This window comes from Ixodes scapularis, unplaced genomic scaffold (genome assembly GCF_016920785.2).
Source record: "Ixodes scapularis isolate PalLabHiFi unplaced genomic scaffold, ASM1692078v2 PGA_scaffold6__148_contigs__length_123643588, whole genome shotgun sequence".
NCBI lineage: Eukaryota > Metazoa > Arthropoda > Arachnida > Ixodida > Ixodidae > Ixodes > Ixodes scapularis.
In genome coordinates this window covers 101,549,709-101,621,797 of record NW_024609881.1, presented here as the reverse complement: position 1 = coordinate 101,621,797, position 72,089 = coordinate 101,549,709, and the positions used below count along the sequence as shown (strand labels likewise).

The 72,089-nt window shown below is 47.1% G+C and overlaps 1 protein-coding gene across 1 annotated transcript; it reads right to left on the bottom strand.

The window, feature by feature from the left end:
• Positions 1 to 33,787: 33,787 nt before the first annotated feature.
• LOC115317823 lies at positions 33,788 to 65,187 on the bottom strand. The gene is made up of 5 exons (XM_029977480.3): positions 65,071 to 65,187; positions 48,814 to 48,989; positions 35,581 to 35,672; positions 35,425 to 35,499; positions 33,788 to 33,932 (listed from the first exon to the last, which is right to left on the bottom strand). The coding sequence occupies exons 1-5, from the start codon at positions 65,185 to 65,187 to the stop codon at positions 33,799 to 33,801; spliced, it is 594 nt and encodes a 197-aa protein (XP_029833340.3). The 3' UTR covers positions 33,788 to 33,798.
• Positions 65,188 to 72,089: the final 6,902 nt, after the last annotated feature.

Sequence of the window (72,089 nt, the reverse complement as noted above, 5' to 3'; positions counted from 1 at the left end):
CACACAGCAATACTGGCAGCAAGTTGAGACGCACTTCTGTTGTAAACTCAGCATTCCGCTTACGAATGGGATGCGCAATTTCCCTAGAGTGTTTCATTCCACGTGAGTGGCATCGGAATTGCAAGAGGCCAGTCCATAAACACAGTCTGCGTTAAAAACAATCCTATCAGCAATAAGTTGCTATTATATTGCTCAATATATAGAGCACCTTACCATGAACAGCCTTGGCAGTCTTCCATCAAGCCTGGCCTTCAGCAGAGGAAGCTGTCATTCTGTGTCGCCTCAGGACACTCACATCAGGATGGTGAAAGTGAATGCCAACTTCTACTTGGTAAGGACTGCAGCAAGTATAAAGATGAAAACACAGATTAGAATATACGATAAAAAATATCATGGACCAACTTGAAAAAAGTGCACAAAAAGACAAGGACAAAAGGACAGGAACACAGAGGACGCAGACTGGTGCACACTCACAACTTGATCTATTGAGCATAAAAGAAAAAAGAAAAAGAATCAGAGAAATCAGAAAGGCTGTGTTCGGAGAACGTGAGCTTCAGAAACCGGGGCGTGAGCAAAAGATGTCAGGTAGATTGTTTTACAGACACTTTGGAATTAACAACAGCCTTTCCATGTAATAAGGTGGTGAGTTCATTCTGATTGAACATCCTGAAAAATAACAGACAAAAAACAAGGAATAAAGGAGAGCAATACATACACTACATACGAGTGTAGACTCCCAACTCACAAATTGGAGAAGAAAAATAATAAAGAATGCGGAAGGAGCTTTAGCAAAAGTTCGAACAGGTCCAAGTGGAACGTGCTGACTCCCACCCATATGCATAAGACTGTAAACACGATTTTCTTGGCAGCTCAGGTAACAGACGGATGTGCGAACACATTGGTGGCCCATACTATGAATAATAAAGGCCTAAAATAATTCCCTTGTATGTTTTTCACAGTATCTGCTAATTATTCACGTTTTCTCTAAAAGCCTCGTCCCACTAGAGTGACAAACACCGATTTTTGTCCGACGACACCACAAAGTTCCGTGTCGCCGATGCTGTCCCACTGCAACGGCCAACACCCGCGACAATCGCCGACAAACCATCGACGAAGGACGAGTTCTTGTCTGTTGTTGGACTTGAAGCGCAGCAAGCAGTCCCACCGAGGAACATCTGTCGGATACAAACTTATCCTCCTCGCCCGCTTGTGCCCTCTGTTGCCTCTCTTTCCACCCTTCCACCCTTCCTCCCGTGGCTTGCTCCACCGCTCGACCTTCAGAGAAGCCCTTGGCGGCCTCTCCCCGTTCCTGCAGTTCCAGTCCCTCGATTGCTCATAGTGGTCGCGGGCGCGGCTTGCTTGCTGGCGCTGGGCAGTCATGTTGCGAAAGGCTTGTCTGTGGCTGGTTTTGCTCGCAAAAACTTGGTGCGCGATTTGGTGCTTCAAGACGCCGAGGTCTACGCCCCTAAATCAGGATGGATACACCCATGTTCGAGGACTGACCAAAGACCGCTCACCACGAAGTAGGACACGACGTTCCGCGGCAAGCCATTCCGGCAGACGAGACTTGTCATCACGTTCTGTGATGATCGGGATGCCGTATTGTCCCCCATAAAACGCCTGCCCTCGATCATTCGGATATGAAGTTTTAAACATCCTCAAAATCAGGGTGAAATTCCTTGGTGCTAACTTAGAATTCCTCGAACGACCCCCCCCAAAAGAAGGAATGATTCGGGTATTCTAGTTCAGAAAAAGTTTGGTGTCAATTGTCACGACTGTTTGTGGAAAGTCGCCAACGGCAAATGAAGAGAAGCGGAAGCTTTAATCAAGAAACAAAGTAATTGTCTCCACTTTCACCGTGTTTGTCGGCGCATTTAATGCCCAAAGAGCAAAATATGAAAACCGCATCGCCAGACTGTTTATCTGTGTATTTTGAAGTGTTTTGTTGACAACTCCAATCCCACTAGGAAAGAAGTTTCCTTGTCCCCGTGTCCTGCGTCGTGTCCGCCAGGTGGGACAGCGGGCGTCGTGTGTCGCTCGTCGTGTGTCGCTGTCGTTTGTTGCTGTCTGTCGCTCTAGTGGGACGAGGCTATAAGGATGACACACGAGCAGAGTAAATAGTGCATAAGTAGGTGACGATTCATCGTAGACTTTAGAGAGAGATTAAGCTGTCTTTATGTATTGGCCATCAATCTGTTGCCTTAACAGACAAGGAAATTATGGTTTTAAAATCTGCTCTTGCTAATGGGTGAATCGGCGCATTCCACTTGGGCCTGTGCTTGAGCTCCTTCCGCATTCTTTATTTTTCCTTCTCTGTTCATGCATGTCGAGAGTCTGCGCTTGCGTATGGTTTACACGTAACTCTGCTTGTCTCCTTGCCTTTTGTGGTGAACTGTTTTTCAAGCTGTTCAATTAGTAAAGCTCACCACCTTACTACAATCATGCAACAACTAAAAACAATTACAACCTACACCATTCGCTCAAGGCAGTACCAAACGAAAAAAATACAGGGATTGGGTGAGGCATGTCTAACACTATATACTTACACTGAACTAAATATACCTCTCATAAACTGGCGAGACACTACCTTAATCCAGGACATGCTTGTAAATTTCCCCAGAAGCGGCATCAAAAAATTATTTCGTGGGCACAAAGTTTTGCGATCAGGCGCGGTATGCTATGCAAATCACCATGGGATGAATTCATCGCGGCACCAATTTTTGACAATTCTTTTCTGATAACGAGTCACGAAAATAAAGCCGTTTGCAGACGACTGCGCGGCGGAAGCTACGGACTTGCTCGATCCTCCTCTGCCTCTTGCCTGGCTCAGCTCTCCGGACGCAAATACGCACACGGAATCCACCCGTAGTGTCTAATGAGCTTAAACGATGGAGGGGCACCGCGCTGAGTTGAGTGCTTTATTTTTTTTTATTTTTTTTTTTTTTGGGGGGGGGGGGGGGGCATTGCGCTCTTCCAGACATCCTAGTTTACCAGTGAACAATACGGTGGAGGGAGGCAATCAAACTTCCCCCCCTCCCCCTCCCCTTTCCGCCTCCACCCGCCGGCTGGCCGGCCGGCCGCCCGCACGCCCGCCGCCGCCGCCGCCGGCGCCGCCGTCCCCCCCCCCATCTCCCAAAAAGTTCCGCCGCTATTTATGGACCTGGACCGAGTACACAGCCTATTTGTGAACGAAGCAAAACAGCCTCGCATAGCACCATTCGCGCACAATTAGTAATACTGGTAAAAGCAAGCGATCTAGACAATAACAAGCATTTTGAACGGAAAAAAAGAATAATCTAGCCCTAACGGGCAAAGAAAGGAACTTACTTTGAAACGACCGTGCCATGATCTTGGCTGTTGAGCAGATTCGACGTAGTTCCACGGCTCACAGTCGCTTCCTTCTTTTTCGGACACATTTGAAACTAAGTTAAACTCCACGCATCACGACTAATCGGTAAATTGACCTCAAGACAGAAACGTGAAACACACGGCCAACAACTCCGGCAACACAAGGCTGCGGATTGGATTGGATCGCGTTCGTTGGCTATTATGGATGTCTAACGACTTTACGGAATCTATGTGCGCGTATCTTCAACACGCTTGCAATAAAACGATCAGCAAAGCGCATTAAAAAACTATTAAAAGACACAGTAATAATAAATCATTGAGTATGCAAAAATTGCCACAATATTAGAAATACGTCCTGAACACGTAACAAAAAAGTACATACGAAACTAACCGTGCAATGTATTCAAACGAACTCAGCAGACATATAAACTACTAAAAACAACGCCTTTTCGATTTGGCGATTTGGTCTTGGTAGTTAACGCGCGATGCGGGTGATCGTGTGGTCGGTGGTTCGAATCCCGGAAGCGCGAAGTTTTTTATTGTTTTTATTACTACGTTTTTTATTTCTTTTTAATATTTTTTTTATGTTTTTTACAGTTGCCGGCTCCTTACTTTAGGGTAAAAATCACGCAAAATGTGGAAATAAGAAGTGCGAGCCCAAATTTAAATTGATGCAATGCACAAGCCGTGGCCCTCTTGTTTTGCCGGGATAATTCGCTCCCTCCGTGCTAATTTCTGGGTCAGTGTAGTAGGCAAACAGCACAAGTCCTTTCAACGAAGTAAAGAAGGTAATAATAATGGGAATATTGAGAGCAAAATGAGAAAATGAGTAAGTGCTCAAACTGCCACAGTGATGCAGCCGAAGTTTGTCTGAAGGTGGTCAACTTTACCCACTGTTAAAACAGAAATACCGCTATTTTAAGACAGTTATTTAGCTGAGCTCACAGCGCGGTACGTATTAAGCACATCTCTTATTTTTCTGACTTACGGAAAGTAGTACTTAATTTTCTTCTGGTACATCAGTGATATTTCCCTCGCCTGCCGCCTGATTGTACTTATCGAGGTTGCGCTCCGCAGTTTTACTTTTTTATTAGGCCTAGACATGTTTTTATTCCTGAGATCCAAGAACAGTGCGGATAATTAAACTAGCTTTCAGAGACGGCATCGTTCGGTATTAGAACATTTATGTTTCGCAGCGTCAAGGGGTCACATTCACGACCCGGCAGTGTAAACATCCACAACGCCTTTATCGTGTTAAAAAAAAAATATATATATTTTTTTTTTTTTTTTATTTTTGTTTTTCTGTTTTTGGTGCGGTATGTCGTATATAACATAAACTACCGGGGGACAGATCGTCTGGCTATGTCAAAATTTGAAATATTTCTGTTAGATGATCGTAACTGCAGAAAACAGCCGATTCTTGACTGAAATAGCATATTTTAACACTCAATTAAAATCACCAATAACACGATCTCAGGAGAGTTCTGTACCTCTCGTAGCGTCATAAGCAATACACACATCTCTTTCTTGTCCAGATTCTGCAATGCAATGCAAATTATAGTTTTTGTAACTCAAAGCGCGTGCTCAATCATGCCACGTGTTTGTTAATTGTGGTTGTTGCTCTTCATTCGGATTCTCCGCTATACCGTTTTTATTTTAATTTTCTTATCAGAGCCAAATACGTGCGTATACCACCGACCTTAAGTATAGTGCATCAAATTAAACTAGCTTCCTGAAAAGGTATCGTTCGGCGTTGTGTAATTTATTCTTCATGGCGTTGGTGGTCAGATTCTCGAATCCTGAACTGCAAATGTTCCTCGCCGCATTGTTTTTTTCTCGCGTTTTCGCAATAAAACACGTCAGCCTTGCCATGCTGGGATCAAATACACCAGCGTCGGCAGTTATTTGCGAAGGATTGATCTATGCGAATATTTCCACTCGCTATTCATGAATTGCCACAGTTCGTCAGAATCTGAATGACTTGACTGCATAGTAAAAACGGCAAAAAAAAAAAAAAAAAAGATAAAACGATGTCGGTTAGTAAACGGAACTTCCATGGCGGGGCTCGCCAGCCTAAACAGCAAAGCGCCGATGCCGGCCAGTCACTGAACTTCCGTGTAAATACTGGCCATCAGAGAGAGCAAAGTGCCGATGCCGGCCAGTTACTGAACTTCCATGTAAATACTGGCCATCAAAGACAGCAAAATACCAATGCCGGCCAGTTACTGGAACCTCCATGGAAAGACTGGCCAGCAAAGACAGCAAAAACCCGATGCCGGCCAGTCACTGTAACTTCTTCGGCTGAACTGGCCAGTGAGCAAGACGAAACCCCGACGCCGGCCGGGGCCGGTAGCTCACCGGCGCCAATGGCCGGGCGCCGCCATCCTGTTACCGGGACCGGCCGGCGTAGTCCCGATACCGGCCGACGCGGTGTGCTACCTGGGTACCGGGCTCATCATGAAGTTTAGACGTCCCAGTCACTTGTACACATCGGGACAATGTTAGCGCGAACACGACATCGGCGTTTTTTGGCATTTTACTTCTAAATAGTATGAGTGAGCACGAAATTTTATCACTTACATTATATAACTAATTAAGCTCTTTCCGCAGCAATAATAACTTGGATGACATCCCTTGGTTTCAAAAAGAAAAACTGGAAAAACCGGGGGTCGCTTATTCGCGCTAACAGTGTCGCGCTCTGTATGTAAGCTTTCTTAACAAATGGTAATGTAGCGAAAGAAAATAGGGCTGTGTAAACTAGTCTTAAAGCGGCACTGCAACGTTCGATCACGCACCAACCTCGGCCGTTTACAAGCGTGCGTCTGCATCTGTTAACGCGCGTAGGAGGGCCTCTGAAAGAACCCCAAAAAATGTTTAAATAAACAAGAGGAAAATGCAGTTCTCTGTTCAACAAGACGATCAGAGTAGTTTTGTCTTAGCCTTTTTGCTCATTTTGTCTTTGTTTCTAAAAAGATTATATATACAAATGATATTCTACCAGCTTTAGCGTCCACGACCAACGCAATAAAGCGTAATGACCCGCAACCAAAAAACGCGCGAGAGACATTCGACTTTGCTGGGCAGAGGCGCTGCCCAAACGTGATAGCTCCCAGGTAGCACACCATGTCGGCCGATACTGGGATTACGTCGGCCAGTACCGGGAGCTGTACGGCGGATCCCGGCCAGGGACGCCGGTAAGAAACCGATCCCGGCCGATATCGGGGACTCGTTGTCTAAACTGGCCAGCGCCAGCCGGAAAGTTCCCGATACCGGCCGACATCGTTTTCTTGCTGTAGTCACCGGCCAGTCTAGCCGTGGAGTTTCCGGTGACTGGCCGATATCGTTTTCTTGCTGTAGTCGCTGGCCAGTCTAGCCATGGAGTTTCCGGTGACTGGCCGACATCGTTTTCATGCTGTAGTCACCGGCCAGTCTAACCATGGAGTTTCCGGCGACTGGCCGATATCGTTTTCTTGCTGCAGTCACTGGCCAGCCTAGCCATGGAGTTTCCGGTGACTGGCCGACATCGTTTTCTTGCTGTAGTCAGCGGCCAGTCTAGCCATGGAGTTTCCGGCGACTGGCCGATATCGTTTTCTTTCTGTAATCACCGGCCAGTTCAGCCACGGAGTTTTCGGTGACTGACCGACAACATTTTCTCCCTGCTTTCACATGCCATTTGAGCCATGCAAGTTTTGATATGTAACCGACATGGCTTTTTCGCTGATATAGAAACTATATGATGGTTACAAATAACCATTATGTTGGACATATGTCTTCAATATGCTAAAAGATGACACCTAATATTATCCTTGGCCTAGTATGAACGCCGCGTCATCCTTAAACCAGTTAACAAAGGCTTATTTCAGTTTTGTTAAAAAAGACGGTATCAAACATGGCTGTGGAATGAAAATTCAATTTGGTTTACATCTATTAATTTTTTAGAGAGCAGCTCTTAGACGCCCGTTTCCGGCTTGAGCGGCATCGCCGTCGCTGTCGCCGTCGGCGTAACCGCGCGTTGCATTATGGGAAACGTCCCATAATGCAACGCGCGGGTCTCACTCGTGACCCGCGCATTGCATTATGGGGCCTTTCCCATAATGACGGCGTGTGCGCGTTGCATTATGGGAAGCGTCCCATGATGCAACGCGCGGTCGGCGACGGCGACGCCAACATCGCCGTCGGCGTAACCGCGCGTTGCGTTATGGGAAACGTCCCATAATGCAACGCGCCGTCTCATTTGTGACCCGCGCATTGCATTATGGGAAGCGTCTCATGATGCAACGCGCGGGTCGGCGACGCCAACGTCGCCGTCGGCGTAACCACGCGTTGAGTTATGAGAAACGTCGTATAATGCAATGTGCAGTCTCATTCGTGACCCGCGCATTGCATTATGGGACGTTTCCTATAATGACATCACAATTGACGTCACATGTGACGTCACAAGGGTCCCGCACGTTGCATTATGGAAAAAGTCCAATGATGCAACGCGCGGGTCACTCGTGACCTGCGCGTTGCATCGTGGCGGCGAAACTTGCTTTCGATTAGTTGGGCATTTTTACTGCGGCACTGCGCTTCCGTAAAAATTTCCACATGTTCTCAACGGCAAGTCTTAGGGCTTACACAGGGTTTTAAAGAGCTTCTTCGACGATTGACTACGAACGAGTAGAAAACGTGTCTTCAGCATGTTGCCGCCAGCCTCCGAAACGCTCCAAAAACGCGATTTTTCAACATGCAAAATCGCCGATCGGTGGCTTCACTTTCGTGCTGCAGCTGCAGCGACCAAGCGGGGATGCGCGATCCAGCCCTTTGCCCAGGCAGATGCCGAGCGCTCCGCGCAAGCGGTCGTTCAGCGGTCGGCCTCAGTAAGCGATTTACCCAGTTGCACGCGCTGCCACCGCTTTCATAGCGTCTGCCCTCGCTTTTTAACAGTTTCGGTTCCCATTGCTATTTTGCTGAAAGCATGAAGTTCTGATCGGAACTTCATGCTTTGATAAAATGTCCTGCCGTCGTGGCGCTGTACGGTTTGCAAAGGGGCTGTTAAGCAATACCAAACACGCATGCCGTAAAGCGACCGTCATCTCCGCAGGCGAGTTCCATCTGAGGGGAATTTGTCGTATTGTCTTCTAGCAAACGACATACCTAGCTCTTCATCCGAATAGGTGTGCACAACGTCTTCGACGTAACGCCATATCTTGGGCCTCTTCGCTGGCAAGGCGAATGAGTCGGCAAAGACTTCGCCGAGAACGGCTGCCTCGTCGTCACTCGAGCTGGAGCTAAGCTGGTATCTTCGTCGCTGTCGCTGATTTCGCTGCTACTGCGTTTTATTAGACGATGTCAGCGCCGCAGTATGCTCGGGCCAGTCGGTCATGACAAGAGGAGCGAAAGCAAGCACAGCAAGAGAGCCCACCCAGCAATCGAAACAAAAAAAACAGCGAAACTCCTTCATTTTCCCGCGGCAACGTTGATAACGAAACTGAAATGTTGCGAGTGACTATAGATCGTACTCCCCCGAAAAAGGCTGCGCGGAGAACTATACTCCGGGTCCGAGCGGTCTGTCCGAGGAAGACACAGTTTGGGCGGCACATTCGTTTTTTACATCATTCTGCATGATCGTAATCGAAACATCACGTGCACCCTATATTCAACCAGAAAGGGTCACTACTTCCATAAACCCCTGCGTGCAACACGGCGCGCGTTGCTCTTTGGGAACTAGTTGGCCAGGGAGGAGAGTGGCATGGTTTCGGTTTCGATCGGCAGCGTGGACTATTAACGGCCGTGATCTCACGTTTTTTGGTCTCGAGAGCATCATTTTTGGTCTCTAAACTAACCTAAATGGCCAGACCTCGAATCTATAGCACAAGCCCGAGACGTATAGCTTGCCTTCACACATGCTTGTTGTATTTTTATACTCTATCGAGCCTTTCTGTTTGCGTTTCGAGATATATGTGAACGAGCCAGTGCTGGGAATCTCGACGCTGCGTAGCTCGGGTATCTTGCTTGTGTACGAGTCAACAAGCTGTAACGACCAATAAGTTTGCATACATCGAGCTCGCACCTTTACAGCTGGTCAGGAAGTTTGTTTGTTTTATGCGTCCATAGACGAAATAATATTTTTTGCAACTACTGTTTTTCTTAATACGCCTGAGTACGTGAGGTAAAACTTGGAGGCGCCATTGAAAAGCTCAATTTGAACACACATCTTATCTCTTATCTGTACTGACCCGCAGCACTGCACGAAGCTAAGTCCCCACCCGCTTGCATTCCGCTAATATTCAACATCGCGTATGCACATAAATTTCTTCTGCAATCTTATAGGCACATTCCCCCACACAAACCGTTTTAAGAAAGCAAAAGTCGAGCAATTGTGTGAAGAATGTCGCACCATTCGCCGGAAGTGCGTCGGACGGGCGTGAACCTCTATGCGGTGTGCCAAAGGAACGAAATTATTCAAAGCGCATTTGACGGTTGGTAATGGCCGTAATATTTATGTGTTTGCTTTCTTCCTGACTGAGTATGCCGAGATAATTTCGGACACACCGTTCAGACACAAATCTTGGGCGTCAGTAAAAGCTCGTCCAAAAAGGCTTAGCGAAGAGTAGGAGACGCTTGTTAGACCCTCCGTCGTAGCTAGCCGACCTCAGCGTTTGCGAAAACCTAATCTCCTATCAGCGTAAAATTTGAGTGGGCGATATATGATGACACGAGGAAGACACCATAGTAATTAGTGTGCAGTAATTTGTGTGCAAGGAAATTGCCCCAGTTTTCGTTTTGTCAACCATTTCGTCGTTTACCCTGAGACTGGTTTTTTTTTTTGAAGAGCAGAAGTAACAGAAAAAACAGACAGGTCTCAGGGTAAACGACGAAATGGTTGACAAAACGAAAACTTCCACCAGCTAGCCTGTACTTTGACTCTTTTCTCGTTTCGTTTTGTATCGTTCGAGAATGAATGTATTGTACGTTCGTGAAAAGTCAGATCATCGAAAACTTAAGCGGCGCATTCGGTCACGGCGTGATAGCATGAAAGGAAGCTGCTCAATCGAAACCGAAACTGAGTGGCCAACTAGTTCCCAGAGGGCATTTCGTCGAAGCGTCGTGTACTTCTTTGTGCCCCCGTTTTTTTTGTTTTTTTTTGTTTTGTTTATAGAGTAACACAGTAGCACAATTATATATTTCCGACTTCGTGTTTAGACTAGAACAGAGCTCATCCAGCATCGAGCCAGCTGTTGATAGACTTTGCTAGAAAGCCGATCCAGCATCCAATCCAAAGCCGGACAAGGTGAGCAAACACAAATGGCGAGCGGGACGTTGGCGTGGTTCGCGGCATGGTTCAGGTACGGTGGCTCCAGGGTTGAAAAATTGTATGTGACCGTGGTGGCGAGTGAAAGCGCTGCATGTAAATCTATGCGGGGCAGAAGTCGCTCGAAGTTACCGCCTGTGCTTTGATTTTGATGTTCGTGTTCTGTCGGTTTCGTCGTATGTAGGCCTAGTGAACCAACTTCCGCTCAACAACGCTTGCTGGTGGTTGACTCGACGGTGTTGACGGCCTTTCGCCGTATCCCGACGTCGTGATGTCCCGCAAGACGGAGTAGCCGTCAAGTAAGAGAAAGTACGAGCAGCAGGAAAGGGATGCGACCGCGTATTATTTCGTAGTGGCGAGCGGCGGCACTTTTCTGTTTACGTTCGCGCACGTTTTTGCATCGGCTTCTGCCCGTTCGTAGTGTAGATGCCCCGCTGTTTCCACGCTTCGAGCGCACCTTCAAGACTCCCGGCCGAGTATGGACGAATGTCGCGCCGCTAGCCCGGCGAGACCGCGATCGTTCGGCGGCGGCCTCCGTTTGTTGTAAGCGTTGAAGTGAAATTAAGGGGGGGGGGGGGGGGGGGAAATAGAGTCAATCGTGTACGCGCGCTAGGCGCATTTGTCACTGACTTGGGGTAGGGTGAGGGGAGAAAAGTGGGGGAGAAGATAGAAGTAGGAGTCGGGCGTCAGGAGCGTCGTCTCACTGTCCCGCTCGCTCGTCATCCCATCGTCGCGCTTAATCCGTGAGTGAGTGTGTGTGTTGGGGGGGGGGGGGGGGGGGGATTTAGCACTGGTGGCTGGCACCGCGCGGTGTCCGGTGATCAAGGCGGTCTCCGGGGGCGACCGCGCCGTGTTGGTGGAGGCATGCTAGCTCGCCGAGACGCTGCTTTCGGGGCATCGGGTTGTGCCGTCCGCGAGACGCTTGTCCGTTATTTTATTTATCCTTGCATCAGGTTTTAGATTATGACGGTAAATTTGCATTGTTTGCCATACTTCGCAAAGTCGTAACAATTTTTCTACAGGCGACTCCTAGAGCCGCTCGTCAAATTTTGCGGCACGCAATACAATTTTTTTTTTTTTTTCGACACAACATTTTTTTTTTTATTATAACTTAGCGGTATATCGAAACTTTCTGCTCGTAGCGCAATCGCACCAATGCTGAAAAATTCCGCACGTACTGGCTAAAAGTCATCATCGTAAGCTCGACTCGTTTTTTCGAGTTCACATCAAACAAAACTAGGTTCCTTCTATGAAAATACGGTGTACCGTTAAATACCGGGCAAGCGCGCACTCAAACTTTGGAAATAATCGCAAAAAAATGGGGGATAGGTGCTTGTCCGGTCGTCAATTTTACATATAAATGTACTGTGCGTATTTTCTCAGATCTCACAAATTTGGTAATGGGCGCTTAATGTGGCATGGGCGGATGCACGGTATTCTACGGTATGTCCAGGCAGTTAGCGGCATCCTACGCCTTGGTAAGCACAACCGCGCGTTGTGAAGTCCACCACCGGCGTGGCACAGGGCCCCGTCCTTACCTAGCATGTCGTCATATGCAAGGAATGTATACTCCGTTCGCCCCTAAGCTGAGACTAGAATCTCCGCCTTCAGTGCGAGCTCGCTGGCTTCTGCAGTGCTTTGGTTGCGCGTGCCTGCGTGATCGCACTTGTGTTAGCAAGGGCAGAAAGCTTGCGTTGAAGGCGGAGCTTCTAGTCTCAGCTTAAAAATGAATGGAGTATAGTCAAAACGCCATTGCCATTGCTTGAAAAACTGGATGTAAATAAGCTAATTGCACGAAACCGCGGCATCACGAAACCTTTGCAAGTAAAAAGCTACAAAGCATGGTGTAAACAGATCTTTACGCGAAATGAGCACCGTTTTTCTCTTTTACTGCTACTTTTATTACTTGGCGTATACCGGAATGCGACGCCGTCGTGTTTCAATGTGGCCGTGCATGGGGATATAGCCATGGAGTTATTATAATATATGCTAAAGGTTGCGAAGACCTGACAGTGTGAAGTTACTTGAATGAACATCATGTCTGACCACGCCTTTTATTCTAGTGAGGAGGAGTACAGTTCATCGAAGAGAATGACGAAATAACGGTGGCGTCCGTCCCCTGTTGTGGTTCGACTTGAGTATGAAACAACGGCGGGTGGCCAAGCAGAATGCCTGGGGCGGACATCTTGTCTCGTGTGCGACCGGGCCAAGCACCAGACTCTGACTGGCCTTCGTTCAGAGCATCAAGTTTGCAGAAATACAGTAAGTATTATTTTGTACTGTTCCTTTTCATCTAAAGTCCTGATAATGTGCTAGCACACGTTTTTGATCTGCCCTCTGTTAGCATGCTTGACCAGATTAGCTTGCGGCAGTTGCTCAATTTAGTTAGCTCCATAATCTTCGTAGTGACACATGCACAATTACAGTAGTGACCGAGTTTTTCAATACGCTACTGGTCACAAAACTTTCTCGTAATGCTGTGGGAAAGCATTGCATGCTGCCAAGAACGGCCGTGGTGCTGTCCTACTCTGGAGAGGTTCGACGGACAGCTTAGAGTGTGAGACGTGTCTTCGACTATTCATTTTTCTTCTACTTCGAAACTTTTCCTCTTTTCCTGCCTCAGTCTTGGGCTAAGAACAAAATGGAAAAAAAGCTTAGAGTGTTGTTTTTAGGTGCAGCAAGTTCGCTTCGGCGCTGTGCTGTGCAGCTTCTGTTTGTACCTTGAAATGTTGTACCAATGGCCCGATTTTGGTGTTTTGTGAGATTGAGATCTCGGCAGGCTTGTACTGAGGGAGCTGACCTTTCTTTAACAGACACGTCGCCTGCTAACGTGAGTAAAGAGGGAGGGTTTGTCTGCCCTAGAGTGTCAGTTGCTGCGGGAAACAAGACGCCGCTGCGTCGTCTGCTACCAGAACCGAAGAAAGGTGGATCATCTGTTACACACTGTATGCTGCAAGTGAAACGATAGAAAACAAAGTTGCTTTGGGAACTTCTGCTATTTAACAAGGGGTGCAATTGATGACCTGTGCTTTTTTTGGAAGTGCCAATTCATTCTAAAGCGTCATATGCCTAGGCGCGAGGTATCATGTGACCACAGAGCAGCCGCTTGCAGCCAATTTCGTTTTCTATACCAGGGCAAGTGTTCTTAACGGGATTCTCTCCCATTCTTAGACGGTTGATAGTTAAAAAAAAAAAGGCCGTCCTGAAAGCCCAGAAAATGGCAGTTCCAACAAGGGTACAGGCACCAAGCTAGGCCTAATAGGCATGGACCTATATATGAGATTTTTAAACTGGTGCTTATCGCAGCCAAGCGCAGCGCGTCTTGCGTGCGTCGCCGACGAATCAGTATTTTTATTTCCTTTGATTGTCAAAAAACATCATAAAACTTTGTGGGAGCATTCATTTTGACCATACAAGCCAAAACTGTGACGTTCTGAAAATTGGGGCCGTGTCTCCTTTTCAGAAAGTTTATTTGATTAACACATTTTTTTTATTACATTTATGAATATTGCATACAAATTATAATGTCTCTTAAATTTTTACAAAAATTTGAAACACTCACTGTGTCTGGCAACCGTTCCAAAGCTACCCAAACCATCCGAAACACCTGAAGGTTCAAGCGTTCTTCTGAAACTTCCCGAAACCCAAGTTTCTGAAAAAGTTTCTTCGCATCATCAGTGTATAATGTTGATCAGCAAAATGGATAATGCTTTCTTATGCCTTGGTTATCTTGCAGGCTTCGACGCTCAGCTGCTTAGGCCGTGATAGACCTGCACATCCAGAATGGGCACCTACAGCAGCAGAACAGGGAACTGCAAGTCTGTTGGGCAGGTGCTCGGGCACGTGGTGTCTTTCAAGCACCAGGGAGAGCAGGCGAGGCCTGGGGAACAGGTGACGCCCCAGGAACTGGCCAGGCCTGAACCACCCGAGCTGTTCCTGATGCCTCTCCGCAACATGGAACAGCTTAGTGCTGCAGAAGCGCAGCTGAAGAACTTCACCAACAGGACACTGCCGGTATTTATGTGTCCCCTTTTTCACAATATTGACGGGTATAAGGCTGCGATTCTTACTTTGTGGTTTAACTTGGGTTATCTGAAGATTTATGCAAATGGGGTTGGAATGTGGACTGAAGCCTTTTACCGTAATATTTCAAATGGATGCCCACCCAAACTATGTTTTAAACACAGTCAGTGGCAAATTAAAAATGAGTAAGTTGCCGTCCCTTCATTACGGGCCTTCTGTTATTTAAAACGGCAGAGTGCATGCACAGCCAATGCACATCGGAAGGCTATTTATTGTAAGGGGTACCCTTAAACTGAACCCTGCGATAGAATTGTGCCAAGGTGACGCAACGCCAGTTGCACGTTTTGCAAGTCAGCTTTAGTAGCCTGCGTAAAGTTTTTGCAATTGTTAAACTGCGTTTCATAGAGGCTACTGAAGGGAGAAATAATGGACAATGGCCACCAAAAATTAAATATTTGTGCATCTTTACATTTTTGAACAGTTCTTTCCACCCGAAGGTCGTGTAGACAAGAGGCTTCATGTGCATCCTCATTGAACGGCATTTTAAGTCTTTTTCAACTGCCGCTTCTTGAAATATTTTTAAGTAGAACATTTCACAACGGGGGAAGTAAAATCGCCCAACACATTTGCCTTTGGGTGCTTACAATATGTCAGCCTGCAAATAATCATAAATCATGCTGATTTGCTACGACACTTCTGCCCGTTTTATCCTTAGAAGTTAAATTCCGCACCTGCAACAACTCTCGCCGTGAGTATGTGTGTGGAGCACGCGCAAACCTGCCTGCGTGCTTTTTGTGTTTAATGCTTGCTTGACAGAAGGATCGAGATGCTGTAGTATATTATAGGCTTCTTTTGGTTTTGTTCCTGTTCTCACTTGAGGCTATAGTCAAGAGATCTAAATATTTAGGGCGATAAATTCATTTGCGCTTTTGGCATCTGCTACGGAAGTAAAGGTACATGCTTGAAAATAACTTTTAGCCTGGTCTAAAATCGCTTTTGAGCGTGCCCACCATATGCGTATGCCCAAACAAATTTGTAAGGGGTTGCCAGATAAATCTTAATTCCATCTTTACTTTACATTAGTAGTGCATTTCCAAAATGAGATGTTAACCAGTCCTAACCGAAGGTCACCCTATGAGAGGAAATCAAATTTTCCAAGGTGAAAGAGTAACTGTCATTGCATCCGCTACTTTAGTCAGGGGGTGTGAGTGCATGCATAGCTGTGTCTCCAGGCATAGCATACGGTAGTCGCACAAGCGATTATTACACGAGGCGAGCTTGAGCTGAGTAAGTTGGTTCATTGGCCTACAGGGCCACCACTGAGTCAGCACTAAACAAAAATATGGAAAAAGTTGCCATTTTTTGCAACTATGATGACGGTTTTGGTCAATTCCTGCCTTTTTATGCCTTTTTCAATTCCAGTCTTCGTAAAGTCGTAAAATAGGTGATAAATTTGCAGGGTGACTAACCGGCAGCTAGACTAAGCTTTAACAAAGTCAAGATGCGCAGGGTCTTGAATGCACTGTTTTGAGAACCACATACATTATTAAAATTACTGAGTGGATGCTGATGGGCAAAGAGGATCCATCAAAACGTTTGCACAATTTGAACGTTGCAACAAATTTGACTGACTATTGAGATTTAGCAGAGTATGGAGGGAAATATTTTAATCTTTCTGGTTTCGTCTAAGACAAGTAGAGTTGCCATATATTCTAATATTTTTTATTCTCTCTCTAGTAAATATTGTAAAATTTTGATGCATGTATGGTGTGGCTTACTGCATTTACCTGGGCATTCACATTCTCTTACTTGAGACATGTTCATACCATTGTATCTGCATATAAATAACTTTAGTGACATATTGAGAACAGATTTTGTCTTTCTAGGAGGGGCAGCTCGTGTCTCTAGGAGACAGCAAGAACCTGCAGAAGGTGGTGCCAGAGATGGTGGGACGCCTGTTCTCAAAGCAAGTCCAGGAGCAGTTCTCCGGCCCTTCTGGGCTACCAAGGAAAGTCAAGGTTCAAGGACGCCATGATCTGTAAGGTGGTCATCGGTAATGCATATTTTTTACTAGCTATTAAATTGATGGTATCTCTATTGGAGCTCAATAGACAAGCACAATCTTTTAAATATTTTGACAATTAAAGGGAAACTGAAACACTTCTGGACAAAAAAACGAGTTATAGGTGACTTCTGGCGTATTTTTGTCCTGTGAATCTGAATATCGCTTTCGTTTTCCCCGAAGGTGTAACTAGACGCGAGAAAACACGGAAATCCTCAGAGCAGCCGTGACGTCGTACTAGGATCTTTGGGGCGCCAAGCACGTGTCGCTCGTGTGGGCGGCGCGTGCAATTGCAAGCTTGCTAGTTGTATTTTTCCACACTGACGCCAGTTGTGGCGTCTATTTCTGACCTTTTTTCAAATTCAAGAAAAAGGTCAGAAATAAATTTTACAAATTTATTTCTGACCTTTTTACAAATTCAATTTTCCGAAAACTCCCAGCATGACGTCACGCCCCGGGAAGGAGGGGCTTCAGCTGTACTTTAGAAATTAATTTCTGCAGCCTCCATGCACCAGATTGAAAAAATAAACTCGATATTCGTGATCCTGGAGACCATATCAAGACGATTTTGGTGTTCTTCCTCAAATACAGAACAGCTTCAGTTTCCCGTTAAGTCTTGCAATATGCAAAATTTAAGTCGTCAGTTCCTGTCGTTTTTTTTTTTTTTGTTTTGTTTTTTTAATTTGACTTGCATTCTCTATTATGAATATCTCCTGTGTTAGCATTCTCGGAACCTTCATACTGAAAAGCAGCGTTTTGAAGGAACTGTGAAAAAAGGTTTTTGTTGGTCTTGTTTTGTTATCCTGTTAGTTTCCAGGTTGAAAATCTAATGACGACCATTTAGAGGCCTTGGTCTGTAGAGTATCAGTTGGGGAAGTTTTGCTCTTTTTTTAGCCACTCATCTCTGCACCCCACCCCGTCTCGCCCCCCATTTCAGATTAATAGGATGTTGCGTGAAATAGCCATATGCCTCCGTAGAATCTGCACCTTAGCGTGGTAGCCAAACCCACAATCTCCACCTCTGTGGTGCTCTCTTTCTGTCACCTTTGAATTGCAGGCTAGGTGAGGGACCCATATTTACACAAAGGAAACGCTCGCAAACTGCAGTGTTTGAACAGCACCTTGTGTGTAGCTAATATGCAAGATATTGGCTTCCCCTATCCCTCAACTAATCTGTGTGATCTGACAATTCTCTTTACAGGTGCCATACAAAGTCGCACTCGTGCAGCGTGGACGCGGTGCAGAAGTGGCTGACGGCCAGGGAGGCGGGCAAGGGCAATAGAGTTAAAAAGACGGACACTCCACTGGTGGTTCCAACCGCCTTTGACGATGAGGAACACTCTGGCTGAGGAGCTAGCTGCTATGGGTGCACGAGTCACAATAAAGAATGTCACGGTAAAAAACATTTTGTATGTTCCCTTCTTGTACTACCCACAATATGCATCTGGGCGACAGATGAATGGGACATGTCGTCTCAACGAGTATACAGTAATTGCCATGAGTATACTGTATACATGGAGAAAGTCAATTGTTCACACAGAATTGTTTCTTAAAATTGCACGAATACTAAACCGGCTTTTTTCAGTTCAAGTCCGAAAAGCATGTTAAAAACGGTCAGCACCTATAAAAGATATGAAAACCAATAAAATGGTTTGGACTGAGAAATTTAGCATTTCCACATTTAAGTCAATTTGATCTACTGAGAAGTTGGCTGTTCAAAAATGCAGTAGGATGTCATTCCTGGGCTTTAAAGCCTGACACAGCTAGCATTCTGCTGGTTCTATGCTGGGTACACTGAATGACGCATACGCTGGTGCTAATCCGCAATTTCGCAGGCACTGACCCGCAATTACGCTGGCACCGATCTGTTTTTACGCTGGGACTAATCCGCAATTGGACTGGCTCTGACCCGGAATCACGCTGGCACACTGATGGTTTCCTACCGTACCACCGGTTCCATGCCGGGGATCTGTGTCGGGAGCTCGCTGGGAACATCCCGTATTCCCGGCATCCCGGTTTCCCAATAAGGTCCCGGTACCGGCCGGATTCCGGCATTGGGCCCGGCCGATGTCGCCCCTTGGGGCGTTTCCGGTACTGGCCGGTATCGCTATCCCGGCAGGCCAACACCGCCCCATCCCCAACCCGGCGTGTTGTGCTACTTGGGCTAGAGCTCTATTGAGTCCGTCCTTAAAGGGCAACTCCGGCTAAAACTCAATATGAAATAAATTACTGGTATCGCTGTCGTGACAGGAAATACGACCCCAGCCAAAATATTACGTCCGGGCGACACCGCATTCTCAACTAATGCCGATAATAAAAATGTGACCCGCCGCGAGCCGCTGCTCCTTAGCGGGCGGCCAGCTGGTTGCCGATCGCTAAAGCAACATTGGGCCGTGACGTCAGTATCGTTCTCATTTTTTTCTCTGGTCCGGGCGTTGCGCTGAGTGCGCTTCTTTGAGCCGCTACCACCGCTACTTAGACTTGATTGGTGTGTTTAGCCGTTGCTTTTATCTGTAGCCCGTGTAGCTTCGGTATAGCCTTTTGTTTATTTGCTTGTGAGGACTCCAAGACTCGTTTTAGCGAGAAACTCGGTGCGCCCAAGACTGTCCAGCTGTTCCTGGAAAGATGCCGAGTACAACTTGTAGCGCTGTGGGCTGCTCAAACAACCCGCTGCGCAACCAGGAAGTACTTTTTCACAAGTTTCAAACGAACTGGAAATTGGAGAAGGTGTGTGTGAACGCTGTTTAGGGGTGTCGCGAACCGGCCGAGGTTCGAGTTCGACCAGGTTCGACGTTTTCGACCTTTTAGTGGACATTTCGACAAACCTTGTATTAAGGTTCGACTCATGTGCGCATGCGCGACAGGCTGGCCAGTTGGCTTCGGATTGGATGGTGATGGCTAAGGGATGAATCAAGGCCAGCGCATTCGCTATTTCAGTAAATAGAGTACGAAAAATTAAGTTAGTAACTTCTTCAGTGATTAGAACTGGTTTCTTTTAATTTAAACTGTTAGTAAAATAAAATAACCTTCTGCATAAAAAAATTCTCTAAACCTAGACATGCATGTATCAAGTTCTGGCCACACTCTCCACAAAGTCGAACCGGCCGAATCTGGTGAAACGTTCGAAGGTTCGTCGAATCAGTTCGACCCAGTCGAACCCCGACAGTTCGACCTAAAAATCCGGTTCGACAAAAGATCGCGAAACCTCTAACGCTGTTCGAGGAGTGGACTTTGGACTTCGGCTTTTACGCGCCCGAGGAAAAAAGAACGAAAAAACACACGTGTACAGCCAAGCACACGTGTGTTCGGGCGCCACGGCCCACGCCGGAGAGCCTCAAAGCTTCGTGTCTGGGACTGACCCGCAGCGCGAAAGCGAGAGGGCCCCCAGTACTGTACGTCACTGGCAGCGCGGCGTAGAGCAACGCCCCTCCATTCACGGAGCCCCGATGACAATTTAGGCCTAGCGACGAGTACGGAAGGCCGCACGCACGGCTGCAGCCGCCGAGTACGGCACCGAACGAGTTCACTCGTTTTCCAGTCGCTAGCTTTTGGGTCTACAAGCGACGAGTACGGCATAGCGCACGCACAGCGGCGGCCACGGAGTACGGCACCGAACGAGTTTACGGGTTTTCCAGCCGCTAGCTTTTGGGTATACGCACTAACTCTTGCTATGCTGGATAACTACCACGTATACAGATTAAAAAAAAAAAAATTAGCTTACCTCCTATCTCGAGACGGCTAGCGCAACAGAGGTAGGTGCCGCTCGGCCTGCGTACTCGTTGAACGAGAACGATCCTGACTTCATGTTCACATAGCGGCTGATTTCCAGTGTTGCCGGGGCATCAGGCGGCTAGTTTCGGTTTCGTTGGCTGCGCCCCAAACAAAGCTTTGAGGCGTCGATATCTTTAAAACTACGCACAATAACGAGAAAAAAATTACACCGTGCAATTCAGGGACACATAATGGAACAGCGCGAATTATTGCAAGGACAGGAGAAGGAACTGGACAGGACGAGCGCTGACTAACAACTGAAAGGTTTATTCTCAGGAAACCACGAAGAAAAACACATAACACGACTCTCTAATCACGATGGAAGTGCGCATGCGCCTCACAAAATTGGGTGCTATCAGTTACACAATGTTACATGCGTCATCCCCGATCTAAAAATTCGACCTCATTGTCCAGCAAAATTAAGGAAGCCTGACTCACGCAGGCTGACCCCTCCTTCTTTATTCTATGAGCTTCAACAATCTCTCGAGCTTTTTGGTCTCGGTGTTTATACAAAACAACGGCTTTTTCCAGTAACGGGGTGCAGGCGCAGTCCCTGCAGTGTAACGCCAAGTGGGAGCTTGCCGTACCTGTTAAAGAACTACGGTGTTCCCGCAGGCGAATGTTGAGGCACCGCCCCGTTTGTCCGATGTACACCTTCCCGCAGGTGAAGGGTATCTTGTATACTACACCCAAGGTGCATGGCACGAACTCAATGCGGTGTTTTATGCCGCACGGGCTCTCCCCCTGTTTCTCTACCTTGTTAACCCGCTTTTCCACTGCAGAGCAAATACTGCTTAGCTTGTTACGTGCCGAGAACACAACATCTACCCCGAACTTCGAGGCTGCTCTCTTAAAGCCGTGTGACATGTGGTGCACATACGGGATGACTGTGACCTGCTTTTTTACTTTTGTGGCTACTTTTCCCCGCGCCTCACCCTTAATGTTTTTCACTGTTGCTTCCGCCGCCGAGGCGATAACCGATTCCGGGAAACCGGCGTCTTCTAGTCTACCTACCTGGGCGGCAAGGCTTTGTCCCACTCTGTGGTAGCAAGACTTTGTTACTGCGGACAGGATACATGATTTTGCAATGCCTCTTTTGACGAGCTTGGAATGCCCCGATCTAAAATCAAGGAGATTCTTGGTTGTCCTGGGATGATGCCACCAACAAACGTGGCTCTGGCTCACATCTACGCTCAGATCCAAAAACTGGATTGTCTGGTCTTTTGGGGTCTCAAAAGTGAACCTCAGGCCCAAACCCTGCTCCTTGAACGTTTTTAGCGCGAAATCAAGGGTCCGACTAAAGTTACCTTTGTCGACGAAAACTAAATAATCGTCGACATACCTAAAAATCTTTTTAGCGGGGGCCTTCAACAGACCGTCAAGTGCCCTGTCAACCTTTGCAAGGAAGATGTTACTCAGCACGGGTGCTACCCTGGACCCTATGCACACCCCAGACTTTTGCACATACACCTTGTCATGCCACCCGATAAAGGTAGCCCTCAAATAAAATGACAACACTTCTAGAAACCCTTCGACCGAAATCCCGCATTGGGACCTAAACGCAACTTCATCGTTGAGGTCAGTAATGCATTCTTTTACGCAACGCATGAGGTCATCGTGGGGCATAGAGTAATACAGATCTTCAACGTCTATGCTGAACGCTGTACAACCCACAGGGTTACTATCCGAGAGATAGGAAACAACGGCATTTGAGCTAGGTATCACGAAAGGGTCCTCGGCATTTAACGTGTCCAAGTGCTTTTTGAGGTACCCAGACACAACACGCAACCAGGTGCCACGCTCAGACACAATGGTGCGAAACGGAATTTCCGCCTTATGCGTCTTGGCCGCGAAGAAAACTTCCAAAGTGAGGTTCTTTTCCCTTTTTACCCCTGCACACACCTGCTTAAGGCTCAATTTTTCCAAAAGCTCCACGGCTCTTTCCTTAACCTTCGCTGGTCTTTCTAGGACCGCCGTACCTGTTATATATACAGCTGTGTAATAGCAGCTTGTCCTGGATGACAATTTGAAATGCGTGTTTATGTTTTAGAAAGTGAAATTCGCATGGGCATACTTGCAACGTGAAAGCTTACCAAGCCTGTTCTGATCTTTCATCCTTTTGAGATTTCAGTACAGCCGTTTCTGCTGCACACATACTGCCTACTTCGGCCAGGTAGAGACTTGATACATATGAAGGTAAGCAGGCGATTATCAACTGCTCAGTGCTGTCCGTGGTGACGTTCTCTCCTTATCAGATGACTTACCATGCTTGGTTCGCAAGGCATTTTAAAAGGAGAGCAAGTCCGCTGGTGCATGATGCTCCCAGTACTGAGCAGTCGACGATCGCTTGTTCACACTCGTAGAGATCACGACTGTACTTCAAGCTCGGCAAGTGTGACACTTATGTGATTCAGCCTAGCTGTGGTGTGCTGAGCGGTATATGTAGAGCTAGTTTACTTGTGCACACACAGTGGCTGTGCGGTATAAAACGCGCCCAATTGGCAACTTTAATGCAGTCTCGTGTAGTTCCATTGATGTTTTCTTTTGGCGTGCATGATATGTGTTCACACTTTTTTTTTCCTCGCTTACCGACAGTCCTAGCTGTCTGCAGAGAGTAAGTGTGAAACATGCCAACAAGCCTCTAAAGCAGTATGCAGTGCAATTTTGGTCTATTGTGCAAGCGAGGAAGAAGACTGCTCGTTTGGCTGTTGAGGCTGCGACATAGACATTAGACAGTTTTATCTGAGCATTGTTACGATCCGCTCCACTCAAAAGCAAAGCACCTGCATGCTCACAACGCTCAGTCAGCAACGACCAGTCGGAGCGCAGATGTCGATGGAGCAGACAACTCCTGCACCCCGATGACCTCTGCCGACTGAGCGTTACGTGCGTGCCTGGTTACTTTCCTGCTCAGTGGCTGAGCAGAGCGGCCCGTAAAAAGCGCTCAGCTAAAACTTTTTCTGATAGGGGGTGGCTGACACATAGATATTTCAGGCAGAAGGATGGCCGACATTGGCTCACATCAATTCTCAGTATGAGCAGCTCTCATCGCAATACGGAAATTATGATTCAAACTTCCTCTACCCCTTTCTGAAGGTTTTGAAGGTGCTCCTAGCAGTATTGTTGGGCTAGACATAATCATACCCAGATCCACTCCAATAAATTCTAAGAGGATGAAGTCAGTTGCCACATAGCTTGTGCAAAGCTAAATCTGGAACTCACTCCTCCTTCCTGTTTTTCACTGTATTGAGAACCTTGTCTCAGTATGTGATGGGTCTGTGAAGAAAATGGACCAGATAAGCAATATTACTCAGAAAATAGATGTCCCATACATATTAACCTGCACCTACCAGCCACTGTACACCACCTCACAACTGATTTGTTATCTTTCTATTGATTTGCCTGAACTGTTCGCACCTGTAGATATTAATGATGATCACGAGGGAATGTTTCTTGTCATATGATGTCATATGCTTAAAGCAAGTGAGGCTTGCGGGCGTTTTCAAGGGCTATGGGGCATGCCGATGGTAAACACTCAATGTGAGTTTATGGTAGACGCCAATAATATATACTAGTTTCTGGGTAAGTCGCTATTTTTTATTTGGTGAAGTCTGCAGATGAGTTTTAGTCAGGTTGCCCTTATGTGGGAACACAGGGGCCATACTCTGCAATATATTATATGTTTACATGTGTCTACCCAATCTCATTAGTATGTGTACAACAATGAGCTGTATTCGCGACTCCAACGATCTATAGGGGGCGCCACCACCAAACAAACATGGCGGCTGGGAACAGGTCGCGTCGGCTCGGCCGGGCCGCCTGAATGGGTAGCGCATTCAATTTAACAGATTTTCTTTTGTTTAATGCCCTATTTTATAGGTATTTCAACTGCGACGGTTAAGTGTAGCCGGTGCAGATAAACTTGCAGAGCATAGTTTTGTTTTCCCGGTGCTTTTTGTTCTTTTCATGTCAAACTTTTGTTTCGGAGGTTTCGTTCATTACCGAAACTATGGGCTCCGGAGAGATGGTAATAGACTTTAATCAGTTTTGATCAGGTAAGGAAAGCAGCGATGACTACAGAATTGTTCCACCGACAGTAATTTTCAACTAACTCGCATCACTCGACCATACGACTTATCTGTCGGCGAAATCGAGCTTTTGTGCGTATTAAGAAACAGCTCCAGTCGTCTGCTCGATCAGCAACACAGGCTGCAGGAAAATTACGAAAATTAAGCAAGCTCTTCTTGAGCCAAGCTTGAGCTTCTTGAGCCCCACTAAGCAGCTGATACTCGTATTTCAACTCAGTTTTTAGTGACAATCGAAGTCATTTTGACGAATGTGCGGGTTGTGCATTATATTACGTACCATGTCCCACTAAAGGGATATTAGTATATTATTTGGGCTGAAATATGAGCTTACTTGACAAGCTATTAGGTGAACTGCTGAATCAAAGTATATTTGACAGACGGAGAGATACTACCTAAACTCAGCCATATGGTTCTAGCCGGCAGCACGGAGATGATTGCGGACAAATTTGAAGAGAGTCTTCATCGGAGATTCACCCAGAACCCCTCTGCATTAAACTTGACTTCAAATCCTGAATGGAGAAAGAGAGTATCTTTTGTGGCCGGACAACCTGAGCAATGTAGACGAATATTGCTGCTGGCTTCAACGAGGGTATATTATAAATATTGGAGGCGCAATAGATCATAATGTCGTGACAGCTTCTAACTTTGCGAGACGCGTCCCCCATTTTTTGAAAGCAGACAATATCCCTCATTAATCGTATGCAGCGAGGAGGTTTTCAAGAATCAAGTAGATGCGAAATCAGCCCAACTTTTTCGGTGTGGTCCAGAGGCTTTTTCGGTGAAAAGCTGCCAAGATGAATAGCCAATGCACCGACCAGCGTGGGTGGCTCAATCTTGACGCTATTCAAACACAGCCAAATTCAAGAAAAGCAGCTATTGAACCTTCCCATTCACTTGACTGCAGCATTGGGGTTCCCTCCAGTGAAACACCTCGTCTGTTTTACATACCACTTATCAGTTACCGAGTAGTCGTCACTTTGAATGTCATTCGAGACAGAGAAGAAATCAAAACGTTTTTCCTTGATTCTTCCCCATCTAAGAAATTGAAAGCACGTGATTGTGTGTTGTGGAGTAAATAGGCTTTCAAACACGTGATAGAAAAAAACAATTTACTGAGGCTTCATCACACTGATGAACACTCAGGCAAACTTGAGAAATATTCAGACCTTCATCAAATTACATTGTTTGCCACCGCGTCGACAACACGTGTCCGCGAAAGCCGCCGAGACGTGGAGAGGCGCAGAGCGACCTGTTCTGGCTGGTTCCCGGTTTTCCCGCTTGGTGCTGTCCGTTTTGCTAGGGTCGCGAATATGTCAAGGATATGATTTGTCATTGTCTCAGTAAGACTAATGAATCGCTATATTTACCTAAAAATGCTGGATCTCTCGCACCTATCGGGACGAACGGCAATGTTAAACTACATGCCAACTACTCCGGCGAGTTTGCCAGTCTCTCGACATGCCCTTTTGAATTAAAGTGGATGATTTCCACGAGCCTTTCTTTGAAGTGGGCCTTCTTCATGCAAATAGCTAACCTTGATTATGAGATAACTGGGCCATTTTTGCCGCTTGGTTATCCAGTGTGTTGTAACAGGTGTCCCTTAGGGCAATCGAAGTATTTTTGTTTTGATATAGTTTCCAGATTGAAAATGAAATGAAGACAATTAACGCATTGGTTACAAAAAGTTTTTCTTTTACATGGGCTTCTTGTCTCATGCCTATGGTTTTCTGGCCACTTGATTAGCTTGGTTTATCTTTTTAGAGGTGATACTTACTTAGTTTTTGTGCTTTTGTTTTGGGTGTTTTTCAGGCTGATTTTCTTTTTTTTGTTCTCAATAGTGTGTATATATTGCGCCGTTGAGTTCAATGAAAATTTGGTTTCGAGTCAGCGCTCTGTCCGTGTCCTTTACCCTGTCCGTCGTCCTTTGCGCTGTTTTAACCTTTTAAGCGCTTGCCCAGTTTGGAATTTCTGGATTATCATGTGCAGCTGGTATTGATTTACCCTGTCATTTTACTGTGCTGTTGATTCTCTTTGCAGGTGCTCTAATGAAGGACTCCCCTTCCTGGGTGCATGGTCGACTTGCATCACAAGCTGCATGAAAAGTGTGAAGAACATTTCCTAGGCCCGTGACATGCAGCCTCTTTCATCCAGCGCACTCCTCTAGCGACAAGCCCATGATGACCAGCCAAGCTGTAGCTTCACTGGAGCTGGCAATAAACAATTACGGTAACAATTTTGTATGTTTTATTTGCTATCATGTGTATGAGCGACAGATGGCTGTGGCAGCCGCTTTACCAATAAGGTGTATACCTATGCCAGAAATTTACTTTCATGTACAGTGCAACATAATTGTTTACACTCATTTGTTGTTAAAATTATTCTTCTTATGAACTACATCATTTCTATTCAGGTGTCAATTGCACACAAAACCACATGTTAGGCTGTATGACAAGACCGGGAACTGTACGATTTTAGCCCGCTAGCCTGGGGTCTTGCTGGTATCTTGCGGTACTGCTGGTAGTGCACCGGGGATTTGTGCTGGCAGCAGCCCAGGAACTCGCTGGGACAAAACAAGCCCGGGAACTGTATGGCTTGAGGCCGCTAGCCTGGGGTCTTGCTGGTATCTTGCCGCGTTACTGGTACTACGCTGGGGATTTGTGCTGGCAGCATCCCGGGAACTGTATGGCTTGAGGCCGCTAGCCTGGGGTCTTGCTGGTATCTTACCGCGTTACTGGTACTACGCTGGGGATTTGTGCTGGCAGCAGCCCGGGAACTCGCTGGGACAAAACAAGCCCGGGGACTGTATGGCTTGAGGCCGCTAGCCTGGGGTCTTGCTGGTATCTTACCGCGTTACTGGTACTACGCTGGGGATTTGTGCTGGCAGCAGCCCGGGAACTCGCTGGGACGCCCAGTGCCGGGCGTCCCAGTCACTGGCCAGTGACTGGCAATCTCACTGGCCCGTTGTCGCCCCGCGGTGCGTTTCCAGCGTCGCCCCAGTAGGATCTTACCGGCAGACCGGTACCGCCCCAGTCCCAAACCGGCGAGTTGTGCTACTTGGGTACTACCTCAAGGAGTTAACTTCGTACGCGACATTCAAAACAGGAATATTTCGGTGGCTTCTAAGCAAGAAAGCGTAAGTATATGGTGACGTGTGAACCAGTCTTCTTCCTTGATGCAAACATTGCATAGGCGCGCCACCTGGCCGAGAGAAACAGGCCTATCCCCCTCACTGCTGCCATTCTGATAACTCTTGTTTCCCCCGGCGGAAAGAGTCACTCGAGGAGCGGAAAACAGAATTTAGCGGCCATGGCTTGTGGCGTTTGTTAATGTTAGGAAGTTAAAAGAATGTAAAATATAAGATCCTCAATTGGTACCGCCTGTGTATGCGAAACCGTTATTAAAGGGACACTGACCCCCCCCCCCCCCCCCCCCCCAATTTTTTTTTTATTTTTTGCCAGGTGCTTTATTATGGTGTCGGAGGACTACTCAATTAATATTTTGCAACAGAGTAGCGTATTTCTTTAATAAATCCAAAAGACGCATCTGCTCGAAACCGAAACCGAAACCCGACGGAGGTCGGAGAAGTGGAGAGAAGAGGTGCAAAAGGCGGAAGTCACGTGGCTACACCTGACCGTGCGTTTTTTTTTTTTTTTTTGTCCTTTTCGTAGCAGACGACACGACATGCGGCGTGCGATGCGGCGTGCGGGAACTGCTCGCCGTGCGATTTTTTCGCAGTTATGTTTGTTCCGCTCGTTGTTCTGTACTCCAAGATGAGTCGTTTTGTACATTGAGGAGTTGGAGATGAGTAGTCAATGCCCGTGGTGAATTTCCATGATCGGCTCCGAAAAGAATACACCCAAGATGTTGCGTGAAGAGCTGGCTCACATGTCCTGCATCCGAAAAAAAGTGGCATTGTGCGACAGAGTTTCCGAAAGATCAACGAGATCGGGACCGATGGCTGGCTGCAATTCCTGTAGAACATATACGGGCACCTCGGAAAGCGGACGCTACCTGATTTATATGCTCCTTGCATTTTGTGGAAAGTGATTACATTGAGTTCGCAGGTGTCAAAACGGAAATCCCATACCATTTAATTCAGCTAAATATCGTCCACAACATTTGTTTGTTGTTTATTTGTTTTTTTTTTGTTTGTTTGTTTCTTCAGTGATGATTGTAAAAAAAGAAAAAGATATGTAAACATCAAAAAATGTTTGAAAAAAAAAAAAAAAAGTTTCACCGGGGATCGAACCCGGTCCTACCGCGTGTGAACCGGACGTCTTTCCCACTGAGCTACTAGGGTATCCCTTCTCCGGTGGATCTCTTTCCTTAGTAATAATTCAGCGGGTAAACTAGGTTGGAAAGTTTGCTGCCGATTTTTCTCTAGCAAAAGCACTCCTGGGTTGAAGTCAGGAAGCACCACGCCTTGGGGACATTCGCACCTAGTAAAGAAATCGTACGCGTGCATATTCAACTCGGAGTAGACCCGTCGTGCTTGACGTTTGCGCGAGCGATGTCTTCAGCCACGAGAAGGGAGCGACGGCTGGGCGACGTCTTCGTGCAAATCGGCTTGGTGGCCGGGCGTGTCGTACGGGATGAATACCAATTCTTTTGATCAGTCCCAAATTTCTTTTTTAACGGTAGACAGAATTCGCCGGTACCGCGAACGACAGTTCTGAAATAGAGGTCCCACGCCCGTCGTCCGCTACCATCGCCGTCCCCGCGAGTCCCACGATGCGCGAAACGACAAACGCACAGAATGCTTCCGGTTGTCTGTGGAACTTTTTTTTTCAATCAACGTATTTACAGCTTTTTAGAAGCCACAAAAAATGGGTTTCATATTTTTTCTATTTTTAATACTGGGTGTGTGCCTTCAGTGACCAACGACTTTGATTAAATTTGGTGGTCGCATCGATACCTTAGAAAACGGCCCGTGACCGCCAAAAAGAGAGTGAGCGAGACTCGAACCGGCCAGTTCTTGATCGGCGGTTTTCGGGCGGAAAGAAACCGAATTTCGAGCCGCAAATTCTGTTCTGGGTAGTTGAGCTCTCATATGTCACGTACAACTAAAAACCTCGTCGAGCATAAATACCCTGTCAGTGTCCCTTTAAAGCCGATTCAATATACATGAATTGGATCTTTGGATCAAATGGAAATTTCAACAAAAAGCCAATTGGAACTAAATTCAGAAAAAAAACAGGGCCACACCGAGAAACAGCCTAGGAAGGACTGCCAGTATGAAAGGACCCCGCAAAGCCGGACGCGAGCCAAACCCCGCAAAGGGGCACAAATGGCGACACCAGTGGGCCGACGATGGGCGAAGGGCAACAAGTGAGCCAAACCACCACCGCCGTAGTGATATTTTCGTTTCCCCTCCTCCCAAGGAGGAACCCAAATGAAGGGCGCCTGCCCTACAGTAAAGGGGGGGGGGGGGGGGGAGGGGGGGTGAATGGTCGGTGACACTTTGAAAGTCTATTAGATGCTCCGCCTCCAGTGCAAGCTATAACACTTCGTCGCATGAGCTGCCGAAGTCAGGGCAAGGCCTAATGAACACGCTAAAGAAATATATTCTACTGAATTATTTGCCTGTCACCAACTTTCTATAGCAACGCATGCTATATTTTCACGTCGCCCACCGCTGGCAAGCCAGGGTCATACATTAGGCACGAGTAATAAATCTTCGGCTGGAACTCGTCTTCAGTGAGAACACGAGTCCCAATCAAACACAGACGCAGCATTTATTGTCCAGTCTGTCCGCTGCTCTAGTTACGCGGTTTTGTTGACGTGAACTATCCAGCAAAGGGGCCTTGTGATCCAGGCGGTATTAGCTGTTCCAACACAGCATACATGCACAATGCTCAATGTAACAAAATGGACCAGGGGAGCGCGTGACCTCGCGTACCTGCTGCGACATCGGCCAGGAGGAGCCATGCAATCTGGTGTCGCAAGTTTCACATGCGTGAAGCTGAGCCACGCCGTCAGCGGTTGTTCGTGGTCGGGGCGCAACCCCCAATGGGCGACTACTAAGACCATGAATATCAAGCTGAATTGCTTTTTTTGATCATCACGTCCCTATTGGAAAAAAGAAACCAGCACAAGCCGGTCACAGCATCAGAGCATCATGCTGGGTTATTGCTCCAGCATGCGCAGCTTGCCGTTCTGGTCGAGCTGGTTGAATGCTGGGTCGTGCTGTGTGAATGCTGGGCAAATACTGGGTCATGCTGGGTGAACTGCCCATGCTGGTTAGGCTGGTGTACTTCCCCACCATTTTAACCAGTTTAAATGAATACACAAAATAAACAAGCCAAACTTTTCAGAAAAGCCAGAGCGGCATTTATTTTATTATTTTCGTATTCGCGGTCTGCTCACATGAGCTCAGATGCTGCACATCCGCTGCGCTGACACAGTACTAACCGGCGCACAGATAGTGGTTCTCGGTGCAAAACAATCAATGCTATTAAAACTGGATTGCTTATCTCTCAACACGAAAAATGCTAGACACGCCAAAAACAGGCAAGAACAATAAAAAATACTACACGGATGAGAGAAGCGAAGCTGGGTCCCCCCGTAATGGGGACGAAGCGTCATCTTGCGTAGTCGGCAGAGGCGAGGAAATCCGTGTAACTTCGATGGCATTGGTGATACTCCTCGGCACCACCATCATTCACGAGCACACAGATGTTTCGAAGACACGAATCGAAGCATCTGTCGGGGCATTCGACTTCTTCCCGCGCTGAACGGACTGCCGCTCGCTGTCTCCTTAAATCCCGCTTAGCTTGCACCGCCGTTCAAGTAGTCGCCAAACAACGCGCACACAGCCGCCCTTTTTCGAAAATCTGCCGAAGATAGCCAAACGTGTCTCAAGTTCTCCGTTCCTACCACTCACTCTCTCACTTTTCTTGCACACAAAGGAAGCTCGCAGCGTGCCTGAAGCGCCCGGTCGTCGACCAAAAACGACAGGACAAAGAACAGGACGCAGCGTCGTCCCCACCCCAGCCGACCTTGGCGCGCGCGCTCCCGGCAATGCCAGTTCGAAAAGCTCTCGCCGACCTTAGCGTGCGCGCTCCCAGCAAGACCAGCTTGAACCGGCTTGGGCCAGATTCAGAACCAGCTAGAAGCAGCATGAAAAGCTTGAACCACCTCAAGTACAAGCTTCCCCATCTGCAGTGCCAGCTCGAACCAGCTTGAACCAGCTTGAACCAGCTGAAAAACCAGCTAATCCAGCTTGTCCAACTTGATATCCTTGCTGGTTTTTTCAATAGGGTGTGACACGCAATATTTATCTCACCTTTGACATGTGAAGTTATATTTCCCCAAATATATATTTAAAAAAAAAAAAAACTGAAAGGTAACGTTTTATTTACTCAGACTAAACAAAAAAAAAACAAAAAAAAAAGGTGCCATTTGTTAAGTATAAACAGTTATATCACGGCGAGTGCTGGTCATATTTTTTTGGAACTGCAACCTCTGGAAAAAAATAATATTTTTACGCTAATAAAAGAAAAGAAACGTTGCCGTGCTGCAAATTTATGGCCAGTTTTGATCAGCTGCCAGGGGCCGTGCAACGAGCACAGAACGCCGCTGAGTGCTTGGTTCAGTTGTGCGCATGTGCAATTCGCGACACAGATAGACCGTCTCTCCTGGCAGATGGGGAGACAGGTGCGCGAAGCCACGCACTCCGCTGGTCCATTTCGTTTCGTTGAGCACTGCACGCTACCCAACACTTCCGGTTCCGGAGTTCTTTGAAGCTTTTTACCTATGCCTACCAGTAATGTGTACCAAAAGCATTGTGGCTTCTCGGAGCGTGTTGTTGTATACATGAGAGAGTGGTATGCTATATAAAAAGATGGTCAGAATATAACACCTGAGACTGCTGTGGGACAAAAATGAGGAAACTTTGAAGTATAAAAAAGAAAAGGCAACGAAGGAGGACATTTTATTTGTTGTCTTTCCTTCAACTAGAAAGTTCCTGAAGTTTTTTTGTTTTTTTTTCGTACCGTAGTCTGGGGTGATGCATTATAATTAATGAGCACAAACTATCTGTCACATTTGATTTTCAATAAACATATACACGGTATATTATTCTGGTTCAAGAACGGTTTAGTAAGCAGTGCGAATATATACCTTTATTTGCAGTAAATGATATTTCTTGAACTTTAGTCGCGTCATTGCACGGAATACACGCGTTTTCTTATTCACGTCGCTGTAGCGAGCGGGAACCTGCAAGGCACACTCTACAAAAGAGAAAAAAATCCTTGACAGAAGTACTTTTTTTACTGAAACTCCTAAAACAAACTGTTTTGTTTTAAAAACAATACAGTCACACTGACTTTGCCAGGAGAAGATTAGTGAATGTTGGGGTAAAATGAGACGCGGGGCAAAATGCGACAGTTTGTGTTTAGCGTCATCCATCTCCCAGTTCATCAAGTTCATTTTGGTGAACTTTCAAACTTCACCCAGATGTGCCGTGGCCTATTCACTTAGTTTGTGTAAAAATTGAAAGCTGTCACCAAAAAGAGTTACTGGAGAAAATAACGAGGAACGGAGGTAGACTGGTTTACCCTCCGCCAGAAAAGCGCAAAATTCAGCGCGAGGCTTCGTTTCGAGACATGCACCCCAATTTGCACTGACTATTTTGCCAAGATAATCTTCACTTTTATTCTTATTTTTTTATCAGCTCTGTCCAGGCCAAATGTGAGCGATCTGTGGCTGTTTTTTTATAACAAAATAATTGTTTAACTAAAGAAATACGCGGGGGGCAAAAAGTGACACTCTGGCATTCTATGACACCATGTCATAAACCACGAGTCTCCTGAATGCTCCTGAGCCATATTTTTGACTCCTTTCGTCTAGGATAGACCAAACGTATAAAAGCAAAACAACAAGGGTTTCATGGCGCTATGGTAACACGAACAAAGCTATTGGAAGTGTCAAGCATCAGCGTCATTTCCCTCGCACTGTTGACACTCTTTTTGCCTTAATTAAAGTATGCACTTTAAAGGCGTTGGGACCCGTGGGGCAAAACAAGACATTGTGTGACATTTAGATATCAGAGTTTTGTTTAATATTTCGCTTGATACAGCTTATTATATTTAACGAGCATAGAGTCGAGACAGCTGAAAGTATCCCCGCCCTGCGATTTTTATATATTTAAGCAAAAATAAAAAGTGACCACTGAAATGAAAACAAAGTGTAATTTTTCCCCACTTTAACTACTAGGTGTGGCACTCGATATAGTTGAAGTAATAATTGACAGTTTTGGCGTTGCATGCGGTAATATATCTTGAGCAGAAAGAAGACGGCATTCCATCGCGCCCCGGACGCTTCTTTTCCCAAAGCTCGCAGTCATCTGCAAGAGAAAAATTCACGGGCCATTAAAAAACTTAAAAGATCGGAATTACTTCCTAATTAATTGTAATTGTCGAATTTGCTTCATGGTACTACAGACATAATTAAGACACAAAAAAAAAAAGAAGAAAAAAATCACAGCCAAGGCTGCCCACGAATTAAGATGCCTAAGAAATTAATAAGAATGGCGACATTGTTAACTTGTTAGTTCACTTTCGATACCTCGTTTTACCGTAACAGCTCGTTCACAAAGCTTCGTTCGGTTGCAACCGACTACAACTGCACCCACTTGCGTCGAGCTGTTCCAATGGTGACCCTTACGGCGGTCAAGTGGGGAGGCGCTGTGATGCACGGCGCAACGCACCACAACGCGCTCGCCTCAAACACGTGAAGTAGCCATAAATTCGCAAAGAGCGAACGCTACGGGCCCCTCGTGTCAATCAAAGCGAAGGAGATGACGCACAAGCCAGAGGAAAAAAAATCAAATTTACCTAATTAATATAAGATATGGGTGACTGAAATCAAATTAATTTGATTGATAAAAATATTGCCATAAATAGTGATTTGGTATTACTATACCCGTTTTCACTTCAAAAACTATAGTAAAAACAAAAGTCCGGCTCCTGGCGGAGCATCCCTAAATCCCCTCTTCATGCAGATATTTAAGACGTATGTAGGTGCATTTTAGATAATATATATGCTATCTTGTGAATCTTATGTGGCACAGTAACATTCGAATAATTAGAGTAGAAAAGGGCTTTCCTGCGACGAGTACAGAACAAGAAAAATTTCATTTTGTTTGCATCTTTTGATTGATCCGTGGAGTTACTTCTATAGTTCCGCGAATTCGTCCCACTATAGAGCTCTTCTTTTGTAGCAAAAGTGCAGTGTCGGAGCTTCCTAGTTTGATTTTTGAGATTGATCGCGGTACAGCACCGAGAGTACACTAATTAAAAAGAATGTGTGGCTTCATTTTCCTTCACAGCAGGCGGGAACGAATCACGGTAAACAGTAGAAGGATCCCAGTCAATTAAGGAGCACGAAAAAGAATTAGACGAATAACGCCGGATGTTCAGTTCAACCATGAGCATGACGTTTCACTTTCCCATACTCCCTGCGTGCTGGAGATGCTCCGTCCCCAGCACGCACCTGTTGCTCCCCGTCGTTCGTTGGTTGCACGCCCGCGCGAAAGTTTTATCAAAGGCAGAATGCTTTCGCTGGATGCGGAGCTTCTATTGCAGATCTTGTGTGAAAGCGATCGCATGTGAGATTATCTCACTGAAGAATAGTTGATTGATTGTTCCGTTTCTAGAATTCTTTATCCTTGGGAAGAGATCTGATTAGCTCTTGGTTTCACTTTGGCGCGAGCGATTTTTTTGAATGAGCAGAACCTGCTTCATGGGCTTCTTTAGGTGGATTTTTTTATGCCGTATTGAATTCCTGCTTGAACAACCCTTTATTTTAGATAACAAAGTATAAAAAAGAGTTCTCACCTGTAGTTTTATGGTAAAACAGAGCACATGTGTTCCAGTCCGACAACAAGAGATATATTGTTCCTGAATATATCGCTGAAAAAAAAAAAAGCGGAAGTTTGGAAAACAAAAAGTACAAGCAAACAAACTAAAAAGATGACCGCAGAAATAACCTACTTCTGTCTCCTTGGTGTCTGGAGGCATTCATGAAGTTGGGAGACTGATATTCTGGCGATTTTCCTGTTTTCATGTCATAGTAAGTTTTCAACCTGTAACGGTTGTAAAGCAAATGTCATGTTCGAATAAACGTCCTCCACGGAAAACCTTATGACGTCATGATATAATTGCAAAATCATTTTGAGGACTCGGATTCCTGTCGTCAAAGCGGGGCAAAAAAGACGAGGTGTTTGCCGCGGTCTAATCGACACGAAGCTTCTGACAGCGGGTGCTTTCGTGCACACACTCCTCCAAAGCACTTGAAAGGGTTTTTGATATTCATCAACGTTGTCGTCAAGCCACTCCTCGCACGCATTGGATTCCACTTTTTGTGTTGCATTCACCCATTCAAGAAGCATATATTTATTAATTTGTTTAGCAGAAAGCAGTTGGTGTTTTTCTTCATCTAACAGCGCTGCTACCATAATAACGTATCGCCCTTTCATGTACCCTTCAAGTTTTCAACCCTCGTCAGCTCACAGCGAGTCCTGTTGTTGAGAGTATGACGGCTAAATTCGTTTAATAACACGGATATCCCTTTCTACACAAAACTAAAAGCAAGCGACGTTGATCGCTTCCTCCCCCTTCTTTTTGTACGTCTTATCTCTCAGTCTTTAAGTTTTGTGCCCATTTTTTTTTGCGTCGTCAGAAGTTACCGTTTTAAATCTCCTCTGTTCGTGTGAGCACTGGCGTCGAAGGGAGTCCCGCTGGATCTGCCGAGTAGTGACGTCACACACATCCCTCCCCATAAGCTTCCTCCGTGTGAATAGGTGACCTGCGTTTGGCAGCAGTCGCAAAGCGCTCTGGGTAACATTCACATCCGGTTTGTAGCTAGCAGCCGACGCAGCACCATGACGGCTATGGCAGCGTTTGCGGGTGTTAACCCGATAAATTTGAGCCGCCTCCCTCTGCTGCCGGGTTAGTTACGAACTTCGGAGCATCTGAAGTTACTTCTGCGGATATGTGAAGAAGGAATCGGTACCCAGAAGCATCGAGAACGGCCACGAAAGCGCGGAGTGAGGGCGGCCAGCGGCGAGCGGTGCGGGCGGCGCGCCTTCCGGATTTTCGCATGAAAACTCAGGCTAGGTTAGCTATTTTGTTTTCCTTTTGATCCAGCATTTCTCATTGCCTTTTTTTTATTTTTTGATGGTTACGTTATATCATATCACTAATTGAAATAGGTGCATATGTACACCGTGGAACGCGGCTGTAGCTAAAATGTCCGATCGGAGCTTTGGCGTACTTTCCTCGCGCGATCGAAGACACCTCCGTTAAAAAGTTCCTTTCAACGAGATTGGATTACGCGGGAACCCTTGCTTTTAAATATTCGCGAGTTTCTTATACTTCAATTAGGTTGTTCAACGTGTGTCATGTCTCTGCCCCCACACATTTTGTTTTTATGATGTTGAGTGAGAAAGTTGGTTTTGACGTGGGCCACGCAGGGTCGCACGACCGCTTTATTATCCGTGAAGATATAGGTTTTCACTGCTCGCTTTTGTTTATTTATAACAAGCTGAGGATCATCTTTATGTGACTGATATCCGTTTGTTGAGTTTGAATGCGTGCTCTTAAGTTATTCCACACTGTTAAATCAACCAAGGTATAAATCTTAAGAGTCCATTCACAGGAATACATCAGAGAGCCGCTGCTGCCGACGAAACGGTCGGTGGACGAAACGTCGCGCGAACAACCGATTGCCTGCGAAGATCACAAGCAATTTGACGTCTTCGAGATCATATCCCGCGTTCTCGCGAATGCCTTTTACCGAAAGCCTCGCTCATCCCTTCGCAGGTTAATCGAGACCTTTTTCTGGGTGCCAAGAGTCTCTGTTCAAAATTGTCAATTCATACGGCCCCAACCTGAAGAAAGAGAGAACACGCTGTGCTGACCTGTGAAACAATGACCCACGCATAAACGGGCACCGACACTTGGGGGTTACAGGTTATTTTGCCCCGTCGCTCGCTTAACAGCGACGACCCATCACTGCTTCCGTTATTCGTTCCACAGAAACCGCAACATCTTGTACCCTTTATGGCTCACGTTAGAACAACGTACCGCGGAGCAGTGAACCATTTTCACCGCGAACACAGGCCCGGCCACCAAACCTAGAAGGGCTCTCGGTGCAGCTGGACGAATTCCCACACCGAACGAATCGGAAGCGTGAATTCACGTAACGCCTCGTCTCCAATGACGAAACTTCCGGCGGAAAACACCGGTAACCTATTGTAGCGACTGGACGCGTGCCACTACCCGAATGTTGTCAAGCTATACATGGCTTGCACGTGACGCCATCGCCCCATGCTGGAGCAGCACCTCTTAGGTAACAAAACCGTAATGCTGATAAAGACGTCGCAATCAGCGAAAGCCAACACCAACCACAAATTGGACACAAGGATTGCGCCAGCGTTCGGCTCAAACTTGACTGGAGGCCGAGCGCTCACGCAGCACTCGTTTTGCAATTTGTGTCCCGACTTGGCCTCCCCTGGTGACACGAAAATGTCAGCACTAAGGCGGGGTTGGCTGGAGGCCGTTTGGGGTCATTCCTAGTTGTTTTTGCCTAGAAAAAAAAATTAATATAAGGCATGTATGCTGCATACGATATACGCTCGGGAAAAAGGCAGCCAGAAGTGCCGCTGGTGTGATATAAACGCAAGCCACGTATTGATTACCACGAGGCCAAATGAAGTGCTCATGCAAAGCTGGACTCTAAACAATGAGTCGCGTTCAAATATTGTCAGTCGGGGCACTAGGCCAACGCTGCCACCGTTACTACCTTAGCTTTCTTGAAGAACAGCCAACAAACACTGCTTACACGAGCAGTGTTTGTTTCCCCACAGCTAGTGTGCAGTCGTACGACACGCCACCGTTTTTAGGCAAGCGGTGTTATGGTAATTGCAATGGAATGCCCATGTTTCGAAGCACAGCTGTCAAGACTGCGCTTCACCGTACCCTGTGGAACACACAGTTTTGAAACGAAAATCGAGACGGGGATTCAAATGAGAGGAGGCGGATAGAAGGGAGTAAAGGGGGGGGGGGGGGGGGGGGGGGGAGGCGTACCCGCCTACTTGGTTGTTACACAACTTAGGTAACGTTATGATATTGATCGCTGCCACCTCCGCGCTACATCATTAAGTTATGCGAAGCTAAGATTAAAAAAAAAAGTTCGCTTTCATCTTTGAAATTGCGCTGTGAGAAAGAATGTGGCTTGCTCAGTTGCGCTGCCCCCAGGCTGCATGGGTCGCTCTAAGGCCAGTAGGTACGCGTAGAATAATAAAGAAAATACTACACCTGTGTATTTTTGAAGAGACAAAAATATTTAAAAACCAAAAAAAGGACAAATGCAAAGCTTCTTTATGTAATTTTCGAATTAACTATCCATCTTTCGTTAACTAACCGATCAACAGCTTGCCTTTCTTGTGGGGATGGCAATATTCCAGTTTTTCTGTTACATCTTCCGTTTGTCTATTCCAAATGTCCTTGTACCTTTCAGTCTGCCCTCACAAGGCAATATGTGGGTGTTTCTCAGGTAAAAAATACCCCTCCCCCTTCTAAAACAAAAAAAAACGCAATGAAAGAGTTTTTTTGTGCTCGAAGTTAGATCGGAGATATTACATGTTCTATTTTCTTCCAGAATCAAACTAGCTTTTACAGCAAAGCTCTTCAGAGCCGTGTACAGAGAGAGTTTGGCCATTAATTGTAAAGTATAGGAGAAAAATGAGGAGGCGCCATTGGCCGAAAGCGTGCTGGGTGTGTCCCAGGGCGTCTTCACTAATTCGAATCTGACCAACCAGAAGCCGGATATAATTCCTTGGCGGTGGCCGCCAGAGGCAAACTTAATATGTGCATCTGAGAAACTCCCGGCGATTGAAAATATTGTGCACGCGAGGTTTCACTCACGGTCATCCAAAATCATAATCGAAGAGCGCGACTAGCAGAACGATCGATATAATCCGTACGCCAGGCGCCGATTGCCGTGAATCTGACCTCCGAGCGGTCACACTCCGTTCGAGCGAAGCACAGTTCGAGCGGCCACATTCGTTTCTTATATCTTTCTCTTACGCGCCTATTAAAACCACATAACAACGTATACCAATGATTAAAACTGTTTGTTGCTAATAACGCTAGGGGATACTTTTCGGCTTCTGGTTGGTCAAGCGAGCATGTCAAACCCTCCTTCTGAGTCGGGTGCACGCCCTGGCTCTGCCCGCGCCTTCCATTGACCGAACCCTTTCTCTACGCGGCTTTAAGCTGTTTATGGAAAGTGTTCTGTGGATGTTTTGTGTGCGCAACCAAAACCCTTACGCTGGTACCGCCGCACGCTCCGCACGCGCACGCCTTCACCGTATATAAGATTGAAGGCAAATCGTCAAAATAAAGCTTTGAAGAACGCGTCTGCAAGATTCCCTTTGTTTTAGGTTTTTGCTTTAGAACAATTACTGCTGCAGAAGCCGGCACGTGCGGCGCGTGGAACACCAATCCCATCATTCTCCTTGATGCATAGGTAATTTAGCAATTTTTTCTATTCAGCAGAGTAGTTATCAATAGGCACCATTTTCAAAGTCAGTAGACTTTTAGGTAGATAATAAAGGTTTCTCAAAGATTTGTGTCTGTGCGACCGGCGTCGGCCTTGTTTACGCTCGTACCGCCCTCTCTTCGTCGTCGTTCCAAGCGCTGGAGTGCCTATAGTCGGCGACAGGTCAAGAATGAAGTCGAAGCTCCTCCCACCTCTTTCCACTTTAGTAGATCGAACGCTAGAGAGAAGGCGACCTCCTCTCCACCGTTCGCTCCGCTGAAGTGTAAAGGGATTGGAGGAGATTCTACCTTGACTCTACCCGGGGCGATATTGGCCTCGGGTAGGGAAAGTCGTGCGAGTATTGTCGATTTTTCCGTCGTATCGGGAAAATTGTACCGATACCATTTGATAGTGCCGATGTCGACGGAATATCTGTTATATTGCGGCGACGCAACCATGGATATATATGGTACACGAACCGTACAGTTTCCTTTTCTTCCGCTCTCCCGGGGTGGGGGGCCCGTCGCGCGTGTATAGTTTCCTCGGGCTCCTCAGGGCGGGTCTGTGTGGTATGCTAAACATTTTCGCTGGTCGTCCAACTTCACAAAATGCAATGGCTCATAAATGTTTCTAAAAAATCGTTTTTTTTTTTTCTAACGAAAAAAATGATTTTAATGCAAGGTGGGTCGGCGCCCAAGTTAGCTCGGTGCACATGGAGCGAAAACTCTCCCTGCGTAAACCAGGGATCCAGGGTACAATTGCCACTCCCGCTGTTTCGATTAGATGATCATTGTACCGGCATGCGGCCGTGCATCACTACCGCATGCTGTGCGTTAGAGACACCAGACTAGCGGTTGTACTGCACTGGCTAAATTGCTCATCTACTGCTGAGAAACCTAACGCCAATGAAGGCTTACTAATTCTACTATTATTGTTATTATTATTACTATTATTAATATTATTATTATTAATAAGATTACTAAATTTGCTGCGCCAACTGCCGTTATCGCGTACATCGATGTATAATGCTAACGGCCGAGAAGCTTCTTCTTGAAACAAGTGGGGTAAGCCCATTTATCTGCTGCCACTGCGACGGCTCCCTACCTGCTAGCCCTAACGAAGGGGATGTTAGGGCTAACGAGGAGTACGACCCCGGCGAGCAGCTTGACGGCGACAACGACGACGCGACCACCAGAGAGAAGACCGCTCCCACCCGCCCATTTCCTCCCGCACGGCTCGCGCGGCTTCCCAGCGCCGTCGCTGTAGAGGACGCTAGTGTAGCGACCGAATAAATATGAATCGTGGCGCTACCTCCGGGTTTTGCGATTGTATTCTGAAACGATGTGCGGAATAGACCTGGGGGCTTTTTTTTCAATCGGCACACGTGGCCGGCGGGTCCGCTCACTCTCGGCCACCCCGGCCGCTCGCGTCTGTGCTTTGCGCTCTCGAGCCTTCTTTATGGTGTAAGCAGTGGCTCCAAGGTGCCGGACACCCTGGAAACTCACGCTGTCTCGCCGCTCCTGCCATCAACCGCTGCCTTCTCCCTACGGGCCCCGCCGCCGTTCACGTTCGACGAATCCAGTCATTGGCCTGCCTGGCTCCAGCGATTTGAAGATTACTCCTTTGCATCGGGCCTGTCCGCCGCGTCTGAAGAAACCAAAATGCGCACCCTCCTATACGGCGTGGGTCCCCAACCTCGCGTGGTCCTTTCGTCCATCATGACGGACGACGAGGCCTACCGGTCGTACACCGACGTCGCAGCCAAGCTCAAAGGCTACTTCGTGTACCCCGTAAACCAGGTGTACGTATCGAGTCGCTTGCACAAGCGCACACAGTTGGCAGGCGAGACCATCATCCCTTTCTTCACGGCGTTGCGTAGCTTCGTCAAAATGTGCAATTATCCGGCACCGGAAGTGGAGGACTGCATCATACGAGACCGTTTCGTTGTCGGGCTGCAAGATTCACGTCTGTCCGACCAATTTTGCCGGAATCCGAAACTGACGCTCCAAGAAGCGCTCCAGCTGGCTCGACAACACGAGGACGCTGACAACAAGAAGAAACGTCAAGCAACGATTTCGCAGCCAAGTTTCCTCAACGGCGTCGCTGCGTCGAGAAAGTCAACCAAGATGGCGCCTGCCTCTAAAGATGAAGAATTTCTCGAAGTCGGGATTAGGACCGGGACAGCCACCCTCGTGGGTCGAAAGCGTCGTGTGACTACTGCAGCGACGCACCGCATTGACGTTCCGAGTGTCCAGCCAGGACGGCTGCATGCTACCATTGCCGAAAAAAGGACATTTTGCATCTGTTTGCCGCTTCAGAACGAAGCGCCTCAGCAATATCCAGCTGCGCTCCGTGGAATCGTCGCCAGCATCCGGCCGGTATGTCGTTGTACGCTTCAACTGCTACCCCCTACAGTTCAAGGTGGATTCCGGCGCGGACGTTTCTGTCGTCCCCCGCTCTTTTCGGGATCTCTTGCCTCGTTAGACCTACCCATGGGCGAGCAACTCGTCGGTCCGGGACGCTGCCGTCTCAACCTTCTCGGTACGCTCCCGGCTATCCTGGCATGGCGAGGCCGGACAGTACACCAGTGCTGTGCGTCGTCGGCAGCGCGGACACTCTTCTGCTAGGCTACGCTGCAATCGTCGCTCTAGGGGTCGTCCACTTTGTCGATTCGATAACCGACGCCGGCCTGCCGAAGACGACTCTGTCGCCGCCCGCCCCGACGCCGCCTGCAGCTGCTGCTCCGCTCTTCATGAGACTTGGTACAATGCCTGACGTGTACCACATTCGGATCAAGCCCAGAACTATGCCCTTCTCGCTAAGCGTACCCAGAGGGAGCCCCATTCCTCTCCGAGGGGTGATGAAAGATGAACTCGATAGAATGGAAAGACAAGGCATCATCCGGCGTGTTGAGACACCTACGGCGTGCTGCGCCGGCCTTGTCGTGGTACCCAAGGCTGCTGGTGGTTATCGCCTCTACTTCGACCTAACCAAGCTTAATCAGGTCGTTTTACGAGAGAGACACTGATGACGATCATCGACCAGGTCCTGGAACTATTGAGGAGGGTTGTCGTCTTCTCGAAACTCGATGCGTCGTCAGGGTTTCATCAAGTGCGTCTCTCCGAAAGCTGCCAGGAATACACAACGTTTATCACGCCCTTTGGGCGTCACTGGTACAGACGTCATCCCTTCGGCATCACCTCAGGCCCGGGGGTGTTCCAACGCCAGATGTCGGGTATTCCGAGAGCCTCGACGGGTGCGTCAACATGGTGGATGATATCCTCGTTTTCGGCAGGGACAAACCGGAGCACGGCGCTAGACTCGACGCCGTCCTCAAGAGACTCCAGCAGGCTGGGGTCACCCTTAACGCCTCCAAGTGTCGGTTTGGGGTGTCGCCTGTCAAGTGGCGAAACTGAAGTCATGTGACGTCAAAGCGCTTCTCGAAATGCTTTTTATCGATATCCAGAGCATCTATCTAAAGAAAGATTAACGTTAAAATGAAAGTAGATGAAAAGATTAATTTTTCTTCTTGTAAAACTGCTCTACACTCTTAGAAAAAAGGGTACGGATAGTCCTCCCTTACGGGAGGAACGGTCTTGTAACCTATGTTCCTTTAGAAAGGGAGAAACCTTCGTCCCTGAAGCAGGGGAGCAAAGTTCCTCCGTCGCTTGCATCTCAATATGGCGGCCCCGAATCAAGCAAATCGAGCCCAATAAGGCTTAACGAGGACGCTACGTCTCTTGTACGGGACGAGAGCAGCAGCAAATGAAAGCGTAACACGAGCTTTCCGCAAACTGTGTTTACTTCCGAAGCCAGATTCCCCCCACAGGTACAGAAACCTGCGTTTCGAAAGCAGTTACTCAGTCTTCTCGTCAACAGCACTGCGATGTTAAACGGAGACAACCGATACCCAGTTACTTCGCGCACTTTGCGTCTTACCTTTGGTGTTCCTCGAATCACAATTCCTTCGTCAACCGCACATCACGGAGAAGGGCAAACTCACTCCGCGAAACTAAAAGCCGCTCTCGAAAGAACGAACTCAAAGCCGCTGTTTATCGCGTAGCGTGAAAGAAGGTTAAATCGCTAGCCACCAGATGGCGGGGTCAAGCAGAGTAATTGCAAGTAGCTAGGCTAGGTGGCGCTAGGTACCGCCCAATTCATGTTCTACAAAAAATAATTTGCTTCTTTCAGGCCACTACTGCGCCTGAGGACCCTCTACTATACACACATGCAACCCATACACATTATTACAACATCAGGTGAACATACATTAAGCACATGCACTGCTCACACAAATATCAATACAACGGAACACCACACTAACCCGAACACTACACCCGTGCTCTGCGTTTCCGTCTTTTATACTGGTCGTTTTGAACGTGCGGAACTTATCGGTGACTCCCTAAGCAATAAAAAATATTCCCAGCATGTTGAATTTTTCCCTGCAATGTCATACCTCTGAGAGTATTTTGAATGGCTCAGGGGTCGAATCTCTTATTAAAAAGTAAACGCTCAATCATGCCGTAATTATTTGAAAGCCAATAAATCAAGCCGCTCCAATGCGGTTCGAAGCCACGAGTTTGTTTCCCCACACGGCACGTCGTAGCTTGTATTTCTATTTGTTTTTCTATTTGTGCTGTTCGCGCAGAGCTGCAATTGCCGTTTGAATTAATCTCTGTAGAGCGGATATTCAGTAGCTGGAAGTGATGCTTCACGGACTGAGAAATTGCTTTTCGATCAACTTGAATGTAGTCAAAGCCGCGACTTGCGGCAGGTTCAAGTGTACGGAACTACGCCGTGGCGAGCCCGAAAACTTCTAGCGCTCATCCCAGCGCACCACGGAGGGCAGTTTCTCCAGCAACCGTATAATTAAACAGCAAAATAAAGGGTAGCTTTTTTTTCGATTTTACCTACTATTGTTTTTAATGCCGAAATTCCATACTGTAAATATACGTACTTTACGTCACGATTTCGTACTGTTCAGTCCTTGCCCTTGAGCACAATCGCTGTCGGGGACGAGACAATTCCGACAGTCACATTGGCCACTGTACGATAGGAGCTTCTACTGTTCAGACCATGACTATCCGCACGTTGATCGATTGCACGTAATCCCTCAAGTGGTATTAAACTTTTTAATGTAAAGCGGAATGTCAACCTGCGACACCCCGCCCCCTCCGATCACAACCCGACCAGCGGCATCAATGCCCAACAGTTTACGATCTTATCTTCTTGTTACACCACTGATACGCGAACACATGGTCACATCGGCGATAATTCCAGTCTTCTGTTCACAACCCACAACACTGCCATCACGATGTTGCAGCTATGTTGCTGACACGCACAAACACAAAACCACGTTGAACGCCGGTTGCACTCGGCATCGGAAAACAGAACCAAACTCAGGGGGGAAGGCACCCAGGCAGCCGGCAGCAAAACCTGCCTGTCTTGGACGCAGTTCCTGCGGTTTCCATAACGTCGAAAACGTCGACACAGTTCCGCGTGCTTTCGCTACTGTAGTCTGTAGTGCTGCAGCCTGCAGTGGCTGTAGTTCCGTGCCGCGCGAGTCACGCAATCCCAGCGCAATCCGGAGACGGCCATCCCCCAGTGTACGTGGCGCTGCTGGCACTGCTCCGGGACTTCGCTGTTTCTAGCGGCTTCGTTTGCTCGTTTGATAAAATTAGTGATAAAAATGTCAATGCAACCGAAATGTTCTGGACGTTTAAACTAGAAGACGGAATTACAGGCGGCCTTCGCTGCTGCTGAAGCTCAATCGACTCAACAGCTATTTATTAAACAACGTGCGCGACCTGCTCGAAAAACGAAACCGAAAGACGATGAGTCGGGAGGGCGAAAGCTTTCTCCCGTCTGCCTGGAGAAGGAGAAAAACATTTCGTTCCTCCCCTTTTCTCGTGTCCGCTTGGAGGCGCGTCGGTAGAAGGGAGGAAGGCGCGCCGTTGCTACTTTTTTCCTCCCTTTTTTCTTAGAGTGTACTTTCACGATGTTCTAGTTTGAAAAAGTTGGTTTCGGGATACGTGTCGTGTACTTCATTTAAATGATTTTTTTTCTTCACGTGTTTCTCATGCTGCCAACAGTGGTGAATCGTTTTACTATTGCTTTATAGCGCCATCGGTGCTTCGTAAGATAGTCTGATATTTTGCCTTTATGCTGCAGACAAAATGTATCGTCTGAAAAAAAAAAAAAACCGAAACATACCGAACAATAATAGACTTCTTCCAAAACCGACGCGCCCCATCGCGGCGAAATACCACGCAATGCACTCTGGGAACTAGTTGGCCACTCAGTTTCGATTTTGAGTGAGCAGGTTCATCTCATGCTATCACGCCGTGACCGAACGCGCTGATTGCGTTTTCGATTATCTGACTTTTCACGAATGTACAATACACTCATTCTCGAGCGATACAAAACGAAGACCGGGGCACTTTCCTTGGTTCCCAAAACACCAGATATTGTGCGTGCGTATGCAAACGTAATAAGACGTGGCTTAGTCACCGCACCCCACGAGTGCATATTTCAGTTCAAATCTCGTCTAGTACTAGTGAACTATATCTGAAATTTGGTCACCCTGAGCCCTACACGTATTTTTTTTTTTTTTTTGCTAAACGTCCGCTTCTTGTTACTTCATTGGGTGAAAAGCAAGCCGCATCTTCATAAGATTGTCAAGGTTGAGCGCAGCGTTGGCGCATGAACTTTTAAGGAAACGCAATAAAATCGACCTCACTACTGCACAAAAGTTACTATGATGTCTTCCTCGTGTCATCACATATCTCACACTCAAATTTTATGCCGATAGAAGATTAAGTTTTCGCAAACGCTGAGATCGGCTACCTACGACGGAGGCCCTAGCAAGCGTCCCCTACTCCTCGGTAAGCCTTTTTAAAGCTTTTCCTGACGCCCAAGATTTGTGTCTGAACGGTGTGTCTGAAATTATCTCGGCATACTCAGTCAGGAAGAAAGCAAACACATAACAAATATTACAGCCATTAGCAAATGACAAACGCGCTTTGAATGATTTCGTTCGCTTGGCGCACCGCATAGGGGTTCATGCCCGTCCGGAGCCCTTCCGGTGAACGGTGCGACATTCTTCACACAAGTGCTCGACTTTTGCTTTCTTAAAACGGTTTGTACGTGCAAATGTGCCTATATGGTTGCAGGATAACTTTATGCGCATACGCGATGTTGAATATTAGTGGAATGCAAGCGGGTGGAAACTTCACTTCGTGCAGTGCTGTGGGGCAGTGCAGGTAAGAGATGATAAGTGTGTTCAAATGGAGACTTTCAATGGTGCCTCGAGTTTTATCTCGCGTGCTCAGGCGTATTAAGAAAAACAGTGATCGCAAAAAGTTATATTTCGTCTATGGACGCACAAAACAAACTGATCAACAATACTAATGTAAAGGCTCGAGCTCGACGTATGCATACTTATTGGTTGTGCTAAAGCTTCAAGGTCTGGCCATTTAGGTTAGTTTGGAGACCACAAATGACGCTCTCGGCATCAGGAAGCATGAGATAACGGCCGTTAATAGTCCACGTTCTGTGTGTCACCTCTTGTCGACGTGTCGAACGAAACCGAAACCATGCCACTCTCCTCCCTGGCCAACTAGTTCCCAGAGTGCGACGCGCGCCGCGTTGCATGCAGGGGCTTTATGGAAGCAGTCCATTCAATTATGTACATACCTTTTCTTTAATTGTTTTAATAAAAGAAGCGTGTCGGCAACCTGGCAATCCACAGCATTCGACCATGTTGCCCCCCTCTAAAATCATCTCTCGTGATCTCTACCCTGAGGAGGCCACGCGTAATCGGTCATGCGAGCGCAGCTCGGCCGTTGATAAAGACCTGCGCAGAAGTATGCGCGAGGCTTATCTGTGTCGCGGCGCGGGCGATAACAGTCAATCGACCTACACACTGTTTACAAACAAGCCCGTGTTTTCCCACTTAGAGTGTGGGCACTGCATGTGCGCAGAAACCAAATTCGCCCGGGATGAAGCATCTGCGCATGCGCAGTGCCCACAGCAGCGCTACCGCTGTGGCGTGAGGTCAGATAGTCGAGTGTGCCTATAGGGAATACTTTAGCATGACCGTCAGTGTTAGCGTTTAGCAAAAGAGGACGCATGTGGGCTTTCCCAAGTGTCGTGCTAACGCATTCTCTAAGGATCCACGCATGGCTCTTCCTCTATTTTATTTTCCCGGCGAAGTGGGCTCGCTGATTCCACTTCATCCCAGCCTCTGTCGCGCGCAACCCGCGTGAGGTTGACGCTTCTTGCGCCGCATTTTGGCCAGCCGAGCTAGACGCTACTTCTGCTTTTCTGTCTCGTTCGTCCGCCTTGCAGGCTTAACAGCGGCATCCGCTGGCTGACGCTGCTTTCGCCATTCACCGGCTTCCCGCGCGCGCATTGGCTCCCGCCCCGTGACGTCGCCTCCCTCTCGCCTTTGTCCTTCGTCACTCTTCTCTCTACGCGGCTCGCTTCCCTTTCCACTGTTTTGTCTGCAGACCGACATCATCAGCTTTTAGCTGTCATGTAGGTACTAATGTTAACGCATTAATAAAATGGATACGTGTTTTTGAACCAGTCCGCTTTGTCCTTCTCCGAGGCGGATAGCAGCAGAAGTTATTCTACAAGCTTCGAAGATATTTTTAGTTACATAAACCTTAAGTACATACCATTTTTTTGGAAGTCTCTCGTAATAAATGTTCCGCTCCAGGGAAAATATCTCTTGGGAATTTTTTCTAGTTTGTACTTCTCCACACTTGAATGGTAATCCGGAGTTCTTTATCAAAAGGGGGTCTTCCTCGAATGTACCTCCAGCCACATAAAACTTCTTGCGTTCTGAAAATAGCTGATGAACAAGAGTTTTCGTTCAATTAATCCATATTGTGTGCACTAAAATTTAAATGAAAAATTGAGTTGATTGCAGTTACTTCAGATTATGGTATCTAAATGTAAATAAACAAGAAAATAAATTGTAGAAACCAGAGGGGTGATTATCACTGAATGCGACAGCATTTATCGTTGCCCACGTGGAAAGGCATTCGGTCTCGAAGTACAAAAACTGGAGCCCATATATTTTTCAGCGAAGGAGGCACCTAAAAGTTATCGTGAGGTAACTTTTCCCGCCAATTTTAGCGGGGAAACTTCATTAGTTCATTGGACACGTGACGTTAATTTTTTGGCTAAACTTAGCGGGAAACCTGGATTCGTCTGGAGGTCCCGTGATGTAAGATCACGTGACATCACTTTTTACACCAAAGTTTGCGGGGACACTGAATTGGTGCAGAGGTCATGCGACGTAAATTTTTGCGCTAAATTTAGCGGAAAACTGAATTGTTGTATAAGTCCCGTCGCGTGAAGTTTTCCCCTAAATTTGGAGGGAACCCGAACTGGGTGCACAGGTCACGGACGTAAATTTTCCGTGACTTATAGTGGACAACTCGATTCCGCTAAATTTAGCGAGAAACCTGAATAGGTGCATGGGTCAAGTGACGTCAATTTTACCGCCAAATTTAGTGTGGAACCTGAATCCGCTAAATTTAGCGTTAAAACTGATTTGACGTATAGTTCACGTGCCGTCAATTTCCCCAAGCTGTATAGGTCATGGACGAAGAAAGAATGAAACAGTAATAACTGGGACAACACGACCACATCTTTCACATCTCTCATGAAAGATGTGGTTGTGTTGTCCCAGTTTTAATTGTTTTATTTTTTTTTTCACCCGTGACTTGAACCAACTCGCTCTTCTCCCAAATAGGCCACATGACGTCAGGTGACTTTCCGTGACGTCTCTTTCCCCGAAAAAGTTAGTATCGACCCCTTTGGTGGAGACAGCGAAGGAGAAGTAACTGTCATAAATCCGGCAGCCCTCATGAAGAACTTGCCGAGTTTTCGATAAGCGACGGGCACAGATGAAGCCTCATCACCCCAGCCTAAGCTCATGTGAACTTCAGAGCCTCCCACTAATAAAAGATGTAATCTACGGAGGACGCCGACGAAAGCGTGAGCGACTAGATTCTTAGGCCACTCGGCGAACTAGCGGAGACGCGTTCCTTCAGTATGGACTCTAAAAAAGGGTGTATTCCTACACCCTTTGTCCAATATAACACACCTCAAGACTTCAGTTCGACGTACAGCAAACTGATGCCGATCTGACGGTACAAACTTGCACGAGAGGCTTTATAGCTGTGTGGTGCCACTTATTTAAATAGCTAATGTACGTTTTACTGACTACAAAAACAAAATAATCAAGGTTTTCTTGGCCCCACTGCAAAACCTGTGTTTTCTTTCTGTCGTCTTTGATACGTACTTTAGCCATTTAATAAGTTATATCGCACCGTTATCAAGCCCCTCTTAAAATTAGGGGCCGGCTCTTCGTCGATGGGGCGCTGTACGCCGAACTGAAGTTTGGGGGTGCATTATATGGGACAAAAGGGTGTAAGGTGATAGCCTTTTTTTTAGAGTGAACCAAGAACGAGACAATAATCTGGCGGCATTTGTCCCGGCAGACGTTTCATAAGAGGGGGATCTTGGATAACTAAGAATGGCCACTGTCGTGCTCCTTCAATTATAAATGGAGCAGATGACGCAGGTCTCGCCCCGCCCTGCTGCAGCCCCCCCCCCCCCCCCCCCGTTTCCCGCCCCCTTTTACGCTCTTAGGAAAAAGGGCCAGCAGAGTCCTCCGTAAATGGAAGAACGAGTCTGACACAAATGTTCCTTCAGAAATGGAGTAGCCTTGCCCCCTTCAACAAGAGAGGAAAGTTCGTCCTTCGTCGATTCAGAGACGTATTTCAAAAATTGACGGCTCCTAATTGATCGTCTATTATAGGACCTTCCGGCACGCCTTCAACGTTCCACCAGTTCCACCGCAACGAAAAAAGTTCCGATAGACACAAGACAGACAAAAACCTCCCGCTCAGTGGCGGTCTGCCACTACTTGCTCGACAACACTGGACAGAAAAGCACCGCGTTGACTGCCTAGCAGCGACCAAGCCCACCCGAATCGAGCCGACAGTTTCAGGGCACAGTGAGCACCCAATGACCACGGAAATCGAGGTTTGCACGTCGTGGCAAATCCATCTGCCCGTACAGGGGAGGAAATCTCCTCCCTGAATTCATTTCCGCGTCGTGCACACATTTGCCGAAACGGATCGAGCCACAGTGGTAAGTGAATTTCGCATCAATTACCCGTGCTCGTTCATATATGGCAATTCCTCCGTCGCAAATCGTACATAGCGAATACGGAGCTCTAGGACCGATACGTAGTTTCACGCAACCGATACAGTGCGTCGAAAGATCCTCTATAACTCACCAGAAGTATGCTGCCGGATGATGCGAACCTCATCCGAAAGAAAATACGAAGGCAGTTGCACCGTTCACGTCCAGATAGAGCGAGTATGGTGCCTGGAACGCGTCTCCGACTGGTGTGTTCACCGCGGCCAAAAAAGTGGTCCCTCGATTTGCGCCTGAGGACGTCATACAAGTGTCATGCTGCCCGCCGGTCGCGATCCTAGCGGCGTCCTAACAGTTGAGGTATATACGGCAGACGCCTGTTCTGCTGCAGGTCGCTCTCCACTGTGACAGTCAACAGAAGCTACAGCAGCTGAAAGTTGGGACGCCTGGGACGCCGTGACGACAGCGACACTCTCGTTCGCTCGTGCTTTTCGCCAGCATTTCTGCGGCCAACCGCCAGGATCGCGGCCGGATACAGCATGACACTCGGGCATCTTTGACGTCATTTGTTGCCACTTCGGGACCACTTCTGACGAATGGGCGGGATAGAATGCTAAACACACCAGTCAAAGACGCGATCCAGGCACCATAGCGCGAGCAAGCAAACTCTACATACGCTGGTTATAGACATATTAATACAGCGTTTAAGGAAAAGGTGACTCTGGTACCGTCCAATTCAATATTTGTAAGAAAAAAAAAATCTTATTCCAGTGGTGTTACAACACACGCAACTTGCACTTTCACACTCCCCTTCGATTCGCGCTGAAAGAGACATCGCAGATACACATAACGCACAAACGCACTCAACAACACGGTCACATACATAACAATGTGAAAACGCACACATACATAACGCAAAACAGAACCCCTCATCGCTAACGCCGTTCGCTGCCCCAGACGTATATACCGTGCGGACATAAGGCACTTATTTCCGCAATGACTGCCCAAGAAGAAATAATATTGCAAATAAGTTACTGCTCTCGCACGCAAGTCTGTTGATAAGAATTATCTAAATGTTTGAAGGCATACATTTTCAAGCAGAATGTAGGCTTAAACAAGGTAATTATTTGTAATAGTCGATAAAACAACCCCCCCCCCCCCCCTCCCCGTCGGCACCTAAAGATAGAACGCGTCTGGGTGGGCGCTGAAGCGAGTGGGAGTACAGCAGTTCAATGATCCTAGTTAAGAAGAAGCAGAAGAAAAAAAATCCCAGTTAGAACGAAAGCAAGAAGAAAATCAAAGAAAGTTTTGGTTTCGAAGACGTTGTCTTCGAAACCAAAACGTTTCGAAGACAACGTGACTAAGTCTAACTGCCTGAGGACAGCCAGCAAGTCATATTTCGCCGTGGGTTGTCGTGTGGCTTATACAGAGAGCCAAAAATCACCATCGTGGTGTTTTAAGAAGAGCACGTGAAGCCAGAACGAGACCGATTGAAAATGTGTGTCTCGTGGTGTTGGACGGGTCCCGTAATATACTATGCATTAGCCTTCTTTTAATTGTTTTCTATTTTATTAAACATACTTTCTCAACTTTTAGCAGTATCGACGGTCGCATCCCTGCTGACTTCATTCAACTGAATCACAGTAATGTGCTTGATATGTTCGATCACGCCATCCTGATCAGGAAAGCCGCTTAGACTGGTGTCCGAGCTTCACTACTTCTTTGGTTGACTCGCTTTATGGTGGGTTATAGGCGCTTTCAGCGCGCGCCAGATTGAGCCTCCATAGCCGACCTTTTCTTGTCTTATCGAGATGCCGAGCCACTGAAGCGGGCGTTGACGAGTCTCCACAGGGCCTATGCTGGGGAGAGGGACACAGTAACACTTAAAATGGCAATAACCTGTCCTGCTGTGGTAATGATGAAGTGGAGCGAACGAAATAAGAGGCAACAAAAACTGAAGGTCGGTTATGGCGGCGCCCATGCACAGCTGCCTGAAAGCGTCTATACACGACGCGTGCTACCATGGGTGAATGTCCCAAAGCTATCCAGCTCCTTCTAGAGTTTGACAAGGCTCCGTACTTGGCCCAACTTTTTCCTTGTTCTATGTTAACGACATGCCGCAAAACAGTAACACCCTTCTTGAACAGTATGCAGCGGACAGGTCCATTGTCGCCCGCATCACTTCTCCTGACTGCTCTGTCTACGTTCACGGCTACATCACTTGCTTTTCAGGGTGGGCGCATGCAAACTGCATGATCATGAGTGATGATACGTGCAGAGTGATGCGTTTCCACAGCACCAAGACTACCAGTATATTCCCCTGTACACTATCTCAGGATCTCCCTTACGGAAGGTGCAATGCGTGTCAATCACTGCAGTAACGCTTGTAACATTTGCACCAGCACCCGGCTTATCTCTCCATATTTCAAACAGTAGCTAAAGCTCGGTGCACTTTGGGCTTTATGACACGGTTGTCGAAATTCTTTGACTTTCCAAGACTTGCTTTACACTGCACTGATTCTACCGAAGCCGGAGCACTGCGCATATGTACGGCACCCAAGTCGAGTCCGCTTGACTTCCCAGCTGGAGGATATGCAACACCGCGGCATTCGGACACTGTTCACTTGTCCCGACCGCCGACGTGATACGCTTCCCTCATACAAGACGTGGTTGCAGAGTTCGAAGTGGCAGGAGGTAAAGCACCGCCACATTGTGACTTGGGTTTGCTGAACCATGAACGGGTCACTCAAAGGCTCTACATCTCAGTGGTTCGACTCAGTAAGCGGACAGGACATCCCGTGCCTTTATATTCTAAAACAGAACAGCATAAAAACGCGCTGTTGCCGGTTGCAGTTCGGGACTTTCTCGGGGTCCCACTCGGCGTTCGGACGCCCCTCCCTTAAATTCGTGAAGAATCGCAAACTTTGTGTCTTGAACTCCCTCGGCTCTTGACTTAGCCCTCTTACTTAGTTATATTTTGGGTTTCTTTGTTTTTACCATCCTTCTTCTAATCTTTTGGCGATTGGCTGACAGGCGCGCTGCTTACGGGGTTTTACATTTCTGTAAAGCCGTGTCATCCAGGACCACAGGTCGCCCAAGACGTTGTACAGGACCACAGATCGTGCAAATAAAGTTTACATTTACTATTACTATGCGTAGGTCATTACAGAGGATTGGAATTGAGGCAAACACATAAGACAGAGACAAAAATTATTTGTGCAGCAATTGAAGCCACCCTCGTTCCTACCGTGAAATTCTGAGCAAGCGCCAACTCAAAATTTGAAGATAACCGCGAAAAAATAGGAATTGGACGCATAGTGCATATATATGAACCGTGCATATTTTTTGGATGTTTCAAATTTCGGGGGTAGGCGCTTAGTGCCGAATGGGTGGATGCTTAGTACTCTACGGTCGCTAAAAAAAGCCATCCATTGTCTGCAACAATGCCGCCTTGTGCGAGCTGTAGACTTGGGCATGTTACGACCCGTCTCTTCAAGTGACTTCGGTGTTGGACATCGAGAGACAAGATTTTCGAGCGGTGGCACGTTACAATTTCAAAAGCAGCTGAAATGACTCGGAATTACAGAAAATGTGTTGATTTGGTTTTAGGGACACTGCACAATCACGTACAACAGCTTTGTGTTGGTTCAGTGAGTTAAGGCGTGGCTGCGCCTCTCTCAAAGGCGACAAGCGCACTGGAGGACTTTCAACAGCTGTCACCGAAGAAAACGCTGCTGCTGCGGACAGGCTCGTTAGGGAGGCTCCTCGGCTGACTGATAGTGATATCGAAGGGTCGCTGAAGATTAGTTTCCAAGGTGTTTCGGCAATTCTTCGCAAGCAACTTTGTCTAACAAGTTCCATCGTTTTGAGTGCCACAGAATTCAACGGGAGCTCAAAACCAGGCAGGGGTGGAATGTTGCCTAAGAATGCCGTACGGATTCCAAAGTGGGAACCCTGAGAGTACATATCTGACATTATAAAGTGCGAAAAAACGTGGATCATAGAGCGTGCTCTCAAAACCAAGCACCACTCATCAGTTTGAATATTTTCTGGACTGCTGAGGCTCAAAATTCCAGGAAGCGTTAAAAAGAAAATGGTAGCAATCTCTTTTACAACCAATAGGAAAAGAACCACAGTGGCGCTGGGAAACCAAAGACTGCAAAGTGATACACCACAGTTTGCCTGCCAGCAGTCTACGAGGGGAGAGAAGACCGAAATTCGGCTCGAGGTGATAAAGAAGAAATATCAGAACAGGAAAATGAAAATTACCCCGGTTTGTTTGTCCCGGATGGCCACCTTGACTAGAGGGAGGGTGATATGGGGAATAAAAGAAATAATTTTAAAAAGGAGAGAGAAACGTTTGGTCCTTTAACATCAAAGTAAGTGGGAACACACATATGGCAGCTGGTTTACATTTCCCATCACAATTCCCAGGCCGGAAATAATAAAAAAAAAGAAAAACGAACTACCACATAGGTCTCAACCTATTTATGCTCACAAGAAGCAAGCTGGAAGAGGCAGTCAAAACAATACGCGGAATGCTCGATCGAAGTTATAGTTTCGGTCAGTTTCACAACATGACTATCCACCGGTACACTGACTGCACAGTAACCGCACATATCGTTCCCTAAAGCGCTGAAACCTGAAATAGAATCGCGGAAGCAAAGAACATACGTCAACTTCCTGCCAAACTGAAGGTGAGCTCGGCGACTGTTGGCATCTTCGTTCACAACCACGTTGGAAGTAGAGAGCACTGCCATAGCAATGTTGGTTATGCGCAGGAGCCAAACTAACAAGACGATAGATGATCATCGGTTACACAGGGACACATGGTTCCATCGGCGACGGTCCGCGTCTTGGGTCACGGCCACTCTCACAACTGGCAGTACTCCCAAAGCGATGTTCGTTATGTGTGGAGAAACAAAGCACAAGGTGATCATTGGTTGACACACTCGATAGAAACGTAGTACGGTAGAAGCACAGACTAATAACAGGCAGAGTCGTTGCAACAGTGGATGTCACGGTCACCATAGTCACGGGGTCACCGTCGAGACACTCAAATAGGCTCAAGCAGACACGGGTGATCTTGCTCATCCACCGCGACCGGTGTACGTAGCACCATTTTGAAACTTGGCGGTTCATGAATGCTTCGTTTACTTATTTGACGAAATGAAGGGTAGAAACTAGCATACTGCTCTGCGTTCTTGGGAGAATATGATATGGACGCCCTGTGGTTGACATACAGAGGTTCACAATTTCGGGTAGCTTGCCGTGCTGCATGCATGGGCATGAGTGCGCAGACAAATACTGCTGATCAAACTGCACGTGTAGCCTGTCTGAAGGATAATAATAAAGAAGTCACAAAGCCTAGGGCATCTTACAAAGATGAGGTGGAATAACCTTCCTCCCGTCAGCCTCGGAAAGAAGGAAGACGTCTTGTTCCTCCCCGCTTCTAGGATCAGCTTGGGGGCGCGTCATTGAAATGGAGGAAAATACAATGGTGCTATCTTTCTTCTCCTTTTGTTTCAGACTTTGCAGTCACGACCTGTGAAACGAAGAGCTTGACGCCGTCCGCAGTAGACGCAGCAGGAGCGGGGACCTTGGGATCTCTAGACAACTTACTGGCGGTGGCGAGGCATTCGCCAGGAGCATACTCCACCATGAACTTGCAGCGCAGCAGCCGGATGCGGAACCGGTGGACGCGACAAGACATGAGGTCTAACTCGGTGGAGCCCAACAATCGGACCATTGGCTGGTGGTTGGTTTCGACAAAAGAGCTCAGAGTGCGCAGAGCTTTTACAGCTTGTGAATGGCCCACAGGACTCCCAGCGCTTTTTTTCGATTTGGCTGTACTGCTGTTCGGCAGTAGTCAGTGACCGCGACGTCATCGGTTATCGCGGCGCGGCAACCGATCGTCGCTCACCAGATGTTGCTCCTGCGGGAGGACGATGCCCAGGCCCTACGAGCTGGTGCCCGTACAAACAGTTGCTGGATACTCTGAGTTCTATTGAACCACGCAGGTTCTGGATGCCACAATCCCCTTGAGCGAGTCGAAGGCTGAATCTTAACCAGTCTCCCATGTCCAGACCGTGTCCTTCTCCGTGACGAGGCTGATTGGCGCAGTGGCGGCGGATAGGCTGAGCAAGAAATGTCAGATGTGGTTCAGCATTCCAAAAAAGGCTCCGCACGTGTTGCACATCTGTCGGAAATGGCGTACCGGTGATTGTGGGGGGACCTTGTCGGGGTCTAGTGCTATGCCCTTGGTGCACAATACCACACCAAGGAACTTGAGGGACGACACCCCGAGGCGGCACTTGGAGGCATTCAGCGTAGCGCCCGTGTGTTGTAGTCTCTCGAGGGCAACTTGGGGTCTGCTGTCGGGTTTAGACCCGTCTCTGGCAAACACCAGAATATCGGCTAGCATGTTGACGCATCCTATAATTTCCTGGAGAATGAGTGACATCGGGCTCTGGAACACCTCGGGGCCCGACGTGATTCTAAAGGGCAAGCAGCGGTAATAGAATCGCCCGATGGATGTAATGAACGTCATGTACTCCTGGCAGCTTTCGAAGAGGCGTGCCCTGTGAAATCGACATTGTGTCCAGTTTCAAGAAGGCGGTGGCGCTTCCCAGCAACCCGGGCGCCTGGTCAACGGTTGGAATTATATGCTGCTCTCGGAGGATGACCTGGTTCAGCTTGGTCAAGTCGACGCGCAGTTGAGAGCCTTCTGCTACCTTGGGAGCGCCAACAAGAACGGCGCAGAATGCCTGGAGGAGTCTCGACCCCCGACCACTAACAAACGCCACTGCTTGAAGACAAGGACACGTACCTTTTCCGCAATCATTCAGAGCTGTTCAGCTTTTTTTTTTCGAGAGCACCCAAATTGCGGCTAGCATGGCATTTGAGGCAGACGACAGCAATATTGGCCATAGTACGATGAAAGTTACGGTCTAGTTCAGCGTCACAACATGACTATCCGCAGGTTGATCAATTGTACCATAGTCGCACAAACGCCTGTTTCAAACACTGAAATATAAAATAGAACACCCAGGGAGCATGCGGTATCTTACTGCGAAATACAACCAAATCCAGTATAGACAGCACTGTTCTAGCGATACTGGTGATGCACATAGACACGAACTAGGATGATCATCAGATGATCGTCGGTTGACTCTCGGACACATGACAACATCGGCGACCGTTCACAGAGTAGTAGTTCATGATCACTTTCAAAACAAAGAGCAGCGCCTCAGCATGTTGGTAATGCGCGGAGAAACAGAAAGAGGCGATCAAGTGTTGACGCACTTGGCAATGTAGCACATTAGACGCACTGACAAATAATCCGAAGGAGAGTCGTAGCTACGTAGATTTCGCAGTCTCATTTGTCACGGGCAGAAGGCGGCTCTCGAGTCTTGAATGTACTGGCGTCATCGCACCTATAACTGCCCAAACCACCTGCATGCTATGGCATGCAAGCTAATGACCAATGACTTTGAGCAAGAACCGCCTTCGATCTGCCATGACGGACATGACATTGCCAGATATGCTACGGACGGAAACGAGTGCGATGACAGCTGATATCGGAAGCCTGACCGTAGCCAACATGTGCAACGCGTCGCACTTGGTGCTGCTTGGACAGCTTTAAATTAACATAATTTTGCCCCCCCCCCCCCTAATTTTTTAGTTGTGCACCCCTGGTCTTGCAATTCCTAGTAGATAATTGGGTTTGTAGGAGTCGTACCCTCGCTCCTAACGCACATTTTGATGAGCTCCCAGACAGATGCCAGGTTACGCAGTGTGTATCGGAAACCAATATTCCGCCGTTCGCATTTCATCATTCTCCCGGTAATACCTTGTACTTGAACATGCGAAGAGAACGAAATAAAACAGAGGGGCGAAAATGTAGAGCAAGAAACGGCAATAATAAGTCGGTTCCTCTTAAATTCTCTCGAACCTACGAAACAAACTGGTCTTCGGCGAGTTGGGATCTGCATATCGGCCTATGACGGTGTGGCATATTTTACAAGTTATCTATAGGCAAATTGGCCTTGGACCAATTGGCTTTGAGCAAGCTGGTCGGATACCTCGACAAGCAGGTATGTGCGCCCGCGGAAATATTCTCGGAGGGTGGTGAGTGGCCGGAGGAGAAAATTCTCTTCTATTCTTGCGTCTTTTCCAGAAGTAGAACGCTACAACTTCCTCCAACCCCTCCTTGCACCCACACGTCCGAGGGCCGTTGCACACATGGAACGTCGGTGACCGTTCACCCCTTTGTCCACAAAAGCAGCACTGCTATCTTCAGCTCCAGAAACACAAAACTACTGTGATGGTCGGTTGACGCGATAAGGGGTAACGAGAACGAACGGGCGCCCATGCACACAGAGAACGTCCGCGACCGTTCACGTCTTCGCTCACAACAGCTGCGCGGCTTCTGCAGCTCCGGAAACGCAGAATTAAGGAGATGGGCAGTTGGCAAACGGTAAGGGGTGACAACACCGAACGTTGCACAGCCGACGTAAAGATAAACGACACACCACAGTCACTGAACAGCGGTCGCGAGAACAAAGGGACCTCAAAAAGCCACAACTCACTTGCAGTCCTCGCAGTGTCACAGTGTTGTAGCCTTCGCACCGCTGGTTGCAGTTGAAGGAGCCAGGGTCAGGACCCGGCTGTCAAGGCGGCCGAGGCGGCCCAGGCTCGATATGTGGCCGAAGATGCCGAGGCTCGAAGCCCGTCACTATCACAGCTGATCACAACCGCATTTTAAGCTCAGTGTACGCAGCAATGTCGGCCTCGTTTAAAACCTTTGCTGCTTATGAGTAATGTGTTTACTTTTTTTATGAATGTCAAAAACGTTACGGAAAAAGAAACGATTGAATGACCGATCTTGTCGTCTTTGTTTCTGCGTAAACGGCTTAACTCCTACCTTGGTGCCCAAATCCTGTTTATCAAACACCGTGCTGATACAGTTTGTAGCAATGATGTTTTCATGATTTTCCTTGGTGTCAGTGGATAATAACGAGTCTAATTTTTCGTCCATCGGTCTGGGCTTGTTTATTTCTGATTTGGTAAAGTAAAAAAGCGGAAAAAATATCTTCGCTTTTTCAAGGGATCGCCTCCGACTACTTGGTTGGTAGTGCGATGTTCTCCCTCAGCGCTAACTCAACAAGGAGCAGCGCGGCCTGTTCTTTCCTTCTTAACTCCCGTTCTTCCCTTCTGTGGGAAGCGCGTCCACAACAAGGACGAACATTCGCTGTTTCAAATTTTTCCTCCCTTTTTTTCTTAGAGTGTACCCCTAGAGACCGCCAACGGCCTACGAAGATAGGAAGCCCGTGGCGACGTTCATCAGGGAACTCCGGGAGTACCAAGCTCCGTCGGCAATTGATGGTGAAACAGTGCGCAGTTTTCTTTGCCGGCAACATTGACTCTGGAGAAAGGAACAGACAAATTTCTCAAGTCTGGCGGATATTGTTTCGCGATTCGAGCGGAGTTCCTACCACCGGATTACGACATCCGAATGCGGGACTAGCTCCGAGCGCGCAAACAGCGCCCGCAGGAGTCGCTCGGAGGATTTGTAAGGGCCTTCCGGGTGCTGTATGACCTAGTTGACGCGACGGCCTCACGTGCACAAAAAGTAGCACCGGCTACCCGTCAGAGCCACCCACGCTTCCACCCACATCGCAGGGGGCAGGGGGCGTATTGTCAGGAATTTGGACCAAGAAACGGGCTGTAACAACGATTCAATCGGACACCGATGCTGAACTCCTGTACCGACGTTCTTCCCCAAGAGGCGCAGCACTTGAACCAACCTTTGCTTCATCTGGACACCCAAAGGAGTACAAAGGTCGCAGTGAGTCCTATGAATCAATTGAAGATACCGCTCTCCGAACCCGATATGCTCGCATACCAATCTCGAAAATGTTGTCTGCACGAGCGCGCAGATGGAAAATGATGTAGCGACAAATCGATCTTTCTACCCGCAGAAAGTACTGAGGCCAGACGTAACGCATTAGGACAGAAATTCACATCCTCCTTCCCACACGAGCAGAAGGAATGATAGAAACCAAACATGGCTTCACTATTCCCAGTGCGGACAACCGGGATGGTCCTGTTGGGAATACAGCGAGAATCCCCAAACCAGAAGCCGCGGTGGTGAAGGTGTTCTATCTGCCGGAGAACGTGGAAAATGTAGCCCTGAAGATCCAGCCCTCGCAGCCGCCTTCGGGCCACCAGAAAAAAGGTACGGCTAGCACAACAAGAATCTGGGAAGGCCGCTAATTACGCTCTACCTCATGAGATACTCCGAGCATCTATCGTTGAGGCAAAGGGCGGGATTCTCGTTGAGGCAAGCATTTTTTTATGCATTTTCACGGTTAGGAACAACCTGGCGAGCCTGCCTCTGCCCTGATTCATGGGTGGCACGTTCAAATCATTCTTCCTCATGAGACATATGGTTTTCCCGCCTCGGCACTGAACGTCGAAGGAAAAGGTCGTATCACTTTCGCTCATCAGATGCCCGAAATCGCCACTTTGGTGTTAGCTGCGGAAGACCCGAGCTAGACCTAGGCTGTTGGACAGCTTCAGCGTTGAAGGATATCGGGCCTTATCAAATGATTCTTGATCATCAGATACCCGGGATAGCCAATTCAGCCGTGAGCTTTGGGAGGCCCAAACGAGAAATAGCACGTTGCACCGCTGCGGCGTTGAATAACGGCGCTCCTCATTAAATCACTCGCCTTCATCAGATACCCGCGATATGGCCGCCTCGGCTACCGAGGATCATGGCCGCAAGTACCCATGATCTCTTGTTGAGACTTTGTTTCAGTGGAACAACTTACATTAGATTTTGCTCAAGATGCGTATCGGTTGGGAATGTAAACTAAGCTAACGTTATTACCAGAACAGATAAATAGTATTTCCGATTGCGGGAATCGTTTGACTTTGCGAGGCTGGGTTATTTTCTCCCAGGCAGTCAGTTTCAACAAAGCTCCAACAAGTGTTCCGGTAGCACACTTGTTGGAGCCATTCTCGCCGATGCTCACGTAAAGAACTGGGAAAACCGATCACATACACCACCAGATACTAACCGAATCTCCCCCCTCCCTCTCCTTGGGTGGTGAAATGCGAGACCCCCACGTACCCACAAGCGGGAACTTCTTGATTCGGCGCACGCAGAAATGATTTCCACCGGCGCAGTACGTGAGATAGAAAGCCCAGGTGCTTCGTCAGTGGTCTTCACTTTAAAGAATGATGGCACAGCAAGACTTTGTATCGATTACTGGAACCTAAACGTTGTGTCAACCAGGGACAATTTCCCATTCCCCATCAGTTCCTTAGTGATGTATGCCCTTGGTGTTGCGACTGTTTTCACAACTCGACTGCAGCCGTAGATTCCTTCAAATTGAAGTCCATCCAGCGGACGTACAGATTACTGAAATCATTTGTCACAGGGGTTTGTTTTCCTTCCCTTTGGTTTGTACAAGTCTCCCGTCAGCTTTCAGCGCCTCATGGACGTTGACCTGGGTAACGCGAAGCATGAGTTTGCGATGGCGAACAGCGCGTAGGTTTGTTTTCCCGAATGTTCGAGGATCATCTCGATCACCTTCGCATTATGATCGAACGAATGCGACAGGCGGGCGCGTAACGAGTCATCGAGTTAAAGTTCAGTTTACCTCGCCTATAATCAACCGTCTTGGTAGGGTTGTCGATAGCGGCACGTTGTGCCCGAACGAGAATAAGTTACGCCCAATGACGAAGTACCCCCCCCCCCCCCTCCCCTTCCCGACGTCAAGGGAATACAGACATATTTCGGGATGATTACTTTCGACGGGCAATTTATTTCGCATACGCCGAGATAACGGAGCCTCTGAGAGCTAATTGCTTCAGGAAAGGGTTAAGTGGTGCTGTAGACAAAGCAACAACCCGGATTTGCTTGTCTCTGTAGGATTAATTGTGACAAAAAACGCGTATCTAAATTACCCGAGTTGTACCATTCGTTTAAATTGCAGACATGCGCATGCGACTACGAACTGGGAGCGGTTCTTCCGCGGGAACATGCCAGCATTATTTGTCCTGTCTCCTTTGCAACTCACATCCTCACCACAGCACAGCAGAATTATTCAACGACCGAAAAAGAATGCTTGGCGAGAATGTTTATACTTTATCAGTTTGACACGCACCTTGACAAGGCTTCGTAGCGTTTTGCACATGGCTTTCTTCTGGTGAAAACAGCTCCAAAACTATAACAGGCGTCTCGCTCAATGCGCTTTTACTCTGCATCTTTACATGTACACAGTTGTGTGCAAGCGTGATATGACTAACCATGTGGCAGATCCGTTGTCCTGTGCCCCGCTTCTCGGACAGAAAATGCAGGTGGATCGCTTCTTGGTGGCACTTGGTCACACCAGATTCACGGTGGAAAACTCTTTTGGGCATTGATGAACATGGAACGCCCAACAGTATCATGGACTTTGTCAGAAGGTGGCACAACGACTGAGAGAGGAAAGTACGTCCTACACCGCGAGGCCAAGAGACTTGACTCACTTCCTGAGCAGCGACGCATCCTGCTGCGGAACATCTCCCAGGCGGACAAGTCATGCGGCTCGCCATTCCGAACACCAACACCACGAAAACTAACAAACATCTTCATGAGATAAACCTATGCATGATTCCGCAGTTGCTGACATACCGCAGCAGTTAAAGCAAAATTTACGACCAGTCATCTTAAATTGCAACGTGGTCCGGCATGAGGCAGTATGTAAATACGTACGCACGTTGCTGTACAGTATCTCACAAGTACAAACCACGAGGTGGCCAACTATCAGGTTTAATGCAGTCGGTTGATGGCAAGTAAAGCTTGGAGTGTGTTTCATGTGACGTTGGTGGTTCATTTGCCGTTAATCCACGAGGAAAACAATATTTGATTGTACTGACGACCACTTCACAAGTGGGCCAAATGGTTTCCTTGCGCAAGCATGAGACTGGGAAAATTTGGAACTGTCTTCTTCAGGCGCTCGCGCGCTTTGACTTTACGGCAACGAAGTAAAAAGGGAAAACGTGCCGAAGTTGTGTTCGCGCTAACAGTTCCGCGCAGTTTACATTTTATTGTTAAAGACGTTTCTTTGAACTCGGCCCCTTTAGAACGGAATTCCGATATAACCAATTCATTTATTGAAAGTGAGCATTAACTGAATATTAATATAATGCATTCGGTTATATGTTCGACCAAGAAAATAATTGACACAATGTTTCTCCCAGGGTTTATTTTAGGCATCCAGGTCAGCTCTGATTGACCGAGTTCCCCAGCTTGAAAGCCGGAAATAATGAACCAAATGCATACTTCACTAAGGAGAATCAACACAGCCATACATAAGATGTAAAAATAAGTGAATGAGATTACGATGCTGTCTGTTCAACTGTGGGACTCTTGCGATATAATGACATCTGCATCCCGTGTTTTTTGCTTTCGTGGAACTCCTTAAACCACTATTTAAGAGACTGCTACTCTCGTTCTAAAGCTCACGTATTTTATAGACGCTCATATTGTGTGAAACGAGAATTTAAAATATCAAACTTTATATTAAAGCCGTTTTAAGTAGTCGATAAATAGTAAGTATCACCTGCTGGCGATGCTGTACTGCAAAAAGGAACGTGCAAAAAGTGAAGAACAAAAATATGCAAATACATAGAAAACACATACTTGTGCTTTGGCTAAAATCAAGAAGCGCCTATCAAAAATACAGAGCAATGTTGCTTACCAGCCTAATAGCGTGAGAGGCGTGGTCTATATTACCAACAGCTGTCTGAAAATCAGCCTTGACCAAGCTGGGTTTTAGCAGAAGACAGAGGAAGGCGGCTTGCAATGTCCATGCCATCTGGTCAACCTAGGGACAAAATTGTGTGTAATAAGAATATATTGTTATTGAATAAATATAAACATCTAGTTATATAAAAGTAAGAATTTTCAACAAAAAAATGCTAGGGTTCAATCAAGCTGGTGAATGCTTAACATAATTTAAAACAAAACTTCGAGACTGGGGAAAAGGCGAAGGACTGAGGGCTGCTCGAAACACCCGTCAAGTCTTCAGCTTCCCACACTGCTGTCAGCAAAAAGAAGAAATCTTAGCACTACATAAAAACCCTCAATAAAACAATAATTTTATTTTTTAATTTAGAATTATTTTGTGAAGAATGTGAAAGAAAGTAATTCCCGGTTATCAAAATGCTCCAGTAAACATCAAATGCTGGAAAAGCAAAAACAAACCACGGTCGAGCTATAAATTAATTCCCTTGTTCCAGCAGGTTTCACAAATATTTCGCCCGAGAAGTCAGCAATTCCCTGTGGTGCACAAAGGAAACACTTAAAATCACAAAGAAAAAAAAAAAAAAAAAAAAGAAGAAAAGACATGCATTGCCACGCGCGTTGCCGAGCGAGCGCGTGCGTGGTTGAGTGGTTAGCGTGCTTGACTGTCGTGCGAAGGATGTGGGTTCGATTTTAATGTGCGGAATCTTTTTTTTTTTTAATTCGAAAGTAATTTGTAATTTGAGTAGAAGTTACTTTCAAAAAGTAATTAACGGGAACTACTAATTACCGAAATAAAAAAGTAATTCAAAGTTACTAAACTACTCAGAAATAGCTAAACTACAGTAACTTAAGTAGAGTAGTTGAACTACGTACGCGTCTGGGCAAGACAGCGGACCAGACTTTCGAGAGCGCTGCTGCTTAAGGTCACAAAAAGGTGACTGGAGGCGACTATAAACGCTTCCTTAACACTTGTGATCTTTGTCTTACCTTAGGATAGTAACGTAAAAAGTAAGCCGGGGAAGTAACGGAGTACTTTTTGTGGTTTCTGTTAATTACTTTTATGGAAGGGTAACTGTAACTGTAATTAGTTACAGTTTAGCCCTGTTTTATTGTAAATATAATTCCTTACTTTTTTTAGTAACGTGTACAAGTCTACCGAATTCGGGTGCTCACGCAGTTCTCGTGTCCAATCCATGAGCCGCGCTCAACTGTCGATAGGCGCGAGGTTTCGAACTCACAATTACGTCATCGAGCTTTGAGAAGGCAAGAATAAACAAAGAGTCCACTTTTATCCTGGTAATTTAACCTCGACGAAGAAGCTTCTGGATCATTGGCGGTGTGTGAGAGTGGCACATACCACCACTCATTCAATAACCAACATTTGCAACCAATATTCGTGCAACCAACATTTGCACAGAGAATATTAGCTGCAGGTTCGTGGTTTCCGCTGGACGTGCTACTGTTAGTGTGCATGCGTCCGTGTGATGTACTATGGGGGAAAAATGAAATGCGAACACAGGAGCGCGTGGCTCGCGGTACAGGCTGCGCCGCCTGGAATTGAGCCTAGGGGCGAGGGTGCGTGGCCTACTTCGATGTGTTCACGCCCCTCGATTGGCGCTCCCCCAGCTTCGGCAGTGCGCCTCTCACTGCGCTGAAAGCTGTCACCACTATCTTTGCGTGCTCGGCGAGTGCGGCGAGCTTCTTTTCACCGCACACGCTGAGCCAGCAAAGATAGCGGTGATAGCTTTCAGCGCAGACCCACTGAATTGTCGGCGGGTGTATTTGTCTATTGATAACATCTCGGTTCCTTCTCTTAATGGTAGCGGGTCGTTTTTCAAGTAATCCGGAGAGGACCATATGTTCTCTCCCTAGAGCTTGAGGAATTTCGTGCCTTGTTTCTTCACCATGAGGCCCGATAAACACCAATTTCTCGTGCGACATCGAAAATTGACACCGAAATACACAAAATCTCCACTGCATTCGAAGAAATAAAAACTCCGAAAGCATTAAACTCTATTAATGACGTGAAGAAAGGTTCACACAGCACCCTTCCTTTACGTTACGTGGCATTACGGGTGCTCACAACTGCTTACGCCGAGGGTCACCGGAACGCATGTGCTTCACAATAAGCGCGGCAAGGTAGTTCAAGAACAAGCCCTGAACGCGAAATTGGAGGCATTTCTGGAGGATATCTTGGTGACGTTATAGCCTACTCTAAGAAAACCAAAGCAAACTTTCCTGTATGAACGAGCCTCAAATTAAGAAACCGTAAGCGTGCGTTCCTGTGTGAATCGGCCATGCCTTCCAGTTACACAGGCCAATGTAAGTGCGTACAGGCAGATGTGCATTCCGTCTCGACGTCAGTTTAGCTACATGTTTGAAAGAAGAAACGTCTCTGCGCCAGACTCGTGTCGATGTAAAGGTAAAACTGGGGCAAGGGCGGCAAAGGCTGGGAGTTTTCTATTGTGTGTTATCGATTTGCTGCAGATTTAACTTGAATAAAGGCCAATGTCTGGGACGTACGAGGAGAATTTGACAAGAGGAGAATGAAATATAACGTTTTTACCCGGACATTTATTTCTGACTTGCTAGTGGCCATGAACTTTCAAGCTCTGGTCACATTGCATTTCCCAGATGCCTCATTGTACAGCATGCTTGAGTAAACTATCTTTATTTCATTCAGGTACTTGAGTTTTGTTAATTAATTATACGCACGGACAGACTTCTACGTAATCCGTTACAAGTAACGAAATTGCTTTTAATCCCTTATATTTATCAGTAATTTCGTAAGGGAATAATTATATGTTTAAGAAAGTAATTGTAAAGTAGTTTAGTTACTTGGTTTACGTAAGGGAATGGTTGTAATTCGTTACAATTTTGTTTTCATCAGCGGGGAAAGAATGTGGGAACTTCAGATATTAAACAAAAACCTTAAAAAAATGTTCCCAGTAATATAAGGTTTACGGGAATCACGCTGTCGCCTGCATTTACAAAATGCAAGGCCTGGAATTCTTAGATGCTCAAAACCTTCCTTCGAGCCACCTAAAACCTGGACTCAAATATAGGTATATATTTGTTTCTTCTTTTTTTGTTTTGTTTGGTTGTTCGCAAATCGTAACTCGCCAGCTTGCTCGCCCACAACGAAGTGGGAAGTAAACTGACACAAAGAATCGGACTCTCCATGCAAGCAATGTTAGGCAAACTCCCGAGTTCAAAGTGTTTCTTTCAACAAAAACAAGAGCAAAGAAAACGTGAATGTGCACGCCAGCTGGTGTAGCGGATCTGTGCGCGTCTTTTCTTTTTGTCTCACTCTTTCTTTGCTTCCTCTTGGCCGAGAGAGAGGGGGAGACAGATAGATGACCTCTTTGTATCAAAAGAAATGTTCGTCGTCCCTTGTCCCCGGCTTCTTCTACTCTTTCTGTTGCCAGTGAAGGTAATCAACACTGGGAAGAAAAGCGAAGATTGGTGGAGCCGTAGTTAGGACACAGCTTCGCAATGGATTAACAGGATCTAGCTGATGTTGTGGGTGTCGAGCGGGAAGGGGAGGTATTGCGAACGCGTTGTTTTCTAACCACTCAGCCGCTCGTCCAGGTGGCAGCACCCATTCGGAAAAAAGTGGAGTGAAAAGGTGTTTAGTGCAGGGGACATCTTCACATAGAAAAGAGGCAAGATGTCTGATGGGACTTCTTGAAAGCTAGATGTTGCTCAAGGTCACAAAAGTTTGAGTTGCCGCAACAATAAACGTTTCCATAACACTTATGTCTTGCTTATTACCCTTGGACAGTAAGGTTGAAAGTAATGCTTTGAAAGTAACGGATTACTTTTTCAAGTAACGGTCACTTACTTCTATGGAAGTGTAATTGTAACGGTAATTAGTTACATTTGACCATGGGTAATTGCAAATGTATTTTGTTACTCTTTTAGCAGTGTGTACAAATCTGGGCACGAGTAAGTTTCCTGACTATTCGGGAACACAGCCATGTCTTAGAGTGCAGCTCTTGGGCGCCACTTTCCGGCTTCGGCGGCGTCGCCGTCGCCGTCGGCATAACCGTAACGCGTCAGCATAACGCTTTTTCGTGACGCCTCGGCGTAGCCGTCGTCGTCGGCGTAACGCTTTTTCGTGACGCGTCGACGTCTCCATCGCCGTCGGCGTAGCCGTAACGCGTGGCGTAACGCTTTCTCGTGACGCGTCGGCGTCGCCGTCACCGTCGGCTTAACCGTAACGTGTCGGCGTCGCCATTGGCGTCGTTGTAACGCGTCGGCGTAACACGTCGGCGTGACGCGCCGCCGTCGGCGTAACCGCACTCGTGCATTATGGAAAACGTGCGATAATGCACCGCGGTGACCCGCGTTGCATTATGGGACGTTTCTCATAATGTACCGCGTGGGAGGGTGGAGGGGGAGGAAGGAGGAGGAGGAGAAGATAAGTGCGGGAGGATGCGAGGCGCAGGGGAGAAGTAGATGAGGAGGGAACAGGAGAGGCATACCGTTCCCTCCGTACCCTCCCATTCTCCTCCTCAGGAGCTTCGCTCTAATTCGGCTTTACAGGGAGTTGTAAACGTCTTTCATGTTTTTTTTTCAGCGAAAATTACGGCAATCAATTTCGGGGTAGCATATCAAAAATAAGCACCGGTAATGAGAAGCTATTGCGAACATGAAGGTGATGATCAAAGCAATACTCACAGAACCTAAACGGATCAGGGTGACAATCGCTGCAGTACGACCGTGTACGCGGTCAAGCGGACAAGTCCACGCACACGACATCCTAAATAATCGGGAGTTCTTGACAATTGCAACAGCGGATTTATGCAACAAAAACAACAAAATAAACACCAGAAGCAACACCGTGGAGCCACGAGACCAAGGAACAAAGAGACCTGCGTAGTGCTTACGCATTTAACGCTGGAATTTGAGTAGAGGCAGGGCAACGTCCTCGAGAACATCGTGCCTTGCATACAGTCAGATAATTTCAATGCCTTCGGCATGGAAAATTCACGCCATCAAACTAGAGGTGAGTCAAGCTCTAACTCAAATCTCCATTGTACTCTTTAAAGGGATACTACAACGAAATTTCGGCGCTCATTTTTTGCTCTATATGTGTTCAAAAAAGCACCATCAAATCGAACATACCAATATCTCGTTAAGAAAGTCACGAAAAGGAATTTTAAAACGAATTAAACGATTAGCAAAGAGCACCTGGTGGATGTCGCTAACGCCTCGCTTTTAATGCCCGTCTAGCAACCTTGGCAGCTAGTGACGGAGGTTGTCTCGAATCCGGCCACGACGAGCGAAGAGGGGCAGGAGGAACTCCCCTCTTCCCGAGAATACCTTTTGTGTGTCAAAGAAGTCGCTATTGTCCCCCTACAAGATTATAGAAGATTAACCCGTCGCTCAAATTTTTTACAAAAGCAGCCGCTTCGGTGGCTGGAACGACTTGGCCATCCTCTCGACGTCAGCCTCGCCGTAGCTTTGCTCGTCTTGAGACGACCTACGTCACGATTGCGTTGGATGTCACGTGGTCTCCGCTGGGCCTTCTCCGAGCGCTTGCCAAAGTGGGCCGTTTATAACGAAAAATACAGCCACCAGGCTCAAAATACAAACGTGCGATTGTCATTTACGGATATTGTGGATCATATTCAACCTATTTTTGAACACGACAGGAATATTTCAAATTTCGTTGAAGTATCCCTTTAAAGAAACAATCGTTGAATTTTGTTTTCAATGCCTTCGGCATGCAAAATTCACGTCATCAAACTAGAGGTGAGTGAAGCTCTAACTCAAGTCTCCATTGTAATCTTTAAAGAAACAATCGTTGAATTTTGTTTTTCTTAAGCTGCTAGCAATGCATAGTAAATATTTGAAGTATATATTGAGCTTTTTACTTACGTCAAACTGAGTTTGACGTAAGTAACAACTGAGTTTTTCTTTAGTTTTTTTTTACTTACGTCAAAGCTTGCGAAAAACATCTATTGTATGATTTGTTCAATAAACATATCCGAAGTTATGGAAAATATACAGGTGGTCAACCGGGTATTTTCGGAAACGCGGGTCCAATACCTCCTGTCAAACTTTCCCATCCCACAGAACAAAAGCTAATGCTGGAATGGTCTACGCCAAAGGCCCAGGTAGCACACTTGCTTCGTTTAGCTGGGGCCAGGATTGGCATTTAGTTGAGATAACTCGGCTACGACTGCCCAGCCATTTACATCTGTATGCCAGCCTGGCGTTTCACAGTCTTTCCTTGCTCCAGAAAGCCACGGAACTACCAGGGAACGCCTTTTTTTGTTGACCAATCAATTTCCTTGGTCATTGCCGGCCAGGGTAAGCAGGCCGCTTCCAGTTTATTACGTACTCTGGCTGTCTATTGATTTTCCTTGGTCAGAGATGGCCAAGGTAGCAATGCCTCTGCCAAGCTTTGAAGTTCCATGGTGGTTCATAGGAATTCCCTGGTCCACTCAATACAAGCAACAGACAGTGTTCGGGCATGTTGCCAGATCGAAGATAGGGGAGCCAAGGAATGGCAGGGGATTGCCGCTATGCAATGTTACTTGGCTCAAGCTCGTATCTCATTGGCCAGAATGCTCGCTGAAACCACTGTTACTCTATAGTTCGTTTTACTTTCTTTTTTTTTTTTTTATTCGCATGAGCGTTTTCTTAACATATTTTTGGTGCTTTGTGGCGTGAGCCCTCGCACTAGAAAGGGACGTTTCAGTGCAAGCAGTCTGCTTTAGATAGAGACATAAAAAGAACACGTTTTTCCCATTGAAAAAAACTATTTGAAAACAGTTTGGATATGAACAGGCCAAACACGAAATGAACTGGTTGTAATGGAATTGTAACGGGCAAATAGGAATTCAAACTAGTATTACCAGTATACACACTTTCATAGTGAGGCCTATATGCAGGTTCATTGTAAGACCAGTAGGCACAGTTTCAGTTTGTCCAGTTCAATCAATTTAACCAGTGGAAATA

What these genes read in the sequence shown, in the direction of transcription:
- LOC115317823 (XM_029977480.3), bottom strand. Translation starts at nt 65,187, where the DNA reads ATGGCATGGACATTGCAAGCCGCCTTCCTCTGTCTTCTGCTAAAACCC. An exon ending in CCTCTCACGCTATTAGGCTG is followed by an intron (nt 48,990 to 65,070) that starts GTAAGCAACATT and finishes CTTGTTCATCAG; the next exon opens with CTATTTTCAGAACGCAAGAA. An exon ending in GTTTTACCATAAAACTACAG is followed by an intron (nt 33,933 to 35,424) that starts GTGAGAACTCTT and finishes TTTCTCTTGCAG; the next exon opens with ATGACTGCGAGCTTTGGGAA.